Source organism: Amphibalanus amphitrite, unplaced genomic scaffold (assembly GCF_019059575.1).
Source record: "Amphibalanus amphitrite isolate SeventyFive unplaced genomic scaffold, NRLGWU_Aamphi_draft 001064F_arrow, whole genome shotgun sequence".
Lineage (NCBI taxonomy): Eukaryota > Metazoa > Arthropoda > Thecostraca > Balanomorpha > Balanidae > Amphibalanus > Amphibalanus amphitrite.
The window spans coordinates 99-70,884 of NW_024882558.1; the positions used below are offsets into that span (position 1 = coordinate 99).

The window sequence follows — 70,786 nt, forward strand, 5'->3', positions numbered from 1 at the left end:
CAAAGAGCTGCGCCGCTCAGTTTAGCTTTTACTTCTACCACAACGCTCTTTTGTTTTGTTGAGCTGACCTGAGTTGAACCACCCACCCAATTAAGCGGCCAGCCTTATAGCCACACTATCACAGTTGAGCCCTGGCTGAACCAGGTAGCCAGGTTCAGTCTGTCTGAACAGCGTAGCCCGGACGGACCGGACCCAGACCGGACATGACCGACCAGACGCCGAAAGTAAAAGTGGAGCTCCGGCTGTCCAGACGCCAGACGAGAGAAAACGCCACGTGAGCCCACCCCGCCACTCCGAGCGCGGTTTCGCTGGCATTGTCACGGCTACGAGTGGCCCGCAAACGATTCCAATCCCGGAGATGCTTCTCGATCGAGATGTTCCTCGAGACTAAATACAATTCTACAGCCCGGGGACGACCACGCTCCCCCCACGAGTGTGGTCGGATTCAGTTCAGCCGAGCTAACGAGCACCCCCGCGGGTCTCATCACCCACGGACGGAGCTCAACCGACCGGTCTGTGCTGCCGCCGCCGCCGTGCAGCGGATCGGGCGTGTTTTTTGACTGGGGAGCGGGCAGCCACGGCCGCCTCTGCAGGTATTGTTCGTCCCAGCACTGCTGCTCAGGCTCTGCCGGTGTACTGGGAAACCGGCCCACCGAGCGCTGTGGTGGCCAGCTGCACTTGGCAACAGGGTGACTGCCGCACGGACTGATCACTGATCAGTGCTCAGCGCACCGGGTCGCGCGCTGTCGGTTGGAGACAAACGCAGGTGTGAAAGTGGCGACTCCAGCTGCAGCTGAATAGATTCGCAATGGTAATGGACCGCACAGATACGAACGAGTCAGTAACGCCAAATGGGCAGCTGACAGGCTGGCGAATCAATTTGAAAAATAAGGCAGTAAGACTATACTAGGCTGGCCACGAAAGCAAAATTTTGGAATATCGTGTAATATAAAATGCGTTTGCTATCATCAACCAAAGAGAAGTTACATCATCAGCCAGGAACTAGTTTGGACGTTATTTTACGTTTTCACGTCACGACGTGTCCATAAGCTTTTAACGACACTTGTTTGTAAGAAGTACGAAGAGGAAATTCCGAGACAATGCTTACATGTGATAACAAAGTGACTATAAGTTGATACGATCCAAACAATGGGACGATGAACAATCCGTGACCGTAACTATCGTGAAACCACTGATATTTTGGCGTGAGTTGTAGGTTCTCAGCTATCATTCTATGACGACCACTACTTCTAGCTCTATCAGTTGAAATAGTTCTGGTGATGAGAGCGGAATGAGTTCTTTCTAGAATCACACTCACGAGGTATGTACTCGCCAATCGGAGTCGCAGGGACCCGAAACAGCAGATGACTCCAAAGACCATCCATCCCAATGGGGACCATCATGACGGGACCCATCGAAACCATCTGGATACCATGCAGTTATCCCTCAAATAAAGTCGGTGCAGAACCACTGCCACGTTCGACACAGACCTGCTCGCCGAAACGGCACAGAGACCGGTCGCCACCGGTGCACCTGAACCGGCTCTCACGTGACCCAGCACCGCGGCCAGCCGGCTCACACAGCGACGACCACGTGACCTCTGGGAGGAGCGGCACGGAGCGGTGCTCGAGAGGGGAGGGCGCAGCAGGTGGTGAGGGGAGGGGAGACGGCACGGCACGGCGGGGCTCTGCGGTGGACGGTGCAGTAATCTTGGATGGTGCAGCGTATCAGACGCCACTGCCACGCCAGATTGTGCAAAGATACTTTGCCTGATCTTTCTAAGCACAGCTAAGTCAGGTGACACGGCCTGATACCAAACAGCAAGGTGTGGCGGATATCGATGTGAATCACGCAAAAGATGCATAATAAAAATACACCTACATCGAAAAACAGTGTTGTGCACTGCCTTCTCCTCTTGCGCTCTTGCCTATTACACTTAACCTCATAGGCCGGAAGCAATCGCATGGAAGGCTATATTAATGATAAATACAGTTATGATGTATGTAGCTATGATTCCTGAATTCTTGTTATAGGTATATAGATGAGCTAAATATCTATAACGGCATACTTCTGTTGAAAAAAATGTAACCGTTTGTTCTGCTGTCAGCTCACTTTCTTATTAAGATAAGTGGCATATTTTCATGAGTTACAACTTACAAGGCATTGCTAAATCTATCCAAACATTAAATATTCTGCATGCATTGTGCTCCTTCCATAACTGCCAGGAAGTATCGGTAAACCATTGCTCACTAATGGGCCAAATCGATGTAGAACGAAGTTTATGACTGTGGTAATTGCGGCAAGGGAACAATAGGGACAAATGTTGATGTCTCGTAACATAACCACGAATAACTGGAACAGGTAACAGTCCCGCCATATTTTCCTTCTTTAGTCTGAGAATTACCTACAAGATATACCCACCAGTTCTGAATTGCTTTAGGTAAATGAAAATATGGCTCAGTGCGCGTTTCTATTCACTGAAAAAAGTAAATACAGATCAGTAGGCATCGCTATACCTACATGAAAAGAATGGGACGATTCCAACTATATGGGCAGCTACCCAGATGCCAGAAAAAATGGTTAGTTGTGTCAAATATCATTGACTATTAATAATAATCGGCATAGGGATTTTTTACAGCAGCAGTCGCTAATACTGCAACACCGCATTTACGATAAGCAAAAAGAAAAAGAAAAAAGAAACAAAATCAAATCACGACATAGGATGTCAAACAGACGGAATAGGGGAGAGTGGGGTGGGTTGTATCAGTTTTTACTCCGAGACCCATAACCTCGTAACTATCCGTGATAAAATCATTATTTCCATACTATCTCCTTCCTTGATTCTTCTGCGTTTTTGTGCAAAGTAACTTTTCCGCTACCTCTACCAGTTTTTCTTCTACGGTCTGCCGAAAAGAACAATGTTTTTGATACAACTTGCCCCATGGCTTGGGTGAGTTGTATCACATGGTGGGGTAATCTGTATCACTAGGTATTTCACGTTTCAGGGAGCGTGCTTGCTACTGGTTTTGAGCATAACAACAACATTAAATGGGGTTGATACAATGTATATGCTCAAAGGCTTCACTTTTATTAGACCAAGCTTAGGTCAATGCAATCCGAACGAAACATCGAAACGAACGAAACATCAACAGACTAGACGCAAAAGTGGCCCGTTAAGAGCAAGGAAGCCAACACATTGTGCCAAAATGGAACGAGTATTGACTAGCTACCTACAAACGCGAGCCAGGGCTTAGCTTTCGCGATCAAAAGCAACATACCCATACATACATACATGTTACAACATACCCCACCCGGCTCTGATACAACATGTACCTCGCCGCCATCTTGGAAAAACATCCTCGTGCTCAAAAACAGCGGACAGCTGGAGAAATCCATTTTCACTCACGCAGCCTTAGAACCTACCCTCACCACCGCTACGGAGATCTTTCAAATTCGTGCACATCTAAATGTCCAAAACACACATTTTCTTGCAACCTATTTTTTTAGAATGACATTAAAAAAACATAAAATCGGCTCTCACCTCGAGACGCGTCCACCCAGCCACACGACAGAACAGGGAAAGATGGCGCCCGGAAAACCTCGTCGGCTGGTCATGTCACGAGCGCCATCAATTGGATAAGTTTCGCACAATTCGCCCTGATACAACTTGGACATGATACAACTCTCCCCGCTCTCCCCTAGGTATGAACGTTTCACCATATAGACCTCTGTGCACCGGCATAGGTATATGAGGTCTATGCTTTCGCATAATTAGTATGTTATAGTGAATATATATTAAACCGCGAGTAGGTAGAACAAATATTTTAAACGTCTCGCCTATCGGCTCGACGTTTAAAAGATTAGCGGTTTAATAATTTTATCCCGTACCGCTGATATGTTTCGGGCGCGTAACCCTCGCCGGCACAGGGGGGGTTGATGCAACCCCCCCTAAGGTTTTTCGCAAATAACTCGCGTAAAAGCGGCCGATCGCAACGAAACTTTCAGTACCCTCGCATTGATCAATTTTACACGTTCCCTGAAAATTTCATGACCCTGACCCCAATGACCTTTGACCTGTGACCTCTTTTCCGTGGCCATGTTTGGCCGAAATCGCGATTCGGCGTATGTCGGCTCGCATTAGCCGCGCGTTTGCCAGCTTTTCGTGGTTTCAAACGTTCAAACATGTGATTTGATGTTGCTCCCATACATTAGGGTGGGTGTCAAGGTCACCTGAAGGTCAGGTCAGGTCAGGTCATTGACCTTTGGTGACCTCGGGTGACCTCGGTTCACTTTTTCGAGTTTTACATGTTTCTAGGCTAGTTTTTGGAGCTGAATTCGAATTTACCAACCATTTGAACATTTACGAAGTAGTTTTGGTGCCTTCGTAACATGTTACGAAGCTGTCAGAGGCGGTTGACACGTATTACGAATACCCGTCACAACCCCTACCGGTTGACCTGACCTGACCTGACCCGACCTGGTCTAAATGCTTAAAAACATCATCTCTGATCAAAACTAACACGATATTCGTGATCAGCACCCCGGAAAACCACATAGCAGCCACACTTTACGACTTTATAACAGGTCCCGATTTTCCCGGTTTTCGGGTCATTGACCTGACCTGGAAGGTCACCCGATGACCTAGGACCTTAAAATTGGATATCATCGGCTTCGTCTCGTGACGGGCAACACGCTCGTTTTTTTCCGCGAAGCTCTAGCTCGATCAGGGGCCAAACGCGAGGGGGGTCGTACCAACCCCCCCCCCCCCTTGTGCCGTCGAAGGACGCAAAATGGCCTGTGCCGGCGAGGGTTAAAGTTAAAAATACATCTTATATAAAATACGGCATATTTCAGACTAGACGAAATGTCTGCTAGACGTTTAACAGTTTGTTACTGCTCTAGACGTTTTTAACAAATCAGTTAAACGACAGATCTGATAATTTTCTCTCTTTGCACCTGAAGCAATTGTAAACACCGTCTACGGTGCGGGATGATACTGTGCAATATGAAAACTGCATAAGATTTAAATGTCAAAAGGGCGAACGAACTGTGACCAACTAAACTATTTTACTTGTATTCAATCAAACGACGTGGTCGTTTTACAGTATCACTTCCTCAAGTGTAATACTGTTACAATGAGCTTAAATCGACAAACTGCTGGGCCGTTAGGTTCATAGAACCTTGTTTTAATCAAGTGAAAAGCACTACGCCTCGCTACAAACATTTTATTGAGGAAGTTCACCATGCAATTGCTCGCGATACGACTGCATTGTGCCTATACGCCCTCCGTAAAGCGGCCATAGTGAAACGAGTTATCCATGGCTCATCGATCCAATAATTTGGGTCTCATTATCACATTACAGCATTGAAACCCGTCAGATTACATCAACCTCTCACTTTGGTTTTTATTTAGGTTCGGCAAAACAAATTAATCAACAACATTTATCCTTCTTCTCTGAGATGCATTTAATCCTTTACGAGTGGAAGTACTATCCCGGATTTGATCCAGAAAGAACGAAAAAATATATATATAGTCATCCCATTATCCAGAATCATTTCAAGACGGACCAGTCTCGTCCAGTAAGGAAACCTGCTATCTTGTTTGATCTCGATTTAGGTTGTCTGCACGGAAAATTCAACATAAATCGTGACAACACATCCATTACGAGACGACCAAGCAAAACTATTCATCCACTTATCGCAAGTTCCAACAACTTAGCTGTCTCCGGAGCTTCGTCAAAGCGACTACAGAAGCGCAAAGCGACGACTTCAGAGGCACGACACCATGCGAAGTCAGGACTGGCTTATACCTCGCCGCAGTTCCTGTGACGTCAGCTAGAGCACCCCATTGTCGGTGATTGCCTGGACACGCAGGCGTCACGACATGCCCAGCGGTCGGCGGCCTGGCCGTGAAATCGCACACAGCACTTCCCTGAGTGCCGTTCCCACGTTCCTGGGTGCCTACCTGGACGCCACTCCCAGGCGGTGCCGGGACAGCAGCGCTGGATACAACTGCCAGGTCATTGTCGAGGCCGCCCAGCCTGACGCCATCAACGAGCACAGACAAAAGAGCGGTGGCGGCGACCAACTCGGAAGTGGCAGGCAGCGTTTGTACACCCTTGAACTCCCTTGCAGAGGAATAAGTTGAGTGTTCGTAATCCTCTGCTAAGGAAAATCCTTCATGTGAGGAAACTGGACAGCCATAAAGGTGGCGCCTAGTGATAGGAAAACTGGCATATACGCCTGTCCCATGTTGTTTATGGATGGACGATTTAGCTCGTATTGTATCTTACATGCTTTGGTACACATCATGTTCAGCTGCACGGCTGTGATGCAACCATTATCGCTATAGAAGCCTTCAACACCGCCTCGGCAATCGTAACGATATACTTATTAAACACAAAGTTTCGGATGCGTGTTGTCTCTGAAGCTCATAACCAAAAACATGTGGGAATGTCAAACCCTTCCCATGCATGCAAACTGTCTTACACTGGAGTGGTTTTTTTTTAATTTAGTCTTCCCGGCATGCCTAAGGCAACCGCCAGGGAAGGGGAAATTACTTAGGCTGGCAATATCTCACAATGCGTACAGTACAGAAACATGAGACCGTTCGGAGCGAACTCTGTGGTCACCTAGCCAAGTGTCATACTCCTGTACGATTAACAAAACAAAGGAAGGAGTTTCAGGCAGACAGCAGCAGAAGAGCGCCCAGTGGAGACAATAGGCTCATTAAATGCGCTGTCATGTCTGGTGACGAAACTTTAACGTAACGCTGTTGTCATCGCACCGGTTACCATAATGTATCAGCAATCGCCACAACAACGGCATCTGGAAACAACCAGCACCGCCTGCGTGCATTCGATGTTTTTGAATCGTTTCAGCTTCGATGACAATACGGAAAGTTTGTACCATTTAACAACTTCTCTGCTAATACATAGCAGCCTAGCTAGGTAAGAGATGTCAACACACAAAATGATAATTTCTTCTTTAGATGGGTGAAATATCCAAGGCCTTCTAAAGCAACCACAATTCAACATTATTTTGAACCATAAACAGCATGCTTCGAATACTTCGTAGTCACACTGCAATCTAAAATCATCAGTACCTAAATGCGGGACAAAGACAGGCCAAGCATCACACAAAGAGCACTATAGAAAAAAGTGGCACGAGAGAGTGGGCACAGCACATAACACACAGCACACAGCACAGGGCATGGTTGGCAGGCCACGTGCGACAGACTCGCCCTCCCAGCGGCGGCTGGTCTGACAGCGTCACGTGCAGCACCACGCGGCGTGACATGACGCTGCGTGGCGTGACGTGACGCCGCGCGACACGCCGTGACGGACTGAGGGGGAGGGACGGGGGGGAGGTGCAGCGCCAGAGTCGGCGGAGGGACTGACCTTTGTGTGACCAAGACGACCTCCGGGCGCCGAGAAGCGCCCTCCGTGACGTTGGTCCCACCTGGCGGTATCCGGGCGCTCGGTAGCGCGCCGAGCGCACAGAGTCGGCCGCCAGGCTGGATACGCCCAGGTGGACCGCCTTGTGGGGCGACGTGACGCGGCTGCGCGGCAGCGAGAGCGAGCTCTGCGCCGGCAGCGCGTCCGTGCTGCCACTGACTGTGGTAGAACGCGGCAGCGTGGTCGAACGCTCTGCCTCACCCGGCTCGGCGGCACTCGTGTCCGGCACACTGCTGCGACGTTTGTAGTTGAACAAGAAACGGCGCGACTTCTTGTCCTCAGGCTCACTGTCGGACGCCTCAGGGCGAGCCGTGATGGTCTCACTGCTGAGGGAGGTGTTGAGCGAGTTCTTGCTTCCGAGACTAGAGCGACTGCTGAACCAGCGCGGAGTGGTCCGCTGGCCCAGGTGTTTCTCGTAGCTGTCCGCTGCTCGCAGGGTCGAGTCTGAGTCCACCTGCTCGGAGGAGGAGAACTCGGAGCTCCGCGGCCGGCCGATGGTCAGGGTGCTGCCAGTGCCGCACGACTTGACGCTTACGTCACCCTCAGATTTTACCCTTCCGCTGAGACGCGTCCACTTATCCTCGGCACGGCCCAGCGTCGGCTCGCCCTCCTCGACGTCCTTCTCGCTGCGACCTTCCACCAGGTTGTGACAAGAGTCAAACTCCTTCTTCTTCTTGCGCTTGCTGTCTCGCAGGATGCGGTTGAAGTCGATGGACCCGGTGCTGCCCGCTGAGCCGACTGACTTCCGAGGCCCAGTTGGTGAGGAGGCCGTCTCCAGCGAGGCCAGGATGTTGTCGTCCGAGGCAGCCGGAGGCGCCGTCTTGAGCAGGTGGTAGCTAGAGCGGGGCGCGCCCGGGGAGTGACCCGGAGTCAGGTCAGGATTAGAGACGGCCGCCGCCACCGCCGTCGGACGGCGAACCTTTGGACTAGACGTGTACGGAGACTCGGAAAAGAAGTCGCGTGAGCGCGGCAGACGCGCACTCAGGTTCGGCGAGTGATCGCTGAGGGAGGTAGAGTCGCCACCGCTCGAGACCTCATGCATGAGCGCCACCAGTCGGTCGCCGACATGCTGCATCACCTTGGCCAGCATCGGCGGCGAGGCGGGCACTGGCGGCTGTGGAGGTTGCGGCTGGGGCGGCGCCGCCTCCTGTGAGAGTCCCCGCAGACTGCCCAGCATCTGGTCGTACATAGCCACAGCGTCGGCAGGGTTGGCCTTCGCGCCCACCGACGGCACCGTCGGTGGTGGAGGAGGCGCCGGGCTGTACTTGTGCGTCATCTGATGTGAAAACTGCTGCTGGATTTGAGATATAAAGTCCGGTTGGCCGGGATTGAAGGTGCCGTAAGCGCCCTCAAAGTCGCTGCTCGTATAGTCAGAGCTGTCGTAAGAATCACTCCACGTATCCTCGCTGCTGAGGTACTCAACAATCTCCCGCACCTGCGCCTCGTTGATTCCGGGGACGCTCTTCATCATTCGCGTCAGCTCGTTCTCGAACGAGAGCAGCTGCGCCGGCTTGGCCGCCGGGGTGGCGCTGGGCGCTGCCGGTCTCGGAGTCAGGATGTTGGCACGGAAGAACTGTCGTAGTCTGCCCATCAGGATATTAGTCTCCTCGTCCGAACTCCAGTTGTTGAACGAGTCCTTGCGTATCACTTTGTTGCGCGTTTTGGAGGCTGGGGAGCGTCCGGGCGAGCCGGCTGCCGGAGAGGCTGTTAGTCGGTCGCGTGAGGGCCCGGCTTTGGGTGTCGCCGAGCGGCGGCCCCCAGTTGCCCCCTCCTCTCCTGATGTGCTGCGCTGTGAGACTGTGGTGGAGCTGGATTGCAGTGCCTCCTCATCAGAAGAGTCGGGGACAGGGCGGCTTGCAGCTGTCTCCTGATGGATTTCGGTGCCTTCTCGCGCGGCCGGCGACTCCTTCAGCAGGTCGTCCGAGCTGCCCAGGAATCCGCTGTCGCGACTCTGACGCGCTTCGCCCGTCTTCTCAAGCTGAGGTAGAATGGAGTCACGTGCAACACCCCCAGAGGTTGCGTCAGCGGCGACGGCGACTGTCTGAAGGCGTGGGTGGGTCGGTAGCTCCCCCGAAGCTGTGCGTGTTTTCTCGGACACTGTGTCACGGTCCTTCACTGCCGCAGCAGCAGCTGCAGCTATCGCCGCTGCCGATGGCGCCTTCTTTTTCTTCCGACGCTTGATCGTGTCGAACTGACCATCGCTCTTCTCAAACGCGGTCTCATCACTGGGGTCCTGGGGAAGGTCCTCGTCACTGGACGTGCCGTCACTCTTGTCCGAGATCTCACGGCCGGACGCCTCGCCCCCGCTGCCTACCAGGTCGCCAGACTGCGCTCGGAACCGAGCCCGTGGCACCTTCTTCCGCCGCTGCTCCGGTGACGGCTGACCCTCCGAGTCACTGCCAACGCTGCCACTGCCGTCCGTTTGTACCTCAGAGTCCACTGAGCGCAGCGACTCGTTACGGAACAGCGGGTTGCCATGGCCCTGGTAGCGGGCAGCGGCCTTCTCCACCGGGTCGACCTCGGTGCTGTCAGTGTCAGTCGTGATCTCACTGAACTGCGACGACATGGAAAGGGACATGTCGCTCTCCGTCCCCAGGAACTCAGTGCTGCACTCACTCTCCTCGTTGCCGATGCGTGGGGGCTCCAGTTCACCGGCTCCCAGCTCAAAGAAGAAATATTTCTCAAGCTCGGACGGGTCTGCGGAAGCCACGTTCTCGGCAGCAGCGGCGGCACGAGCTTCCTTCTCGTCCATGTCACTCTCCTCGCAGCTTTCCTCGAGGATGGTGCTAAGGGTGAAATCCAGGGGCTGGCCGAAGCCGCGGAGGTCCTCCTCGGTGTACTGCTCCTCCTGAGACGCGTCGCTGAGCGACTCGTGCTCCTCCACGGAGTAGCGCTCGTCAGAGTCGAAGTGGTCGTAGCCGATGGACGGATACTCCTCGCCTTCTCCACCGCCGAAGTCAAACCCGTCATCGAAGTCGTCTTTGGCGTCAGCACTGGCGGCTGTTTCTGGAGAGGAGCGGTGTCGCACCTCCGGCGTGCGCGAGCGGCGCTCTCCGGCCGGCACTGGGGTCTCCAAGCCGGCGAAATAGTCCGCCAGCCGCGAGGTGGACTCCGGCGGCGCCCCACTGCCCACCTTCATGTGTATCACCTCATCTCGCGTCTGCACTGCACTCTCTACAGCCTCACACAGCCGGTCGGCGTCGTCTCTGGCCCCGCTGGCCACCAGCACTGAGTTGGTCTTCTCATCGGTGACCACTTCGACCTCCTCCGAGCTGGGCGCCACCAGGTCCACCTCCTGCTCACGGGGCGGCGGCGGCGGCTCCGTGCCGCTCCCGCCACCGCCCGCCGCGTCTGTCACCTCCACGCTGGCCACGCTGGCCGCTGCCGGCCGCTCTCCGTCCGCCGCCGTGGTGACAGTGACGGGAGCGGCACCGGCCGTGTGCACCACCGTACTGCCGGCCGCACCCACGGCCACCACACTGACAAAGCCGCGAGCCGCCGCGTCCGCCTCGGCCGCCGGCCGCCCACCGCCGCCGCCGGCACCGCCCGCGGCGCCGCCGCCGGTGCTGGCCTCGGTCGCGTCGCGGGCTGCCGCCGTGCGCGCGGGCTCGACGCCGTTTTCCGGCCGACTGTCGGCCCCGATCGGCTCGCCGGCTCTGTCCGGCTGCGGGTTCACGCCCGGCGAGTCACCGGCGGGCGTCGCCGCCGCGGCACGGGGAGAGGCGGCCCGGCCAGGTGCGGCACTGGCGCCCTCGGGTCGGTCACCTCTGCAAGCCGCCCCGCCCGCACCGGCCGCTCCTCCCTCGCCCAGCAGAGTCTGCTCTGCAGAATCCGGCGTGATGCCGCCCGGCGCGGCGGCCGCACCCGCCACTCCATTGTGCGGATTTTTACCGACCTGCGGGCCGCGGTCTAATGACTCAGGAGCGCCAGGGCCCTGGCCAGAAGCGGCAGGGGTCTGGTCAGGACCGGTTTGCGTGACCATGGGCTCGCTGGGAGCCGGCGGCCCGCTCGCGCCGGCCGCCGTCGGCTCGGGAACCGAATCAGCTGGTGCTGGGTCCCGCCCACCTGAGCGGGCGGCCGTGTCGGCGGTGTCAACAGACGGAGTGTCGGTGGTGTCCGCAGGCGGAGTGCCGGCGGAGTCCGCAGGCGGAGTTTCGGTGGAGTCCACAGGTGCGCAGACGTCCGACACGTCACCACTGACTGCTGTCACATCTGTCGGGCCGAGCTCTGTCGGCACTTGTTGAGCTGGCGCGAGCTCGTCGGTGTCGGAGACGGTTTTCGTCTGTTCAGTGGTTACCAATTCCGTCTTTGTACTATCTGACGCCGCGGTTTTAATGGGTGAAACACTGGAGTCTCCAGGTACGGCCGTGTCCGTTTGGATTACAGACGGAGCATCAGTTTCAGTCGGCACGGCAGCTTTAGTTGTCATTGTGCTGTCTTCAGGTGATCCTTCCCCTATTGTGCCTTCAGCAGGCAGCTGACTCTCAACGACTGGCGATTGTTCCTCGTTGGCTTCCACAGATATCGTAGTTTTTATGGAGTCTTCGGTTTCTGACGACACAGTTGAAATAAATGATGTCTCTGTTTCTGAAGAGCCGTCCTCCGTTGACATCTCAGTCACTGTTGTAGCATTGTTTTTATCTACAACTGCAGCTTCTGATACGAAAGTATCGTCAGCCATTTCATGTTCAACCGGTGGGCTTGATTCCACCAATGCATCTTTGTCAGTTGATGGGACAATGGTCTCTGGGATTTCTTCTGATGGTGCGACGTTATCAGGTGTCTCCGCTTCCACAGAAAGCGAACATGCCGCTGCAATTTCCGATGCACTCGTGATAGCTGTTGGCGCAGTTGCACCTGCTGTTGCTGCTTGAGATAAGTCTGCTTCTGACTTCGCGTCGGGCTCAGCTATTGCTGGTTCTGTCTGAACGGTGGACTCTTCTGGCAAAGAAGGTTTGATTGGGCTCTCGGTTTTCTGATCTACCGTGTTTTGGACCGGTGCCTCGGCTTCCACTTGAACCGTGGTTTCGACAGATGTGTCGGTCGTATTTGTTTCAGTAGATACTGCAATTTCTTCCGATGTTTTGCTATCTGTTGGCACTGTTGATTTTTCAATCGGTTTCTCACTTTCAGCTTCAATCGTGGGTTGGACAGATTCCACTACCGCAGACACAGGCTCGACCGACGTCTCAGATTCAATCGGTGCCGTGAGTTCGGCTGGTGTTTCAGCCTCAAGCCGTTCCATAGTTTCGATTGACACATCAGTTTCCGTTAATTCGGCGGCTTCGATCGGTATTTCAGTTTCTACAGGCTGAGTGGTTTCGTGTGCATCTTCAGTTTCGGCTGTCGTCATAGTTTCGACCGTGGTCCCATTATATGACGACGTCAAAGCCTCAGGGGTTGTTTCAGTTACAGCTGAGATATTTGGGTCAACTGGTGTCTCAGTTTTAAGCGGTATCGCGGTTTCAACTGAAATTTCAGCTGCCAATGGCAGTACAGTTTCAACTGGCTTTTCAGTTTCGGATGTCGCCTTGGTTTCGCCAGACGGCTCGGGTTGTGCTGCAACCGCAGTTTCCACTGGCGTTTCAGTTTGGACGGAAACCGCTGGTTCCACCGCACACGTCGGAGGAACTGTGATTTCAGATGGCGTCTCATTTTCAACAGTTTCAACCGGTGTTTCAGCGTCTACCATTTCCACAGTTTCTGCTGGTTTCACAGTTTCAACTGGCGTTTCAGCCTCCACGGTTTCCACAGTTTCAGATGGTTGTGCAGTCTCCATCGTTTCCATAATTTCATCTGGTGCTTCAGAAGCCGGAGTTGTCACAGTCTCGACTGGCGTTTCAGTTTTCTCGGTTACCGTAGTTTCGGATTGGTTCACAGTTTCCATCGTTTCCTCAGTGTCAGCTGCTGGTTCAACGTCTGCAACTGACACCGTTTCGACTTGTGTTTCAGTTTCCTCGGTTACCGTGGCTTCGACAGACGTCTCAGCTCCCGCCGGAGGTTTGTTTTCAACTGGTCCTTCAGTTTCCTCGCCAGCTGAAGCTTTAACGGGCATTTCAGCCTCTGGCAATGACTCGCTATTTGTTGACTTATTAGCTTCTTCTGTTACCGTAACATCAACCGAAGCTTCTTCAGAGAATATTTCACCATCCAATGCGTTGGTTTCTGAAACCGTCTCCGTTTTGTCCAGGGACTCTAATTCAGACTGCGCAGCAGTTTCCAGGGGTGGTTTTGTTTCCGCTCTCGCCGTTGTTTCGAGAGGGACCTCGGACTCCAGTGGCGTTGTCGATTCCACCGCAGCTTTGGCCTCCACTGAAAGGACTTCTCCGTGCGTTCCCGACACAGAAGTCTCACATTCGACCACAGGCATGATTTGTGGTGGTGCTGAATCCTCACCCGCAGTGTCCGTTTCAGACGCTTTCGTCTCGACGGTTATTTTGTCCTCTGAATGTCCAGCGTCTAATGACAGAGAATCGGTCGCGTCTGGAGCGGTAATTTCGGAGGTTGGTTTCTCTGGTGTCGACGTTTCCTCTGATGTTTCCTTCGTTTCTGTTGATGTAATGGCCTCGACAGATTCCGTGAGTTCTTTGGAAACAACTTCCTCAGAGGGCTCTCCTTCAGATGATGTGGCTGTCACCGGCGCCTGGGCGGCTGCTGATCCATCAGTTTCAATCGAACGCTCAGTTTTCTCAGTTTCTTTGCATTCGGTCGAATCGTCATGGTCCGTAGAGGGCTCAATTTCGACGGCCTTCTTAGCTTCGACCAACTCCTCGGTGCTTTTATCGTCGTCGTTTTTGTTCGACTCCTTTGAATCATCCGTATTGGTTTCGATCGAATCATCCTCTGCTAGCACATCCATTTTCCCAGGCACGTCGTGATCTTCGCGAGCCGCTTCAACTGAAAATTCGGCAACAGGCGACTCAGCTTTGTCGAGTACCACTGTTTCGTTAGGAGCTTGAGATTCCACTCGCATCCTGGTTTCAGCGGCTTTTTGTGTTTCGTTACCAGTCTGAACGCTTATCACCTCCTTTATTTCTTCAGCGTGGTCCGACTTCTCAGATTCGACATTACCGACCGTCTCTTTTGATTCCTCGGGTGAAATCGTTTCAATGGGGGTTTCATCATCGGAACATGCATTAGAATCTAGAACCGACTTGGCATCTTCACATTTATCAGCTTCCGTCTGCAGCTCATTTATAACCTGGGACTCCTTGTCCTCAGAGACTTTGCTATCATCTGGAACATCGGCACCATCGGATTCTTCAGTGACGTCTACTGATACTGCATCTTCACAAGAGACTGTCTCGGTAGAACCTTCGATTTCCTGAATAATGTCAGTTCTGAGCGCATCATCAGATGCGGCAGCCTCATCGACTGAGGTAGCCGGGTCAGCATCATCTAATGATTTCTTGTCCTTGCCTGTAGCTCTGATCTTGGCATCCTCTTCTTTTCTATTTTCGACCGATGAATCGTTTTCTGCAGATACTGCTGCTTCAGCTTGGACACCCATCTCCTCGGAATTTTTCGTCTCGGCATATGTTTTGTTTTCAACAGATGGTTCGTTTTGGGGCATTGCATCTTCTTCATGAGATATATCGCACTTGACTGGTGTGTCGATATTCTCAGGCTCGATGACTTCAGCAGTGGCTGATGTTTTATCGCCTTCCTTTTCGTCCACAGAAACGGCAGAGGCTTCCGATTTCCTGGTTTCCTCAAGTACCACTGTATCAACGGATTCATTGCTGTCCTCAGATATATTGGTTTCTTCAGATGCCTCGCTTTCCTCGGACACAGAAATGCCCTGAAGTATCTTCGGGTCTTCAGCTACTTTGATTTCATCCGATACGTTGGATTCGTCGAGGACCTTGCTTTCACTAGACGCGTTCGGTTCAACGGTCACATTCGTTGTCTCCGATTCATCATCTTCTTCCGGTACATTTTCGTCTTTGGATGGTTGAGGACGCTCATTTTCTTCGGTCGCCTTGTCCTCCGTGGATGTCTCGTCCTCAATTAGCCCTTTAGTTTCATCGACTGGAGCTATACTGTCCTTCGAATCTCCGAGTTCAGCTGTAACATTACGTTCCGTCGATGCCCTTTTATCGGCAGCAGGCATGGTATCTTCTGGTTTCGAGTCTTCCTCGGATGTACTGACGCCAAGTGCCGGAGCATTATCATCAGTTGTGGTCGATTCAATAAGCCTATTGTTTTTGTTGGTTGTCTCCGCCTCGACCGATTCCCCCACTTCCTCCTCTGCTTCGACTTCTTGAGCTGCATCAGCTTCAACGTCCAGCATGTAATTTTCAGGCTCATCTTTTTCGGCAAGGTCATTGGTAGTTTCTGAAGAAGTGAATTCACCCAGCTCATCCTCCTTCTCACATACATCATCAGGAGCTTTCACGTCATCAACTGCCTTGCTTTCAATCACCTCATTCGCTTCTTTCGATGGCTCGATTTCTGCTGACACCTCGACTGCTTCAAAGACATTCGTTTCAGACGGTAATTTGATTTCCTCTGTTGGAGACGTCTGTTCAGAAACACTGGCTGAGGCCACTCCATCGCCGTCAACGCACGGTTTGCTGATTTCGGCTGCTTGGCCAGACTCGCTGGAAGCATCTTTTTCTTCCAGTGGCCCTGTCTCACGAGGTATTATGATTTCGCTCTGCTTCTCATTTGTCTCAGCTATTGCAGTGTTTGCCGGGCGTTCAGTTTCAACGGGTGTTTTAGTTTCTGGCTGCAACTGATTTTCACATGAGCCGGTGAACTCAACGTCTGTCCCACTTGCTCCGGATAATTTAGTTTCCGTCAAAATCTCGTCTTTATCCGGTGTCGTGACTTCGATCGGCTCAGCTTTCGCTGCTTTGCTTTCAGCCTGGCCATCCTGTGAAAATGTGCTTTGTGCGATTTCGTCGGGACGTCCAGACTCACCAGATTCAACCAGATCCGTCATTTTGGGTTCGGTCGTATCTGTCGTTTCTGATAAATTGACCGGTTCAGTATTACCGGTTTCAGAAGATGCGGGAGCTGTCAGCTGTTCAGAGCTGTCAATCACGGGGCTGGCTGATTCAGGGGGCTCGATAACTGGTTCAGGACTAAGTGGCCCCTTTGGTTCAGCGCTTTCCGGTGCAGCAGATTCAGAGCCGTCTTTAGACGGTGCACCCCCACTCTCGATACCGACTGTCGGGGTCTCATTGCTAGGTGGAATGTGACTGAGGGGGCCGCGGGCCGGGTCCTCTGAGCCTTTCAACTCGGTACTGTCGATGTCAGGTGCGACCTCTGATGCTGAAATGGGTGGTTCAGCCTGTCCTTTTGACACAGGCAAAGCCGTATGAGGTGGGTCCTCTTCTAAGGGCGAGTTGGTGATGCACTCTGCGGTAGGGAGGGCGGTGACAGCGGTGTCTTTTGAAGCAGTGCTGGACTGTTGTGTGGGACTGAGAGGCTCCTCGGGTCCCTCTAATCTGTTCTGTTTTGAACTGTTCTCCTCAGAAGCGGATTTAGTTCGCTCTGCTGTAGAAAATGTTGAACTTTCTTTCGAAGCACTTGTTTCATCCACAGCATTATCATCTCCGCATTTCTTACCACGAGCAGGTGCAGTTGTTTTTCGCTTGCTTTGTTTACTTTTTGCTGATGGCGCAGCAGTGCTCGCTGTTTTCTTGGCCTTTTGCTCATCCGGTTTTGTTTGTTTTGAGGATTGCTCGACCGGTTTTTCCTTTGCGATACTTGCCTTTCCTTTCGCCGGCTTCGTTGTTTGGACGGCTGGCTCAGCCGTTTCACTCGTGACAGCAGCATCGGCAATGTTCTCCACACTCGCCGATATGGCCGACTTCTTGGCCGCGTCCTTCTTCCTTCTCTTCTTGGACTTTCTCGCCTTGCTGGCATGCTTTGGCGCCGTGTCGGCGGCCGTCGCCCCCTCGGCCGGCTGCCGGTCGGGTCCGGCGGCCGGGGTTTCGCCGCCCGACTGCCGGCTTTCTCCCGGACCTCCGGAGTCGGACGGTGGCCGATCAGACACCGATGGCGGTGCCGCCGTCTCCAGGGTCGGCTCCGACCCCGGACCTGCCGATGTCACGCTCTCAGTCGGCAGCGCGGTTGCAGAAGGCTCCCCGCCGGCCGCCGGGTCCCCTCCCTCGGGCCGAGGCCCGGCGGTCGCCGTCTGCTCCTCGGCGGCCGCCGGAGCTGGGGTGCTGGTGGCGCCGTCCGCGGTGCTGGTGGCGCCACCGGCGGACACCTCCGCCGCCGACGGGCCCGGCTCACCGATCGACGACGCGTCACATTTTGCGCCGGGTGCTGCTGTGTCCGAGGGGTCGGCCACGTCTGTCTGACCGGTCAGCACGGGCGCCGAGCCGGCCAGACGGTGGTCCGCGCCGGCCGCCGGGCTGGCGCCCTCAGCAGGGACAGGTTCGTGCTCAGCTGCAGGAGCTAGCGGGCTCGAATGAGCCATTTCGGCCGGCTCAGATGTCTCGTTAGGGGCCGCGCTGAGGGGCCGCTCGGCACCGGACGGGTGCGCCGCGGCGTTCCCTACCACCGACACGTGTTCAGGGCCGGACGAATTGCCACTACCCTCTCCGGACACGGGGAGCGAGCGTCCCTCAGTGACACTGCTATTCTCAGTATCGCTGTGGGACTCATTAGTTGCAATGTCAAAAGTCTTGTTAGGGTTTGAATCGTTTTCTTTTGCGGCTCCAGCTGCCTGCTGCTCGTTTGAAAGCTCCGTCTCATGTGACGTTTCATTCCCGTTTGCCGCCGTGCCCTTGAGATCAGTGGCTGCAGAGTTAATGAGATCACTGGCTGTTGTCTTTTCATCTGCAACGTTTGCTGCCGGGCCGTCGACCGCTAATTTATCCGAGGCCAGTTCTAGCTGCGTACTGTCGTTCGCTGGGTCATTTGAGGCGGGGACATTGGTGACCTCGACACAAGGTGATGGGACGTCAGTCGTATCGTCATTAGCAGCTGGAATATTAGCCTTGGCAACAACAGACGTAACGTCACCCGACGGCACGTCAGCTGCTGACTCGCTACTTCCAGGTACATCAGCTTTCGGGACGTCATTTTCCGACGCGTCACTAGGTGTGATGTCAGCTGCTCGGACTTGAGTAGCTTCCATATCAGCCGGTACAACGTCAGTCTCCGAAGCCTCAGCCGCCGTGATACCATCACCTGATGTAACATCAGCTGGCATGACATCAGCCGCTAAGTCTTCACTGGCGTCACCCTCAGTTTGACGTGGCGCATCCTCTACTGCCAGGTCATCCGTTGACCTAGGGTGACCTGGAACATCACTGGGACCTTTTCCAGTCTCTTCAGCCCCTGTCACCATTGTGCCAACCGGTGAATGTGCAGCATGGACACTATCAACCGCATTATCAGTGGCTGCGGCGGCATCGGGGGCTGATTTGGATGCGATAGCTGCTTCAGCCTCGATAGTCCTGTCCGTTGTTCGATCTGTTTCGCTATCAACAGGCGCTGAATGATCGGCCTCAGTGTCATTGACTGATTGATGGCTGGCGTCGGGACTGCTGGTTGAACAGACACCAGCTTCGGTGTGGGATTCAGGTGCTGGTTCTGTATCGATTTTAGCAGACTCGGGGGTCGTTTCATTGTCTTGCACAGCCTCTGTCTTTGTCTCGGGAGCCGCGACGGAGCCTGTCTCCGCACCGGCGCCAGCCATGGGGGCCGTCTCAGCTCCAGCCGGTGCAGCAGACCCCGCCTCCTTCTCTTCAGCCTCCGCCCCGTTCCCCGAATCAGGCTCCGTCCCGCCCACCGCGCGCCCTGCCTCAATCTGCGCAGTGCCTCGGAGCGGTCCGATCCCGGCGCCGTCACCTGGCCCCGCCTCGGTAGCCGCTGTGGTGACGTCACTGGCCGTGACGACGCGACAACTGTCCGCCGGCACCGGCCCGTCCGCCGCGGGTTTTTCCTCCGGCGACCGGCACTCAGGGCGAACCAGTGCGCCGCCGCCGTCCACCGCCACTTTTACAGCTGCTGGATCATCTGAGACGAGTTTTTCCTGCGCGCCGGCCGGACCGGGTGCCGCACATTCCGGCCCGGACGGTGCGTCACGCACGGGGACGGGGGTAGTCACGAGCGCCGGGGGCGCAGGAGCGGCACTGGGGGTTGGTGAGGTGGAACTCACTGCTGATTCGGGAGCAGGGTTTGGTGCAGGGGCGCCCTGGGCTTGCGTGACAGGCTCGGGTGTACAGGTGGGTGCAGTTTGGTCGGGATCGAGTGAATCAACTCCGGACGGGGCCGCCTCAGACGCAGGGGTGGGTGCAATGTCATCGCCTTCAGTGTCGACTGTTTTTGGCACGGTTTCACTGATAATCTCTTCACTTTTAATGGAAATTGCTTCATCCTTCAGTTCGTCAGAGTCGAGTTCTTCAGGATCAGTAGCGGTTCCTGAACGATCTCCCCCATTTGTACCCGTTTCAGCAGCGAGGGGCTGTTCCCCTTCCTGCCCGACCCCTTGTTCGGTTGGCACCTGTTCTGTAGCACTGTCTGGACTACCCGGTTCGTGTTGAGCCCCTTCCCCCGTCGGCCGTTCGCTGGCCGCGGCCGGCCGCTCACCTGCCGCCGGCTGCGGACACCGGTCCTGCCGGGCGGTGTCGGCGGTTACCTGTGCCCCGAGGGGCTCGGTGACGTCTCCGGCCGGTGTCTCCGCGCGCCCCTGCAGCTGGCCGGCGCTGCTCGGCGCCGTGAGAGCGTCTCGGACCCCGTCCGGCGCCGGGGTCAAGGTCACGACCGGCGGCGGCCGGGACGCAGCCGTGGAATCCTCGGCACCGCCAACGGCCGTCTCGGTCAATTCCTTTGTCCTGGAATCACTCGCATTGTTCGCGCACACCGGCGGACCGGCGGCTCTCGACAGCGCCGATTTCGCCGCACACGCGTTACTCTCACCGTTGGCACTCGAGTCACCGCTCGATTCATTGGCACACGCGTCACTTGAATCCGCGCATTTCGCGGCGCGCACACTGTCGCAATCGGCTACTAGTTTGGCACTATCACTGGAAGTCGCCGCGTTCAACACATTGACGTCGCTCGCACTCGTCGCTTCGACACGCGCACTTGTCTCTGCCTCGCCCGAGGCTACGTGACCCGCCGGAACGGTCTCCGAAACGGCCGAGTCATCGACGCCTGTGGCGTCAGAAGACGTGACTTTCGTCGGCTCCTGACCGTCACCGACTGCAGCAGTCTTTTCACGAGACATGTCACCATCGTTTGGAAAGGCACACACACTAGAAGACACTATACCAGTCTCCGACGTCTCCACAGTCTCTGGCAAAGTCCGGTGAGAGACTGAAGGAGTTTCACCGACACCGACTATCACATCTGCCGATACTGCTGAGGTCGGAGCTGCCGCAGCAGACGTCGTCACTTCCACGGACTCTGTGACAGACAGGTCCTCCTCGACTGAGCCCGGCTCGCGTTGTCCTCCCACGGCTGATTTCGTCTCTGTCCCCTGGCCCGTGTCATCGGGTATCAAGGTTTCTTTTTGTCCGGTATCCAACACAACTGCTCTCTGTGTGACAGCCGAATTTTCATCATCTTCGGTCCCATGGACAGCCGGAGAGTCATCATCAGTCTGAACACCGGGCTCAGCTTCGACATCTTTAGTTTCGATGGTGTCTCTAGCTTTGGCGTCAGCTTCTGCTTCGGCACTGGACCCGGTCGCTGGCGCCTCAGCCGTCGTAGCCTCGGCAGTTTTGGGCTGTAAGGCGTCGGCCTCGGCCGAGCCGGCCGGCTGGTCCGATGTGGCGTGTTGAGCCGGCGCCGCCTCTGCCGACCGGCCCGTATCGCTGCCAGTATCTGCCTCGGACAGCTTGTCGTGCACGCCAGGCTCGGAGCCGGGGCCCGGCACCGGTGCGGGCCGGCCGGGCGGCGAGCCGGGCCGCGAGACGGGCCGCGCGTCCACCGTCAGCGGAGAGTCGGTGCCGCTGTCGGCCGCGTCCAGCAGCTCCTCGACCGACGAGCTCGGGTTGAGCACGTACATCTGGCGCACGTTTGTCTCCGGGTCGGAGCAGTCCGAGTCGTCAGAGTCCGAGTGGGTGGCGTCGGCGCTAGCTTCGCTGTCGTCGGCGCCGTCGCGGCCGGCGGCGCCCCGCTGGTAGCGCTGCGCGGCCACCACCAGGTCGTACTCACACGTCGACTCGTCTGACTCCGAGTCGTCCACTTTGGGCTCCGGTGGCGCACACTCCTCGATCCTCACCGGATCATCGGCGAGTGCCGTGATGGCCGAGTTTCTGCGGTTCTCGTCTTCCATGGCCGCGTCCGGTGGTGTCAGAAGCTGCGATCGCGTCGAGATCGTCTCGCTGCACCGCGTCGCCGTCGATGTTGGCGTGCTATGTTCCGCGTCAGCGCCGGCGCGTGCTGCGGCTGCCGTAGGCCGCGCGGTCACGGGATGCGATGCACTGGAGCGGAGAGCGGGGCGCTCGCGGCCGCCGCCGGACCAACACTGGCGGCCCGGCGCGGCGGCGGCGGCGGCGGCGGCGGCGCGGCGCGGCCCGGCGGCCGCCCGGGGCCCGGCCGGCCGCCAGCAGCCTCTCTCCTCGTGCGGCGGCGATCCGCCGGCGCCGGCCGGCTCGGCCAGACCCGGTGACTCGGAGCCGCCCCGACCCCGCCGCCGCCCGCCGCCCCCGCCCGCGGTACCCCCATGGCCGCCCGGGGCCCTCACCTGGCTCCGCCGCCGCCGCCGGGGCGGGGCTGTGTCAGCGTCACTATCGGCCCTATCGGCGGCGTCACACCGGCTCTCGATACGGGACGCGGCGCTCGCGTGACGCAGCGCGGGGCGGGGGCACTGCTGTGCTCGGTCAAACCCCGGCTCCGCCCAGCTGAGGCAACGGCGGAGACGGCTCCGGGATGAAGACGGATCACGTGACGCCTCACGCCCCTCAGCCCGTGCCGTCTCCCGTCCTGTCCCCCGTCCCGTGCCCAGTCCCGTCTTCAGTTCCGTCTTCTGTCTCGTCTGATTTCCAGTCTTGAGCCCTGTCCCACGATAAGCCTCGTCATGCGACCAAAGCCCCTCCTCCGTGATCAGCACTCTCACGCGGTCGTGCTCGTACACAACCTGTGACCTTGCACCTAGCTGAGCGTGTGAATCGAGCGCGGATTCGCGGCCGCTTCCGTTCTGACGCGCCGTGACTCTGAATAGCACGTGATGGTGGTTGGTTTCCAGGTGCGGCTCGGTTGCTGGCTCCAGTCCGCGCCGGCTCATGTAACGCCTACTATCGGTCACGTACTTCGTGGCACCGAGTGGTGCTGTGTTTGCTAAGGCGGCGGCAGCGGGCGGCGCTTGTGAGACGCCGCTCCCTCCAGTCTGTGTGTCACACTGAAAACAGTCGATGCCGCCAGATGAAAGAGCGCCGAGCTGTCCGCGTATCTCACACGGTGTAGTGCTCAGAGGCCATCTGATTAGACCGTGCCGTGCCTGGCACTTCTCCTGCCCAGTTACTAAGCTCGGAGCATAGAGAAACGTTCCACGGCGTATTTCCGTTTCCGCTTCAGCTACTGTTTTCCGCCGTGTTTTTAGATACAAATCCGGCTCTGTGTTTGTTTCGGCGTCTCTCATAATTATGTGCTCGAGTTTAGTCGTCCTGTGCCTTGTCTCATTCTGTCGCCAGCTCCACGTCGCTTCCGGTTTCATCTCAATTATTTTCACCGCACTTCCGCCCTTTCGCTCGATTCTCTCGCCCTCTTCCCAAGTCACGTTCACCGAATGCTCATTCGCGTGCCCCGTCTCGGCTCCTTCGCTTGCCGCTGTACCGAGTGGTCCGGCGGCGCGGCTCCGGCTGCAGACGGCTCCTGCGCGCCGCGCCGGCACCGGGCACGCGGCAGTCCCGTTCCCCTGGCCAGTGCTGACCTTGGCGCCGGCTTTGTGCCGCTGGTGACTGCCAGGGAGCGATGGCTTGGCCGGCCAGCGGTCCTGGCCGAGCGGCGGCCGCCCCTCGGCCGCCTCATCGCCGATACCGGACTCGCCGCTGCTGCCGGCCGCGCCGTGAAGGCGGTAAAACGCCTGCTCCGTGTGCCACCCGCGCCGTGACTCTACTCGTGACTCCCCTCGTGACTCCCCGTGCGACTCGCCGAGCGCCGAGTCGCCGTCGTGCGGCGATGACGAGTCTGTTGGAACAAAAACGCGCCGGTGGTCGCCGCTCGCTGGCACTATCTGGTGCGGATCGCTGTCGGTGGCGCCGAGGCGACCGCCGCCGCCGGGCTCGGCCCGCCGGTGAAGGGAACCCACTGGACCGGGCCGCAGCGGATTGAGCCGTGAATCAAGCACCGGCGTAGGCGATAAGCCAGGGTCGGTGGGTTTAGGGCTGGTGGGTGAATCTGCAAGTAGAGTGTCTGCAAATCTTCCGTGTGCGTTTCTGTCGGCTGCATGAAGGGTAAAATTTTCCAGTCCAAATGATGGCTGAAGACGGCTGGGTTGGAACTGAATTACGTGCTTGTGATGATATGAAGCACGGTCGACGGCATCCACGCTGGAGTCACTGGAGTTATTGAATGAGCTCGTCAGTGGCGTACTGAAATCACTGTAACCGTCGTGATATCTTCTCCCTACGCTGATACACGAGTCGCTGACATCACTGGAGAGACTGAAGTCACTGTCTGACCTCCAGCACACAGGTCGAAGCTCGGGCATGGACTGGCGTAGGTAGTGTCTTGGTCCACATGAATCTGTCTCTGACCCACTGCCCTGCCCCTGACACTGACCTGAGCTCTCCCAGTGACCTGCCAGCGGCGACCGGTGACCTGCCGGTGGCGCCTGGTGACCTGACAGCGGTGACCATTGTCCTGACACCTTGGGGGAGTCCTCTGGCGGCCGTATCGCCTCCAGCAGCCCGTCGTTAGCCAGGTCAGACCAGTTCATCCAGCCGGGGAGGCTCGGAGCGGCCGGAAATGTCCTCCTCGTCTCCAGCGGCGCACGGGCCGATGACGCACCGCCCCCACCTCGGGACGACGCACAGACAGACGGTCACAGAAGCGAAGCGGACGAATACAAAGACGGACACGCAGGCTGACGAGCGCGAACGAACTGGCGTCCAACGACGCAGGGAAACGTAAGCAAAGCGTTTAGTTCCCACACACATGCTCAAATGCAGTCAACAAGTCAAACAAGACGTGTCTGTCTTTAAATTCCCTATTACTACAGGGTGCGTCAGCCAAATCCGGAAAAACGAGACCGTATTTTCTAACTTCTGCCAGTGCCAAAATAGACAAGACCTCTGCTTTTTAAGATATATTCCCGCTTTCCTGCTTCCTTCTGGCCACATCTACTCGATGAAACCACCACCGACTTCGATCACCTTCTCCAGCCGACTGCGGAAGCGGCTGCAGGCACGGATGACGACCTCCTTCTCCATGCTGCCCATTGCCTCACGGATGGCTGTTTTCAGGGCTTCCTTTGAGTTGTGAGGTTTCTTGTTAGACTGCCTCTCAACTTCGCCCCAGACGTAATAATCCAAGGGATTAAGGTCCGGGGAGTTGGGAGGCCAAAACTCCTTCGTCCACACCATGTCGAGGTTGTCATTGCACCACTCCTGAGTCTTCTTGGAGGCATGGGCGGGTGCTGAGTCCTGTTGGAAGACGTATGAAGCACCTGCAGTCACCTCTTCCACCCAGGGCTTTACTACCTCCTCCAGCGCCTTGATGTACACCTCCGTGTTCACCTTCTCTTTGTCGCCAAAAAAGTGGGGAGGCATGACGTCACCGTTGCTTGTGACGACCCCCAGAACCATCACTGATGCTGGGAACTTCGTCTTCATGGTGACGGGAACTTCATCCGGGAACTGACAGAGGCATCTGGTGTTTCGTCTGTTGGTCTTGCGGTCCACCGTGAAGATCTTTTCATCGCTGAAGATCTTGATTCGGCCCGTGGCCTCATGCTTCAGCGAACTCAACAGCTTCGTCCCAGTTGCCACTCGCTTAGCCTTCATTGTCTGTGTCAGAAGCTGCCGGATTCTGATGGTATACGACTTGTATCGCAGGTCTTGATGGACAGCTCGCCTGACTGTGCACTCCGACACGTCGAGACGTAAAGCCAGTTGTCTCATTGATTGCATGGGATCTTCCTCAATGAGCTCCTGCAGTTGCTGCAAGAAATCCGGCATCCGCTTCTTATTGGGGGCCTCCGAACGCTTCTTCCGTGCAGGTGAAGCGGTTTTGTCTTCGTCGGGGCCGTCTTGAGAGGCCAGGTCATCATGATATCTCTTTGCGATATCGTACACGGTGCTTTTTGGCACCTTGAGGAACTCTACGATTTGCATCCGTGTCTTTCCGGCGCGAAGGGCTTCCTGGACTGCTGCTCTTCTCTTGTATTCAGAGCTTCTCCGTGGCATTTTTGGCTTAACCCTCGCCGGACCTATTGGTTTTCTACATACGCGCCGGCCGAGGGGGGGGGGGCGGGTACGACCCCCCCCTCGCCGTTTCGCCCCTGGTGGAGCTAGCGCGTCGCGGAAAAAACGAGCGTGTGCGCCGTTACGAGACGCAGAGATTGGTACCCGATTTTAAGGTCCTAGGTCAACCGGTGACCTCTGAGGTCAGGTCAAGTGCCCCAAGGTACGGTTCAGTTTTTGGTGAATAACTTCGCAAAAAAACGGTCGCAGAGCGCCGATTTTGGCAGCATCGTGTTCGTCTCGCTCAGGCGCGTCGAATAATATACTTTTTGTCCGGGTCAGGTCAACTTGGGGTGTTGACCTCAGGTCAAGGTCAGGTCAGCACCCCCAGGTCACGAAGTTGGTCGAAAGGGGTCATGTCGCATATCATTCGATTCGGCAGGTCTTCCTGAGTCCACTGGTGGCTTTCCCGACTCGCTAGCTCAATTTGATCAAGAGTTATTGACGAAAAACTAATATGACCTTGATGACGTCATAAATGACGTCACGCAAGGTCAACATTGCAAAAGTGACGCATCTAACCTTGCAAGGAGTGCATAAAATCACGATTCTGTGTGCTTGAGATAGTTGGAGATCGTTCCCGGCGCCAGAATAGCAGTTTTCATTTTTCCCCATTGACTTATAATGGTGAGGTCACGAAAATGACCTGACCTCATATGACCTTAAGGAAAAATCCGAGATATACAAGTTGTGTGACTCATAATGGATACTAGATCCTGCAAGTTTCATTTCCCTGTGACATCTCCTCTGGCAGTGAGGGCGTTGCGAAGTTGCGACATCTGAAGACCGTGCAGAGGTTCACTTATGACGTCATAGGTCAGTGACCTGACCTGACCCAAAAATGCGGTTGGTGTCAAAAGATGCGGCTTGGATCAAAGGTCAGGTATGCCAAGTTTCAGCTCTCTATCGCCAGCGTGTTCGGAGCTATCGCGAAAAAACCCTATGGGGGGGGCGGCACCCGCCCCCCCCTCGGCCGGCGAGGGTTAAAATCAAGTTCAGTGCAAAGATAAAGACACTATTATCACTTGACTGTAGCGATTTGGCTCAAAAACCTGTGGGATGGAAATGGGGGTTAGACAAACTTTTTCCGGATTTGGCTGACGCACCCTGTATATCCGTGTTTGAGTAAAGATGTTGGCGTAATATATAATTCAGCAATAAAAGAAGCGCTTGCTTATTATAATCGCCGATCTAGTTATCTTTCAATCTAATCGTTAGAGCACCTGAAAACCGGTAGGGAGGCCGGGCGTTAATCAGGACACACATCGACACGGCATGTGGCTGCGTTTTCCTATACTGACGTCAGCCCAACGGGCCTTGGTTGAAGAAGGGCCCGCGGCTTCAGCGCATGGCAACGGTACCAAATGCACCGTCAAATGACTGTGCTATGTAAGAAAGAGTTGACTGAAAATGTTCCAGCATGTTGTATAACGTTCAACAATAAATACAGCTAAAATATACCGATGTGAAAACGCGAGGAGGTAACACAAAATAGTCAAACGCCTGGCCCAACGACTCAGTGCTTTTTAATACTTATTTTAAGCGCCGTTTCATATACACCATACCGCTGCCTACTTCTACCTGTTGAAGCCATTTTTCTAGCAATGAAAAGCGTGGTATCTGAATGATTGAAAGTCGAACTTGAACTGAAACGGCTTTTATAAAATAAATAAATCTGCCTGACATACAATTTGTTCTTAATCGCTCATCAGTTAGACACATAGCACTCCATATACCTGGCTCATAGCAATAGGGTCAAATATACCGTCTTCCAACAAGGAATTTGTAATTTCCTCGATGTTTTCAGTTGACCTTGCAAAAACTGACCACGGAAAATATTGAACTAAGCTTTCAGAAAAAAAGGATTAAGTTTTATCTGTCACAGTCACAGTGAGTCTCAGATTGCAGCATTCCTTCGTTTGTCAACGAGAAAATGACGGCTCCATCTCAGCCAAAGTCAAAGAAAAATTAACAGTTCGGCTTTATCGTTATTATCGTTCACGGTTCACTGCACCAATGCACCTGCCAGTTTACAATCTCAAAGTCATGCACTGGTATTGCACGAGCGAGAGGGAAAGCATTGCTTGACGATTTACGATATGTCAGCATTTGTGTCTATGTGGACCTCTATTTACTACATCGTGACATATAGTCGAGATCGATGACCTCATAGTGCAGGTCTGGCCCGTAAAACGCTGCAGTAGCGAACAAAACGTGCCAGCGGTGACACGTCAGTGGTGCACGTACACGGAAAATGACGGGACGCAGCTGTAGGATTGGTGAAAACATTCGCCAGATTTGATAGAGGCTGATTAGATAATCGGCTTAGGAAAAGACACGATAGCATTGCATTCCTCGCCGAGCTATCGGAGGACAGCGATAAACGTTTTGGCAACAGTTCACTGTCCATCCGGAACCAAGTTCAACTGTCAGATATTCCGAGCGATACGTGAGCAGGTTTTAGCCAGTAGCGTAGAATTGTTCCAACTTGATCAGAAACATCCTGCCTCAGATTTTTTTTATAGGAATGCAGGTAATGGCGAATTTTGAATAGGAAACAAAACTTGAATAAACCACGTTGTAAACATGATGTGCGAAGCATTAAACTGTTGTTCATAATAAATGGTCGACAAAATCGACAAATTTTGAAGCATTTTAAATGAGCACAGTTGTAAACTCTGTTCACCAGCTCTGTTCATCAGAAATAGTTTTTATGGGTAAAGACGGCGACAGGAAAGTTTTGCCCCAGTAACCCCAAATGCCAAAGATCCTCGTCTCCTGAGTTTGGCCAACTTCAATATACAACCTTACGTCGGTAATTATCTCCTAATTCAGCCCGGAACGTTTAACATAAGTGTGCATACCTATAACATAATTGAACAGCCGAAACTATTTTCGCTAGATTCCTGTATCACGATATAATTTCCTTAAAACTGTCCCCGATATTGCAGGCTATTCAGGCGCATGCAGGAACTTGTATGGTATAGGTACAACGGCAGCCTTCATAGCACGTTACACCTACATACGACGTACCGGTTATTTCATCAGTACAGGCGTATGGACAGTTACGTGCCCCACAGGCCGCTGAGGGCCATCCAGCTTACCTTTCTCATGGTCGTCCTCTGGTTCCGAGTTAGCGCTGTTGCGATGGTGTCGCCTCCCGGCCACCACCGTCAGCTTCTGGAAAATGGCGCCGCCGAACGACTCCGGCTCCGTCTCCGGGTCCGAGTCCGAGTCGCCCCCGCTGGGTCCCAGCACGGCACCTCTGGAGGGACTCCGGCTCTTGCCGCTCGAGGAGGAGCGTGAGCGAGGCGCCTCCACCTTGACCTCCGATGAGTCTTCGCTCACATCGAACTGCCGCTTTCGCCAGCGGAAAGGGTTGTCTTTCTGTCGCTCCGCCGCCTGCTGGCGCATGTTGTAGCTGTGCCGATGGCGTTTGAGGGCCAGCTCTACCAGGTGAGGCCATTTGATGTGCAGGTGGGACTCGCTCTTCCGACGCGAGTGGTCAGTAAAGTCAGAGGGCTGACCCGTTGATGGCATGCTGGCACGGCGCTGATTGAGATAGAGCTCGATCTCATCGTGAAGGGTTGAAGATCGACGCTGGTCTTGTTCTGGGGGATGATCGTTTACCTCTTCGCCCTGTTGCAGCTCTGATTGTTCTTCCTTAGCCGACTCATCACCACTATAACCGCTCTGTTGAGGACTGTGTCCTTCTGTGTCGGCTCCGTCGAGAGCTTCGTCGAGAGCTTCGTCGAGCGCTTCGTCGAGAGCTCTATCGAGAGTTCCGTCCACGTGGTCCACAGACTCCGGGGGTGTACTTCCACACAGCGGAGGCGGTGAGGGTGCGAGGGGAGGTGCCAGGTCAGGTCCGAGAAGTACCGGTTCCGACTCGCTGCCCTTCCGAGCCCGACCCAGCACCGGCGTGAAGCCATCCAGCTGTGAACAAAACGGGTAAACGGTCAGGGAAGGCTGGGTTAACAATGGACATCGAGCAGTGACACGCCGAACTAGCTGTTAGGACTGATTCACAGAGCAAGAACATACTCGTACATGAAACTGATTTCTGCATTTCGGCCCAGATGTAGGGTGTTACAGGAGACAGCATCGCAATAACGATGTGTTTGACCGATTCCGGATGTGAACGTATATAAAAACGCTGTAAATCCATTTGTGTCCAGGTGTTCTTGGACAGGAAACCATTTGTCATTGCTGGACCGGTTTCTGCTGAAGGGTGTGGCTGCACGACGAGTTTTTTCAATGTCCGGACTTTTATTTTATCTTGGTTTCCGTTTTGGTCCGTTTTCATGGATCGGACCGCTTCGTTTTTTGCTTGCGAGGCACGCAAGGCAATTTAGAACTGAATTTAGCACATCCATCTCTATACCGAATTTCCTTTCATGTAGTATTTCTGCGACAAAGTACATTTATACTCGCATCTGATGCTCATAGCCTGTCGCGAATTGCGTAGTACCTATGCAAGAAACTGGTATAATGTATTGTTCACGCCTGGCTTGAGCTGTTGGAATCAACAACAATCATAGCAGCTGAACCGAAACAGGAAAAATTAAGTTTAACCGAACAGTTGAATGATGTTAAAAGTGAGAGCATAAACAAATAATTAACAGCTTAACAAACGCTGCAACAAACGTCAGGACTTTTGCAGTAAAAAACAAACACCCAAACAAAAACAAAAAACAGTCGAGCATGACCTAATCGAACTTACCCCGTTTCCGAGACTGCCTCCCGTCTGCGGCGACTTCTCTCTGTCGTCTCTCCTCAGAACTGCTGGTGAGCTCGTCACACTGGAGGTGGCGCTGCTGACAGCAGGGTCCTCGGCATGGGTCTGGCCGCTGAGGGCACCGATGTGCTGCCTACGACTGAAAGAGGGGTGCCGTCCCTTCAGGGGTGCCGTCCCTTCAGTCCACATATACGGGTTATACAATGACAGTAAAGCGGTGGCGCAGCCGCTGATCTCTATCCTTAGATCCAGCCAGACATCGTCCTATTTATTTATCGCAATAAACAGAGCTGGCACAAAAGAGCCAGTATCTGCTCGTCGTAATCATTTATAAACCAGCACAGGCGCTTTACGACTTATACATAGACATGAAACGATCTACATATTTAAAGAGCCATAACGTGTATCATCCATACATACCAGCCTCGGTCGGCGTGTGTCATTGTCGCCCGCCGCACGGGCTTGTGGTCGGGTCGGGGTCGCGGTCGGGGTCGCGGCCGGAGGTGACCCAGGGGGGACGGGGCCAGACCGGGTCGACCCCGGGCAGCGCGGAGGTCATTTGGCCCCCGTCCGGGACCTCCAGGATCTGTGAAAAGAACGAAAGGCAGGGTGATGACCCACGAGAAAGAGAACCAGGGTGATGGTTTAGCAGGTCGTGCGTAAAACGTGTTACGATTGTACGGAGTTGATACAGCAAGTTAACTATGCTGATAAGGCAATGCAATGCCAGCTTTACTCATTTTCATAATGATGCAGTATCATGTCTTAGGTAAACGAATAATGGAACACATAGCATGCAAATCAAGCGTTTGATTATTTATTACAGCCAATACCACCCATATTACCCAGATCATTCGCTCAAAGTCGCCCTCACTCACTGGAGATGGTCAGCGAGCGTCGAATTTGCCGCCGGAGCAGGGCGGTGGGCGCCACTATTGACTCTCGTCGGCGCGAGGGCCGCTTCGTAAACAGATCCATCCACTGCCCCGTGGCCAGCTGAATCTCCCTGTTTCGATGAGCGATTGCACCAATAAACGACAGTAGGCGACAGTAAGCGATAGCGACAGATGACTATCGGTGGCTCCGGTTTTTGGCAGGCCAGAAGTCAGGCGGGTAAGGGCAGGGTATATCTAAAACATCACGATTCACGGGCACCTATTTTTTAGGTCTTTGAAAAATAAACATTAGTTTAAACGTTAAGGGGACACTAACATAGTATTTACAGTCGGGAATAAAAAAAAAAAAATATTATTGGGCGCAAGTAAACCATGTGATAATGGAAACTGAATATTTTGAATCGCATGTATACGGAGTAAGGACCCAAGGGCTGTTTAAACGATGCTAAATTCAATGTTCGTATTAACCCTCGCACGACCAGGCCATTTCTCATAACACGAACGACCAGGGGGGGGGTTGTTACGACCCCCCCTGGCGTTTCGAAACGGAAGGCCGTAGAGCTTAGCGGAAAAAACCAACGGATTGCTCTCAACGAGATCTCGCGATTGGTGGTATATTTTTTGGTCCTAGGTCAACATTTGACGTACTTTTGACCGGTCAAAGGTCAAATTTTCGGAAAAATAGACTTTTTTCAACTTTCGGCGGCGATTGCGGCAAAACGGTGAGAGATATCGACTTGAAATCTTCACTATCGTGTTCCTTGATCAATTCTCTATCGTTTGGTATGTATTTCGTTTCCCTAGCTCTAAAAATGGCGCGTTGGGAGCGCCGGAAGTCGGCAAGGTCACAGTCGGCGGCAGAAATTCGAAAAATCAAAATTTAAATTTTTGAAATCTGATTGTATTTTTGGATTTGGGAGGTCCATTTGCTCCCTATAGAAGCTAATATTGCTGCATATTCCCATTGAGGTGACAAGAATTAGCAAAATAGTGGTTCGGGCGCTTTTCAAAAATAGTACCGGACGCTGTTCCTCTTGTGACGTCATAGCTCCGTGACCTGACCTGACCCGGTCAAATTTCTTATACCATATGATAGCCAATACTTGCCCCAACATGCATGGGAAGTTTCATCACGATCCATCAACCGATGTCCGTACCACCGGCAGGAAACCTCGGGCGTTGGCACTCAGTTTGTGAAAATCCGGCCGGAGGCTGTACCTCTTATGACGTCATAACTCCGTGACCTGACATGACCCGATCAATTTTTTTTCGGCAAAAGATGCGCAAAGGTTGCCCCAGAGGGTATTGAAAATTTCAGCTCGCTACGACAAGCCGTTTAGCGTGCACTTCGAAAAAACCTCAGGGGGGGTTGATACAACCCCCCCCCCCAGGCGTTCTAGGGTTAAGATAAATAAACACGTTCATAGAAAAACCTTTGCCACGTATTCGCACTGCCAACTCCAAACAGCCCGAGCTGGGCTTAGTCGTTAAAGATAATTAGAAACACCACCGCAAAGGTCCAACGTTATACAACATGACTGCCAGAAGTCAGGCGGGTAAGGGCAGGGTATATCTAAAACATCACGATTCACGGGCACCTATTTTTTAGGTCTTTGAAAAATAAACATTAGTTTAAACGTTAAGGGGACACTAACATAGTATTTACAGTCGGGATTAAAAAAAAAAGATTATTGGGCGCAAGTAAACCATGTGATAATGGAAACTGAATATTTTGAATCGCATGTCTACGGAGTAAGGACCCAAGGGCTGTTTAAACGATGCTAAATTCAATGTTCCTATTAAGATAAATAAACACGTTCATAGATAAACCTTTGCCACGTATTCGCACTGCCAACTCCAAACAGCCCGAGTTGGGCTTAGTCGTTAAAGATGATTAGAAACACCACCGCAAAGGTCCAACGTTATACAACATGACTGCATTTCGCTGTGTACCGGGAGGGGCCTTCGGGAGAAGCGATATGAACTTACATTTGTTTGTGGCAGACAGTGCAGACCCAGCCACGGCCGCCGGTGGGCTGCTGGCGGCAGTCCTTGCACACCGTCAGCCGGCACGACCTGCACGGGGCGCCCCTGTTGAAAATCCTGCCCAGGGTGACCCGGCAGCGCGCGCAGGTGCGGCCGCCCGCCTGTCCGGGCCGCAGGACGCCCTGGAGTCGCAGCATCTGCAGCTCAGACTTCAGTCGCCTGCAACAGAGGACAGCTGCAGTTCAGACTTCAGTCGCCTCATGCAACAAAGAACAGCTGCAGCTTAGTCGCCTGTAACAGAGCACAGCGAGCCTGATGATTGCGAACAGTGCCTTATGGTGAGCCTTGGCTGAATGTTGAACTGTGACACTGGACACTGAAAAACAACGATGAGCAATTGCCCAATTAAGTCAGATGTAACTGTAGGATAATATCGGACCGTCCTTCCACGAATTTACGTTAGAGATGAGATCGCCTATACTGGTAGAAACATCGGCTGTCGCACTTGCCTCCATCGAAGCACAATTTTTAATTGAGCAGTGCATGCTTACAACTTGAAGCATACATGAATGAAAAGGTCGCAATAAAATAAAAAAGAGGAAATCTGCAGAATATAGGTATAGGTAGAACACCACTTAAAAAAAAACTCGGCCCATCTTACCTCATTTCCGTTTCCAACGTTCATCGCAATGCCATGATTGCCGTTCTCTCCATATACCGTGGTTTTAACCGATTTACCTTATTGAAAACGAAAATGCAACGAATTTTCATATAACGCGAATAATCTTGCAATCTTCACTACATTCTAACAACCATCTCACTATCAGCAATCAAACTCAACGCACAGAGTAAAAAGACTAGAGCAGACACTTCTTTTACGCACCCAGATAAGCATGGCTGACGCGACTGGATGACCGACGGAACTGCAACTGGAGAACTGTTCTCGTCAAACCGCGACAGCCAATGGAGGAGAGAGCGACTCCACTGATGAGTGACAAAGTGGGGTGTTTCTCTGACGGAGGGCTGTCACGGAACGGTCAGGGTAAGTGACCGGTGATCTTGGCACAGCTAATCCGTGATTGGTGCCCGGTGCAACGAGAGACATGCGCACGTTTAGCACCCAGGGGGCCGCATAGTGTCATACCGTCATCTATCAAACATTTAACATAGACCTCTGTATGCCTCGGTATACAGAGGTCTATGCAATAAAGTACTTCCAAATTCCAGTGACATCCCATTTTAAGGTCCCACGTTATGAGCTGACTTTCAGGGTCAGGTCATTGACCGGAATCTCAATATAAAATAATCCAGAGTATCTGTTTTTTTTTGTAGCTGCATTTAAACAAGGCATTTTGAGCTCCTTATTTCAAATTTTGCCTTTTTTTGTACCAAAAAGATGCATTTGTGCATGCACGTATAGTAGATAGTTCGTGTCAGGTTAGGTCAGTCCAGATGATAGAGATGGCCACTACGACGCAAATGAATAAATAAACAAATAAGCCCAGGTCTAGCCAGTTCAACCATTACGCGTCCGCCTGGATATTTTTTTCTCGAGCTAAGCGCGTTTAAAGTAGCTTCCAAATGCTCAAACGAATGCAAATATTTGCTGTATTCGCCATTTGATTTATTCGTCGTTTGATTTATCATTTGATATATTTAATGTATTTAAAATGTCATTATCAAAATAAGCCAGGCATAGCGTTTGTAAGAAACTCTTTTTACCAAAGTTTTGCCTTACCAGAGCTTTGTCTGGCTTATTTTGATAATCGGACCTGTGGTCGAAATCATTAATTTCATTATCTCATCACTTGGTATTTCATTGTAAGATGGCCAGTTAAAAAACATTTTTCTCATACCACTGACTTTTCTCTATGTATCTTGAAGATCTGGCGGATTCATTTCAAATCAACGAAATAGTAAATACCTACCGACCAAAAACAGATAGCTACATAGCTGGGCTTCAATTACTGAATCGTCTAATTTCAAGCCACCCCCAGTATCTTGAATAGAGTCACGCTGCTACTTAGAAAGGCGAAACAAGGACCTCCCACTCGAATATCTCTGCACGTGCCTCAAACGTCGAAGCACCCACGAAATCACGCCTACGAGTCACGCAATCCTGCGTGAGAGCGTCTCGTGAGAGTCCCGTGGATCGCATATGAGTGCACTGTCCGTGAACCGTGATCACTGGGCGTCTGGGAACGGAGTGCTGTCGTATCGTCGCCCTGCACTGACGGGATGTGGAGCAGCCGCTACGGCCGGTCGGGCACGGCACCGCGCCGACCGCGACGGTGTGCTGGACGCACAGCCGTGGTGAGCGCCCCTCCCCCCTTCCGGCACACACACCAAAGATCTGTGATCGGCTAGCTACGCACTCTTGCAGTCTGTCGGTAGCCCAACACATCCTAAAACGGTGAATATCCCTGCTATTCGGTCTACACCTACTCACCAAATTCGAATTTTCTCTTCCCGTCGCAGTGCTTCATCCCTTTCGATGACATCCAGAATGCGCTGCTGCTCTTCTGACGTCAGGTTTAGGTCCTGAAACGCCAGCTGAGCTGCATTTGTGACGTCACTTACGGCCATCTTCGTCTGCAACACAGGGACAGAGGGGGGTCAGTGGAGTTGTTCACGACGTTTGCTTATTTCATATATTAACCCGCTTCCCGCTCGGGGAGGGGGGCTGAATCTGCCTCCCTTCCGTTTTTGCCAATAGCTTCAAAGCGCGTTATGTCAGCAAAGCCAAATGTTTAGTATTTTGTCATCCATTACTTTGACATGATCCCTAAAAATTTGAGTGAAATTTGTCGGACGTTTTGAGACTCTTAAAGGAACTATCCCACCTTCTAAAATGTTGTTAAAACCAGTTAAATTGTGCCCGACTTTATAGATTGGATGACCAGGAACACGGTTCTGGCATTTATTTTTCATGAAACATCTTAGGCTTCCCATATTCCAAACACAAACTTTCAAATATGTGACGTCACAGCCCAAAATTACCTCCTTCCCCAGGCCACATTACTGTCATAAAGCTGATTCTTTTTACTCTGTAGGCACCACAACAAAGTTCAGACCAAGTTTTAAGCGATTTTTCAACGAACAAACCCATTTAAATCAGAATGACTAAACGAGGTGACGTCACACTAACGGTCGCTCCATGTTGAAGATAGGGCTTTGCGCAAGGCCCACTTTCAAATGAAGGGAACGAATTTCTTCAACACCAAGAGGCCGCGGGGGTTGCAACCTAGATAGATAGTGGTTTCTGAACCTCGCCGCAAACTTGGCTATCTCAACTCAAACCCCATGTTAAGGTGGGATAGTCCCTTTAAGTGGCGTCATGTCACGCCATTTTTGTTTCAAAACTGTAAAACTTCAAACGCCTCTAACATCTTCAGTTCTAAAATCAAGGCGTAACAAATTTTTTTTTGGATTTTGACGTTTACAACGTCGAAATGTCTTTTTTAAACAATTGTATAACTTAAATTTTGAATTTCTGAACAAAAAAATCAGGAAATAGGTATGTTGGAAAGTACAACGCCTCTCGTTTCGACGCTTTTTATGACACGACAATCTGAACGTAACATAAGACAATAAGAGAACCTTGATCTTGTTGCCCCAAGAACGGAATTCATGAAAAATTCTCTTTCTTACCAAGGCTCTAAGCTTTGGAACAGCTTGCCCCCTCAAGTGAGGAACGCCTCAAAGAATGAAGTAATAAAGTACATTCTAACTAAGGCAGACATTGACAAGCCATGATTATCGGTCATATGCTCGTACTTATACAATGTATCGTTTCAACGTGTGCAATTGCCAGTGTTTCATTTGATGTCACTCGCCAGTCACTGCACTATACGTTTGAGGACTACTTCTTTGTATCAGGAGAATATTGATTTGGTGGCAGTTTGAGTCTGTTCATGTAACGTGCATGTAGCCTGTAGGTAACATGCATAGGTAATAGGTATGTTCATACGTGGATCATGTAAAGTGTTGTGTACCTGGTGAACTGTATGTATGTACCTACCTCGTGCCTATTTTCACCGTAACGCCCACGTTTCTGTGGTTGGTGAAAATAAATGAAATAATAATAATAATAATAACCGTCTGCGCATCTATATGTCAATTTGTAGAAGGATCGCTCCAAAAATGTAGGGATTATTCGGATTTTAATCACGTCACGAATCGTATTTTACTATAACATAACATATATTACAATGTAACAACAGGCTACAGGAGCCCAACAAGGTTACAAGGTTGATGTATAGTCGACTACAGAATGATGTTCCACTCCTCAGAAGCTATCAGTTGACAGGAGCGCTAAGTTGTGCCGTTTATCACGCAATTAAGCGTGTCGATTGTGAGCATTGAGACAAAGCTATAATTTGTGAACTCAGCTCGTGTGATGCGGCACAGCCTACCACTCCAGGCAAATAATTTCCAGTGAAAAGTGGAACATCATACTGTAGTCGACTACACACAGTGATGTACACATTGATGGACACTGAACAAGAGAGACATGCCAATGAATGCCATGAGTGAATCCTAACAACGAAACCCAGAGTTGTCTTTACCTTCAATGGTGTCAAAGACCGCACCACGCTCCGTTAAATACAAATCCACATTAGGTATATTTGAATTTTTAAAGGGAGGAACTATCAATAACCCAGGGAGGTAAACTATTCCACATATCAATGACGCGGTTAGTAAAAAAAGGATTGCCTTAAACTCGTTTTTGAAAATTTATTTTCCAATTTACATCTAGGTATGTCCTCTTGTGGAGTTCGAACTTATCGTGAATAAGCTCTTAAAATCTAGTTAATTAATACCTCTATAAATTTTGAACAATTCAATCAAATCACCTCCCACCCTACGGTAATGGAGTGAAAACATATTCAACGAGACAAACCTTTTTCTGTAAGTCATCCCGCGAAAACCAAGCACCATCCTAGTGGCCTTCCTCTGCACACGCTCTAGAGACTTGGCGTCTTTTTTAAAGGGACTATCCCACCTTTAACATGGGGTTTGAGTTGAGATAGCCAAGTTTGCGGCGAGGTTCAGAAACCCTATCTATCTAGGTTGCAACCCCCGCGGCCTCTTGGTGTTGAAGAAATTCGTTCCCTTCATTTGAAAATGGGCCTTGTACAAGGCCCTATCTTCAACATGGAGCGACCGTTAGTGTGACGTCACCTCGTTTAGTCATTCTGATTTAAATGGGTTTGTTCGTCGAAAAATCGCTTAAAACTTGGTCTAAACTTTGTTGTGGTGCCTACAGAGTAAAAAGAATCAGCTTTATGACAGTAATGTGGCCTGGGGAAGGAGGTAATTTTGGGCTGTGACGTCACATATTTGAAAGTTTGTGTTTGGAATATGGGAAGCCTAAGATGTTTAATGAAAAATAAATGCCAGAACCGTGTTCCTGGTCATCCAATCTATAACCCGCGCCCCGCTGAGCTATTCGGCCATACGCGCCCTGCTGGGGGGGGGGGGCAGATTCTGCCCCCCCCCTGTCTAACTTCCAAACCGATGGTCGTAGAAAGACGGGGAAAACGGCAATCGAAAGCTCTCAACAAGGCGGATCTTCAGAGCCCAATTTTTTTGCTTAAATAGGTCAGAGGTCAGGTCAAGGTCAGGTCAAGGGTACAACATGCAAGTTTCTACAGTATCGGCCTTGCACCGTAGTTGCCGAAGAATGGACTGAGACTGATTGCCCAAAACGTGTTCTTAGACTACCAAGACAATATTCGTTGCATACAATGTCATTCAAAGGTCAAGGTCAAGGTCAAGGTCAGGTCAGGTCAGGTCAGGTCACCAAAAACAAAATATAGAAAAGGGCATGTGCGACACATGTTTTATGGGTCATTTTACGCATAGAATTCAATAGGCACACTCAAATAAGTGATATGGACCACCTCTTTTTGAATTTGAGGTCGAGGTCAGGTCAAGGTCAGGTCAAGTGAGGTCAAATTTTGAAGTTGGTTGTTAAGGCCTAAAAAGGTGTCTATCTGATGCAGTTTTTCACGGCGAATCGAATGGTGCTATTTTTGTTTCCGTACGAGGTCTAGAACTTCCAAAAAAATCATTTTTCAAAATTTTTGTGTGTCATGACGTCATAAAATTTTGAATAACTCCCACATTTTTGAACCGATTCTTCTAAAAATTGGTATGTAGGTGCACATAGACCACTTCTCTGACATATATTCCGGTTTTTTTCGATACACTCAAAATTTTGGATTTTATAATTATTTTTCCAAAAAAGTCAGTTTTTTGAAAAAATTTGGGCCAAAATCCAAAATTTTCAAAAAAGCGAGATAGCCATTTGATAGACAAAGTAGAATCACGTATAATCTTTTTGTTACGTCTTGATTCCTTTAAAAATGAAGATGTTAGCGGCGTTTGAAATTTTGCCGTTTTTTAGGCGAAAATGGCGAACATGACGTCACTAAAACGTCAATTTCTCAAAAATTTTCCGACGGATTTCGCTCAAATTTTTAGGGAACGTGTCAAATTGATGTATGATAAGGTACTGAAAGTTTGGCGTCGCTGGCGTAACGCGTTTAGAAGTTATTGGCGAAAAACGGGAGGGGGGGGGGGCAGATTCTGCCCCCCCCCCAGCGGGGCGCGGGCTAGAGTCGGGCACAATTTAACTGGTTTTAACAACATTTTAGAAGGTGGGATAGTCCCTTTAAAGGGCGAGTAGCATGCCTGTGCACAATACCTACTCTAAATGTGATTGACAATATTTTATTAGAAAAATTAGAATATTTTCATACACTTATTTCATTTTTTGAAGTTCTAGAACTCGTATGGGAGTAAAAAAGGCACCATTCCAATCGTCGTGGAAAATTGCATCAGATAGACACCGTTTTGTGTCTTCTTAATAATCAACTTTCAAATTTGACCTCACTTGGCCTGACCTTAACATGACCTTGATCAGAAATTCATTCAAATATGGTTCATATCACTTGGTATGTCCATTGAGTTCCATGAATAAAATGACCCATAAACGTGCCGCATATACCTATCTTAATTCTATCGGTCGTCTGTGGTGACCTGACCTTGACCTTGACCTTTGCATGACATTGTATGCAACGCATCTTGTATTGGTAGCCTAATCAATCCATTACTCGCCAACTGCGCTCAAAAGCTGAGTATGTAGAAACCTGCCGTTTTTACACCTGACCTGACCTAGATCTTGCCTCTAACCTCTCAGGACAATTTTTTGCTCAAAGTTCCATCCTGCTGATTGCTTTTCATTGCCGTTTTCCCCGTCTTTCTACGACCTCGGATCGTAAGTAAGTGGGGAGATAGAATCTGCCACTCCCCTCACCCCAACCCCCCACCCCTCCCCAGCAGGGCGCGTATGGCCGAATAGGGTTAACCCGCGCCCTGCTTGGGGGGGGGGGCAGAATCTGCCCCCCCCCCCCAACCTGACCTCTGACCTACTTAAGCAAAAAAAATTGGGCTGTTAAGATCCGCCTTGTTGAGAGCTTTCGATTGCAGTTTCCCCCGTCTTTCTACGACCATCGGTTCGGAAGTTAGACAGGGGGGGCGGGCAGAATCTGCCCCCCCCCCCCCAGCAGGGTGCAAATGGCTGAATAGCCCAGCGGGGCGCGGGTTAAGTTGATCACCCCAGCGGGGCGCGGGTTAAGTTTGTTTTTATGCACAGTATCCTGGGATGACAAAGTGTCACAGAGACGTCGACGTTTGTACTCTATACAACACTTACCTACAGAGATGTCAACCGCAGCGTACCGCAACAGTCAACGTGAGCCAGAGATGAGAAATCCAAACATACCACATAGCCGTCAAGGCACCGACGCAGCCGTCAACGTAGTCCAAAGATATCAACGTAGCACAGAGTCGCCAACACACTCGCAGCCGTCAACGTACCAGACACAGTCGCCAACACATCAGACACACTCTCGGCGCGGCAGCGGTGCGGCGAAGTGACGCGGCTCGCCGCACCTCGCGCGGCTCACGGCGACTCAGTGCTCCTGATGAGCTGCGGTGCAGTGAGCCCGCCATCACTCTCACCAGTTTGAGTCATGGAGTGCTGGCTCCAAACTACGGCAATAGAGCGGTAGGCAATTGCGTGACATAGCCACTTTCATGTGTAGCGTGTGCCGTGTGGCATGGATGTGTGCGAGGCATATATTCGTGAATTCATTCATAAATGCATAGGTAGGTGTATTGAGAGACCAAAACGGCGAAGTTCGTCACTTCTTCTTGTTTCCGTTCTTTCTCTTGCAATTCCTAGTACCTATTTTCTCAAAAGTTTAACTCGGATAATCATTTCAGACATTCTTCGATAGTAGGTAGGCCATGAAACACGAATTTCATGCCATCTCAGGCATAGGCGGCGGAACGAGGGGGCACCGGGACACCGTGCCCCCCTTTGATTTTGGCATTTTAACATTAGCCCTATGGGCGTTGCATGGTTAGAATGGGACCAAAAGTCGGCAGTGCCCCCCCCCCCCCTTAATTGAAGGTGTTCCGCCGCTACTGAACTCAGGCAGTAGACGCGGATCTGTGCGTCACATGATCCACGGTTTCTCTTTCGGCGCCAGTCACCATCCACCAGCACTGGAGTACCTACGAGGTAGCCGACGTGCGGGTTAAAAGCGAGTGGGACCGTATAATAAGAAAGCAGGCCAATGCTCCATTTTAAAAGGCGAGCTACGCAGAAATTAGCCATTTTGACGACGGTCATGTCACACACATTTGGTGCAGATTAGGTGCAGATTTGGCGCAGATGAAGGTATTTGTTGTTAAAGGGATTCGGTGCAGATTTGGTCAAATCATGTGCATTCGCCAGACACTCCGTCGTAAAAAAGGCTAATATCGCCTTTTTCGTGAATGTCATAAAGAAGAACGGTCAGATGGAAGACCGCTTCTGGCCCAGAACGTCGCAATGCATGCATAAATCATAAATAATTGTATTTCTTGATTGCCAACAAATCTTTCGCCAATAAAGATGGATATCTGTGTACTTACACCGAAAACAGACAACTTTTTGTATGCTTACCTATACGGTTCTAATGGGTGTGGTTCACTAGGCGGGTTTTAGGCGGGTGTGGTTCACTCGGCGCGTTGTGCGCGAGCCTGATTGGTATGCTGTTCCGCATGTGTCTCCGTGCGCGCGTGTCGGTCGTCCTGCGCGGCATTATCAGATATACATAGACCGGCAGACCGAACAGCTGTGCCCTCTACATTTATTTTGATATCATCAAAAGTACGAATTCGAGACCACACTTGTTTCACCACTGCAATGGTGAATGGTGCCTGGTGGTAATGGTGGGGGCACCAATGCATTGGTGCCCCTCTCCCCCACACTTTGATGTTATTTCCTGATTGTTCAGAACGCATTTGGGATGAGAGTTGACATATCTGACCTTGGCCTCAAGCATGATCTTTAAACAGCAACGAGCAGCCGCATTTGGAATTAGTGATCCTCTGCACGGTCTTAAAATGTCGCAACTTTGCAACACCCTCAGTGCCAGGAATATTTCGCAAAGGGAAGAAACATACAGGACGTCCGACGTAGTAACCTCACAATCACCCACAACGCTTATATCTCATATTTTTCATAATGGCCAGGTCAGGTCAGGTCATCGGGTCAGGTCGAGTTATCTGACCCAGATCTGACCTTGAGTTGAGGTCAACACCCTAATTTGACCTCTCTCAAACAAAAGCCATGTCATTCGCACTCCGGAGCAGGACGGCCTTAATTATCTTCTTTCTTTTTTTTTTGGCCAAGTTATTCGATAATAATCGCCTCCCTTACCTGAACTCCATTTGAGCTGACCTCAGAGGAGCGCTGAGACTTTAAAATGGGGTACCAGTTGCCGTGTCTCGTAGTGGCGCACACGCCTCGTTTTTACGCAAAAGTCTATCTCAAATCGGGGCGAAACAGCGAGCAACCCCCTGGCCCTGTCCCCCTTCCTCCACTCCCCATCGACCTTGTGTGTAGAAAAGCGATAAGTTCGGCGAGGGACAATGCAGACCAATGAATAATACAGTCCAACTAATCGTAAGGCCAGCATCAAATCGTCGTATTGATTCAGCAAAACAGCATGGACCTGCAGTCTGCACAATGCACATCCATGAGCAAGAGCATGTATTACATTATACTAGATATGTTGACATTTTCGAGAAAACTAAATGCAACTCACCTATAGGCGTCGAACGGTCCAACTTCTCAATCCTCCGAATCGAATCAAAACCTTCGTCGTCCCAGTAGTTTCCTGTGCCACTCCCTCGTGCCACCACAGCCCCGCCCTCGCCCAGACTGTGCGGAAGCGAGTCCGATCATAGACCACAGTCGTCGAGACGTCGCCGCTCGCGATCGCACTGATAACGCCCCGAGACACGGCGAGTGCAAACAGCCCCGGGCGGCTGTGACGTCACTCGCACGGGAGCGGCGATTGCCCCGGGCGCCGGGTCACGTGACTGACAGAACTGACACCGCGCACGGAGCCGGCGATCGGAACAGCGCAATGCCGAACGCGCATGTCGCCGGCGATTGTTCGCTTTCGTAGCTGTCATTATAAGCCACACATCGGACTCCGGAATCAATCGATCGTTGTGTACCTATTCGTTAGAAAAAAGTAAAAACTCGAGCTTTTGCAAGTCAATCCGAGGCTCAATCGCGTCGCCATTCTTTAACGATAACTTGTGTGTGAGTCGTGACTCTACGGCCGTTTTCCTTCAGAGTTCAGACAACTCCAAATGGATAGCTGACGCACTTGAGCAACAGTAAAAATAGCGGCATCAAACGACATTTGGAAATACCTTTGTGAGGTCTCTTGACAGACAGTCACAGACTTACGTACCCTCGCACTTCTAGCCTTCTGGGGAAGGGTCGAACGAAACCCATTCCCTTGCTTGTTCACAAATATCTCGCGTAAACAACGACGCATCGCGCCGTATGTTTTATTACAATTTATGAATACAATCGACTAAATTAATTTTATCTCTTCTACGGCACTGATAAAATGACCTTCGGCCTGTGACACCTTTTTATGAGAGAATGGTGATTCGCCGTGTCAGTGCACACTGCACAGTTTCAATGCGTTCTTGGACTTTTTGTGTTTGGAAACGTGTCAACAGGTTAATGTGAAATGATGTTTGTTACGAGCGAGCGAGCGCAGCGAGCGAGCGAGTTCATACTGAAAATCCTGAGTATGAGCGGCCGGCCGGCCGGCCGGCCGTGGGAACGCTCTCGAAAAGCTGATATCTTAGGAACGGGACATCCGATTGACAAGCGGTCTTCTTTACTGAATGTCACTTGGACGTAAAAGTTCTGTGCTGTGATGGCCACCATACGTTCTTGCCAACCACCGCACGTGGCGCGTGGTAAAGTTGGACATTTTTAAAGAACCCCCAAAATTGCAACCTCAATAACGGCACAACGGTTGGGCCGATTGAATTGAAACTCGGTACACAGTTAGGCCTCCATCAGATAATTCATCTGCCTGTGTTAAGTTTAGGGTGCTACTGCACGTGCGCACATGCAGGGGGCGTTTCCAGATCTCGAGAACGGCTGGGCCGATTGCGCTCGAATTTGGTACATGGTTGGGGACCGGTTAGTAGGGTGCCGTGCAAAAGTCATTTTGGACCCTGTTTGCACGTGCGCACGTGCAGAATGCCGCTTCCAGATCTCAGGAACGGCTGGGCCGATTGCGTTCAAATTTGGCACACCGCTAGCGACCGGTTAGAAGGGTGCTTTCCACAAGCCCGTTGGAAGTACCCTCTCGCCCTTCCGCGCGTGCAGGGCTCACTATCTCGCTCGCTCTTTCTTCGCCCAAAAGGCGTTTTACTGGTCTAATACATTGTGGTGGGTATTAAGTTTAACTGTCAAGCTCACATGAGGGTCAGGCCACTGCCTGACCTTCAGATGGCCTCGATTAACCCGCGCCCTGGTGGGGTCTGTTTATAACGCGACCTGGTGGGGGGGGGGCTATTTTTTGCCCCCCCTCGTATCTCCGAAACTACTGGACGGATCCGAAAAATTCAAACGGCGTTCGAAAGGCCTGTCAAATTTGTCGAAGGAAACCAAATTTTATTGACCTCAGGGTCACCGATGACGTCACAGGTCAGGTCAAAGATGAAATGTTTCACCGTTCACGGGTCTTCTAGGGAATGCGCTATAACACCGAGGAAAACGCATTTTGTCGGGAATCAGCGATAAGGCGTCAGTTGCCTAGTAGATATGTTGCTGTTAGAGGTCACTGGTCATACCAGGTCAGGTCACAGGTCAGGTCACCAAAGGTCACCAAGGGTCACCACATGAACCCGACTTTACTAAGGTTATGCGATGCATGTTTTATGGCCAGTTTTTCATTTCCAACTCAATGGTGTTGGTTATAAGACCATCAGGTACGGTTTAGGTCACTTTCTGGTGGAGGTCAGGTCAAGGTCAGGTCAAAAAAGGTCAAATTTCAAAGTTGATATTTTTGCATAAAATGGGTATTGATTCGATGCAGCTCGTCACGGGGAGTCTAATGGTGGTCTTTGTTTTGCGCTACGAGGTCTAGAATTGCTGAAAATTGAGTTTGAAAATTTGACGTCATCAATTTTGAAGTTTTTTTCGCTATAACTTGGCCAAAAAAAAAGAGGTATCGATCTCAAATTTGGTATGTAGATAGAAGGCGGTAAGGACTATCACATATATTCCGGTTTTTTTCGAAATTCAAAAAACTTTTTGGATTTTTTTGCTATTATATTCAAAAAATCTATTTTTTGATTTTTGGGGGTCAAAATCCAAAAATTTCAAAAATCCGAGATAGCAGTTTTGTAGCCCTGTCCATTCTACAGCTTTTATGTCTATATCATTTTTCTGTATTTGCAAAGCTATAGGCCTGACAGCTCTTCCCGCGAAACCCTTTTTTGGGTCGAAAACGGCAGAACATGACGTCACTCTGACGTGATTTCCGGCCAACCTATCATAGCCTTTGGAAAAATTTTTGGTCACTATGTGTAAAATTGATGTCCGGGAGGGCACTGAAAGTTTGGTGACGATCGGCGCAGTGGTTCTGGAGATATATCGAAAAGTCTGGAGGGGGGGCAAAAAATAGCCCCCCCCCCCACCAGGTCGCGGGTTAACTTTGTTCTTAATTTTATAACTTTTTTGGATAGTTTTAGAAGCTGATTTCAAATTTAGGACCATCTCATGCACATTACGTGTTTTTGTATTTATAGGCTCCTTGCAAGGTACGTACGGTGCCTAAATTTTGCATCGTTGACCTTCCGAATCCGTGACCTCGGCTCATACCATATAACGCCAGTAAAGTTATCGGAGTTGTTCGTCAATACCTACCCAATTCCCGATCTAACTGAGATAATAGTCATAATAGAAGCAAGTCGGGAAAATCATCATCACTGGGCTAAGAAAAACTCGCCCACTCGAATGATAGGGATGCATTGTGACTTCCGGACCGTTTGAACATTTTCATGACGGCCGAGCTGGGTTTTGACCTGATGTTGACCTTAGGTTGAGCTTTTGACTAGTTGAACTTCCCTTCCCAAACGAAGTACCTACTCGTACGAGCATTGACGCACCTGACCTGAGCCCTAAGCCATGCCCCTCAGAAATCACCGGCTGATCTGGTCAATGGGTTCGTACGTAAGTACCTACATATCAACCAGACTAGAATTGGAACTGGGTGCCACCGAACCAGTCACTGCATCCCGTTGCCTCGTAACAAGCGCACACAGTGTTGCCGCGGCCAGATTTTACAGCGTACCAAGATCGCATCCAAATCGTACCAGATTGGATGTTTTTGGCTGCGTACCGTACCAGATCGTTATTATAGGATTAAATTGGACTTACTCCACAAGAGAATCGTTTTCGGTCGGAGCTTTCGACATGTATTACATGTCCTCTTCAGCGAAGGTCGGTAATCGGGGCGAAAATAAAACGTTCGGGTCGAATCGAATCGCACAAGAAGACATCTTGTGCGATTCGATTCGACCCGAACGTTTTATTTTCGCCCCGATTACCGACCTTCGCTGAAGAGGACATGTAATACATGTCGAAAGCTCCGACCGAAAACGATTCTCTTGTGGAGTAAGTCCAATTTAATTCTATAATATCTATTTGCTCTCCACACTAACATGTCTCTAAGTACCAGATCGTAGTAGGTCAAATTGTTATTAATTCAGTTCTTAAAAATAGCCAAAATTTCGGTACGTTCATGCCAGCAAGTAATTTATGACTCATTTGACCCAGTAGTTTGACCCATTCGTCTCCCCGCGTCGCCCCTTGAAAGGCAGAAAGGCGCTCTTCTGAAAGCTCCCGAACTGTTACCTACTTAAAATTGGCCTAAAAATAGATAAATCGAAATCCTGCCTTCGAGGGGGGGGGGGGCACTCCAGTTGAGACTGGCGATTGCCCCCAGGATCCTAGCTTGCACCCAGAATCCGAAAATTGCCACAGTAATACCTATGCCAGTGAGAATGGAAAATTATTTGCTGGGTGTCATTTAGTTTTCCAACGAAATCGCACAATTTTGGGACAGTGATTCAAACTAGCCTCTTTCCTTAGCCCTTCGACCACGTCGACGGAACTCACATTTCACTGTTCACAATACAACTACAATTCCCAACTTATATTGGTTATTGGTATCTCAGCTTACGAGCCGTACCACAAATCTTTGCATTTGGGCCCGGTCAATTCCCAACTCAAGACACAACCTCTTATATTGCCTTGGACGAACAACTGCCTCAGGCTGTAGCCGGCGGACCGTCCTTGGCAGCCGGCGTGGCGCGCGAATTTTCCACTTGTTTACTAGCACACAACAGGAATACCTAGGTATCAATAATTCCGAATCCGATGCATGATATATCATGATGAGAAAGTTAGGAACACCATCCCTCCTGACTAGAATAATTATTTTTTTTTAGATCGAAAGAAATATTATAATACAATACCAAAAAAATGCATTTCGGCGAAAAAGTACCAGATTTCGTTTAGGCGTACCTCCGTACCAGAAAGGTCGAAAAAGTACCAGATCTGGTACTATAGTACCAGGACGGCAGCACTGAGCGCACACGGCCTTTGCTTTTTCCCCCGCGGAACTCGGGGTCCATTTGAGGCGAACCGTGAGCGGCTCAGAAGATCAGAGAATAGAGATGACCGAATGGCAGTGGGTTCCACCAGCGGAACCCCTCTCATCTCAGCCATTGTATATATATGCTATATGAATATGAAGAAAGAGGATAGGTCTGACGATGGCCAGGCTAGAATCATTGAAAACTGTTTACTGAGCCAAGTTTAGCCGCTTCAAATGATAAACGCGTCTTGCTTTATAGTTCGACGTCCATCAATTGAGCAGCAGATTGATATTCGCGATTATCAAACTAAAAATTCGATATTCGGACGGGGAATGCAATAACTCAAGAACCAGTGAACCGATTTTGATGAGAATGCCCTCATTCGATTCCTCGTTCCTTATTGCAGTTTGACAGCGAATTCCAGGTCACTAGGTCATGACCTTCAAGGTCAAGGTCAAGGTCAAAGGACGGGGAACGCTCTACAGCCTAAAGTTACCGTCCGATTGGCTTGTAAATGGTCTCAATCGATTCCTCGACCCCGATTCCAGCTTGACAGTGATTTCCAGGTCACTAGGTCCTGACCTTCAAGGTCAAGGTCAAGGTCAACGGACGGGGAACGCTCTACAGCCTAAAGTTACCGTCCGATTGGCTTGTAAATGGTCTCAATCGATTCCTCAACCCCGATTCCAGCTTGACAGCGATTTCCAGGTCACTAGGTCAAGGACGGGAACGCTCTACAGCCTGAAGTTACCGTCCGATTGGCTTGTAAATGGTCTCAATCGATTCCTCGACCCCGATTCCAGCTTGACAGCGATTTCCAGGTCACTAGGTCATGACCTTCAAGGTCAAGGTCAAGGTCAAAGGACGGGGAACGCTCTACAGCCTAAAGTTACCGTCCGATTGGCTTGTAAATGGTCTCAATCGATTCCTCGACCCCGATCCCAGCTTGACAGCGATTTCCAGGTCACTAGGTCATGACCTTCAAGGTCAAGGTCAAGGTCAAAGGACGGGGAACGCTCTACAGCCTAAAGTTACCGTCCGATTGGCTTATAAATGGTCTCAATCGATTCCTCGACCCCGATTCCAGCTTTACAGCGATTTCCAGGTCACTAGGTCATGACCTTCAAGGTCAAGGTCAAGGTCAAAGGACGGGGAACGCTCTACAGCCTAAAGTTACCGTCCGATTGGCTTGTAAATGGTCTCAATCGATTCCTCGACCCCGATTCCAGCTTGACAGCGATTACCAGGTCACTAGGTCATGACCTTCAAGGTCAAGGTCAAGGTTCGCGAATATCAAACTAAAAATCCGATATTCGGACGGGGAACGCAATAACTCAAGAACCAGTGAACCGATTTTGATGAAAAGACCCTCACTCGATTCCTTGTTCCTCATTGCAGGTTGACAGCGATTTCCAGGTCACTAGGTCATGACCTTCAAGGTCAAGGTCAAGGTCAAAGGACGGGGAACGCTCTACAGCCTAAAGTTACCGTCCGATTGGCTTGTAAATGGTCTCAATCGATTCCTCGACCCCGATTCCAGGTTGACAGCGATTTCCAGGTCACTAGGTCATGACCTTCAAGGTCAAGGTCAAGGTCAAAGGACGGGGAACGCTCTACAGCCTAAAGTTACCATCCGATTGGCTTGTAAATGGTCTCAATCGATTCCTCGACCCCGATTCCAGCTTGACAGCGATTTCCAGGTCACTAGGTCATGACCTTCAAGGTCAAGGTCAAGGTCAAAGGACGGGGAACGCTCTACAGCCTAAAGTTACCATCCGATTGGCTTGTAAATGGTCTCAATCGATTCCTCGACCCCGATTCCATGTTGACATCGATTTCCAGGTCACTAGGTCATGACCTTCAAGGTCAAGGTCAAGGTCAAAGGACGGGGAACGCTCTACAGCCTAAAGTTACAGTCCGATTGGCTTGTAAATGGTCTCAATCGATTCCTCTACCCCGATTCCAGCTTGACAGCGATTACCAGGTCACTAGGTCATGACCTTCAAGGTCAAGGTCAAGGTTCGCGAATATCAAACTAAAAATTCGATATTCGGACGGGGAACGCAATAACTCAAGAATCAGTGAACCGATTTTGATGAAAAGACCCTCACTCGATTCCTTGTTCCTCATTGCAGGTTGACAGCGATTTCCAGGTCACTAGGTCATGACCTTCAAGGTCAAGGTCAAGGTCAAAGGACGGGGAACGCTCTACAGCCTAAAGTTACCGTCCGATTGGCTTGTAAATGGTCTCAATCGATTCCTCGACCCCGATTCCAGCTTGACAGCGTTTTCCAGGTCACTAGGTCATGACCTTCAAGGTCAAGATCAAGGTCAAAGGACGGGGAACGCTCTACAGCCTAAAGTTACCGTCCGATTGGCTTGTAAATGGTCTCAATCGATTCCTCGACCCCGATTCCAGCTTGACAGCGATTTCCAGGTCACTAGGTCATGACCTTCAAGGTCAAGGTCAAGGTCAAAGGACGGGGAACGCTCTACAGCCTAAAGTTACCATCCGATTGGCTTGTAAATGGTCTCAATCGATTCCTCGACCCCGATTCCAGGTTGACAGCGATTTCCAGGTCACTAGGTCATGACCTTCAAGGTCAAGGTCAAGGTCAAAGGACGGGGAACGCTCTACAGCCTAAAGTTACCGTCCGATTGGCTTGTAAATGGTCTCAATCGATTCCTCGACCCCGATTCCAGCTTGACAGCGATTTCCAGGTCACTAGGTCAAGCCAATCGGACAAGCCAATCGGACGGTAACTTTGGGCTGTAGAGCGTTCCCCGTCCTTTGACCTTGACCTTGACCTTGAAGGTCATGACCTAGTGACCTGGAAATCGCTGTCAACCTGGAATCGGGGTCGAGGAATCGATTGAGACCATTTACAAGCCAATCGGATGGTAACTTTAGGCTGTAGAGCGTTCCCCGTCCTTTGACCTTGACCTTGACCTTGAAGGTCATGACCTAGTGACCTGGAAATCGCTTTTAAACTGGAATCGGGGTCGAGGAATCGATTGAGACCATTTACAAGCCAATCGGATGGTAACTTTAGGCTGTAGAGCGTTCCCCGTCCTTTGACCTTGACCTTGACCTTGAAGGTCATGACCGAGTGACCTGGAAATCGCTGTCAAGCTGGAATCGGGGTCGAGGAATCGATTGAGACCATTTACAAGCCAATCGGACGGTAACTTTAGGCTGTAGAGCGTTCCCCGTCCTTTGACCTTGACCTTGACCTTGAAGGTCATGACCTAGTGACCTGGAAATCGCTGTGAAGCTGGAATCGGGGTCGAGGAATCGATTGAGACCATTTATAAGCCAATCGGACGGTAACTTTAGGCTGTAGAGCGTTCCCCGTCCTTTGACCTTGACCTTAACCTTGAAGGTCATGACCAAGTGACCTGGAAATCGCTGTCAAGCTGGAATCGGGGTCGAGGAATCGATTGAGACCATTTACAAGCCAATCGGACGGTAACTTTAGGCTGTAGAGCGTTCCCCGTCCTTTGACCTTGACCTTGACCTTGAAGGTCAGGACCTAGTGACCTGGAAATCGCTGTCAAGCTGGAATCGGGGTCGAGGAATCGATTGAGACCATTTACAAGCCAATCGGACGATAACTTCAGGCTGTAGAGCGTTCCCCGTCCTTTGACCTTGACCTTGACCTTGAAGGTCATGACCTAGTGACCTGGAAATCGCTGTCAAGCTGGAATCGCGGTCGAGGAATCGATTGAGACCATTTACAAGCCAATCGGACGGTTACTTTAGGCTGTAGAGCGTTCCCCGTCCTTTGACCTTGACCTTGACCTTGAAGGTCATGACCTAGTGACCTGGAAATCGCTGTCAAGCTGGAATTGGGGTCGAGGAATCGATTGAGACCATTTACAAGCCAATCGGACGGTAACTTTAGGCTGTAGAGCGTTCCCCGTCCTTTGACCTTGACCTTGACCTTGAAGGTCATGACCTAGTGACCTGGAAATCGCTGTCAACCTGCAATGAGGAACAGGGAATCGAATGAGGGTCTTTTCATCAAAATCGGTTCACTGGTTCTTGAGTTATTGCGTTCCCCGTCCGAATATCGAATTTTTAGTTTGATATTCGCGAACCTTGACCTTGACCTTGAAGGTCATGACCTAGTGACCTGGTAAACGCTGTCAAGGTGGAATCGGGGTCGAGGAATCGATTGAGACCATTTACAAGCCAATCGGACGGTAACTTTAGGCTGTAGAGCGTTCCCCGTCCTTTGACCTTGACCTTGACCTTGAAGGTCATGACCTAGTGACCTGGAAGTCGCTGTCAAGCTGGAATCGGGGTCGAGGAATCGATTGAGACCATTTACAAGCCAATCGGATGGTAACTTTAGGCTGTAGAGCGTTCCCCGTCCTTTGACCTTGACCTTGACCTTGAAGGTCATGACCTATTGACCTGGAAATCGCTGTCAACCTGGAATCGGGGTCGAGGAATCGATTGAGACCATTTACAAGCCAATCGGACGGCAACTTTAGGCTGTAGAGCGTTCCCCGTCCTTTGACCTTGACCTTGACCTTGAAGGTCATGACCTAGTGACCTGGAAATCGCTGTCAAGCTGGAATCGGGGTAGAGGAATCGATTGAGACCATTTACAAGCCAATCGGACGGTAACTTTAGGCTGTAGAGCGTTCCCCGTCCTTTGACCTTGACCTTGACCTTGAAGGTCATGACCTAGTGACCTGGAAATCGCTGGCAACCTGGAATCGGGGTCGAGGAATCGATTGAGACCATTTACAAGCCAATCGGATGGTAACTTTAGGCTGTAGAGCGTTCCCCGTCCTTTGACCTTGACCTTGACCTTGAAGGTCATGACCTAGTGACCTGGAAATCGCTGTCAAGCTGGAATCGGGGTCGAGGAATCGATTGAGACCATTTACAAGCCAATCGGACGGTAACTTTAGGCTGTAGAGCGTTCCCCGTCCTTTGACCTTGACCTTGACCTTGAAGGTCATGACCTAGTGACCTGGAAATCGCTGTCAACCTGCAATGAGGAACAAGGAATCGAGTGAGGGTCTTTTCATCAAAATCGGTTCACTGGTTCTTGAGTTATTGCGTTCCCCGTCCGAATATCGAATTTTTAGTTTGATATTCGCGAACCTTGACCTTGACCTTGAAGGTCATGACCTAGTGACCTGGAAATCGTTGTCAAGCTGGAATCGGGGTCGAGGAATCGATTGAGACCATTTACAAGCCAATCGGACGATAACTTCAGGCTGTAGAGCGTTCCCCGTCCTTTGACCTTGACCTTGACCTTGAAGGTCATGACCTAGTGACCTGGAAATCGCTGTTAAGCTGGAATCGGGGTCGAGGAATCGATTGAGACCATTTACAAGCCAATCGGACGGTAACTTTAGGCTGTAGAGCGTTCCCCGTCCTTTGACCTTGACCTTGACCTTGAAGGTCATGACCTAGTGACCTGGAAATCGCTGTCAAGCTGGAATCGGGGTCGAGGAATCGATTGAGACCATTTAAAAGCTAATCGGACGGTAACTTTAGGCTGTAGAGCGTTCCCCGTCCTTTGACCTTGATCTTGACCTTGAAGGTCATGACCTAGTGACCTGGAAATCGCTGTCAACCTGCAATAAGGAACGAGGAATCGAATAAGGGCATTTTCATCAAAATCGGTTCACTGGTTCTTGAGTTATTGCGTTCCCCGTCCGAATATCGAATTTTTAGTTTGATATTCGCGAATATCAATCTGCTGCTCAATTGATGGACGTTATAGTTCGAGAGCATTTTTGGTAAAATTTTCGGTACAGTAAAGGATATGGTAGCTAAATAGCGGTACTCGTACCTTTTGCCTCTTGCGTCGCATTTGTATTTATTATTGTACGAGATCATTTCTCGCCGAAATAAAAGAACCAAAACATCTCGATTTATCTCAATATATGGTGGTGTTATTATACAGTTTCTTGTCCTGAATGATAAATAGAACCGGTAAGTTACTGCTATTAATGAAGTAGCGTTCCTTTACATATTAAATCAATTGCTGATTGATGCATGTCTCAATACCAGCTCAAAGTCAAAGTAAAATCAACAGCCTTGAGCCTATCTAATATATTTTGATTAGGTACCGTAAAACGGGGCTAAAAGGGACAGTGGGGTTATAAAGGACAAATTCGGGAAAAAGTAAAGAGGGATCTGGGTAATGCAGCGAACGAGAAACAAAAGAAAATAGATACATAATCAGTAGGCGGAAGTATGCCCATTCTAGGGAGCGCATTTTCGTGGGCCTTACTAACAACTGGATAAAGTCAGATGGCTGGCCAGCTGGTGACGTACAATAGCTATGTTATTTATTGATATAAACACTGTAGGATATGAACATGAACACGTAAAATGGCACTCATAGAAAAATTTAAAGATGGATATTTAGTTATTTGTATCTGGCATTGATATACAACTAGCTCTGCTAGCACTACCATACAGCACTAGCTGGCAAATTGTCCAGTAAATAGTACAGCCCATATAGGGGAATGCTATGTCATTGTAGGCATTATTTAAAACAAGAAGAACCGTTAAATGACATCCTGAAAATATAAAGCGATAATGAACCGCCTGATATTTGTCTCAGTATTGTTGGGAAAGAGTTAGATATTGATTATTGATATTGATATTGATAGAGAAAGATATTGTAAAGCCCAGCACAGTTTCAAATCGTTCCCCTATTTCTAAAGTAGTTCACCGCCTGGGATGCGTGCCCAAATTTGGGAATGTTTTCATACACTGTTGCTGCCAGCATTCCTTATTATGGGAACGGTGTACCCAAATGTTCAAATGTTCAGGGCCTTTTGCTTTCTTTGTCCTGTTCAATTGTAAGCTGCAAATCAGCCAAACTTCTTTGTCTTTTTCTCTGAGGCTTGGATCCTTGAGGAAACAAGGAACTTGTCTAAACCAGTAAATACTGATTTGTCTAGATGGAAGGAAAAGGATAAGCTAAATAAGGGCTCAAAGTTTTGTGGGATAAGGGCTAAGGCGCTTGTCATATCATCATGGATATTACTCTTACTGATAAAAGGCAAAAACTGAAGTTCTCTTGGCACATCCTGGTATTCATTTACAGCATCGCATTGAGCAGGGAGCAGTGCCACCAAGTGTGTTGCAACTTACTTAAGCCCAGAGTGAATACAAATTGCAGCTGAACTATTGTATTATTAAAGATTTCTGAGCATTTCATTACCATTTACATATATTTTTGCATATCTTAGAGCAATCTGGTTTTTCAGTGCTGACTTTTGCTTTTTAGATACCTCTTGGATGCACTAGCTCTTTTCTTTTGTCAGTTATCACCAAGCTACTGGTATTTTCTTTCCTTATATCAACAATCAGATATTTGGGCAAATATTCAGACACTTTCCTTAGGTATTCACTAAATATAAAAATATAGAGCTAAGCTCAGATTTTTTGCCACATATGTAATTTCTAGCCCTGAATAGTGAATTTGATCATATCACCACTCAAATATGATGTCACACCTATAATGAAATGGGCTTTGAAAGATCTACTTACTTCTTTTTCAGCGATGCTAAAGCTTCATTAGCTGACACGCTATCAGCTGATTTGTTAGAATATCAGTCAGGGAAAAGCCTCATGACCTAAAAAGCAATTAAATTGTTTAAAAAATCGAACATTATTTACTACCACCGGCAACCTGAACCAGGATTCGTGCTCCAGGGTAGAGTGTGAGGAGGTGAGGCCGGGGACACAAGGCGGACACTTCCTTAATTACTGTCGGCCGTTGGCGGATCACTAACATCCCCTGTGACCGCTGCCGACAGCTCGGGCGGTATGGAGGAGCTGGGCACATACCTGTCGCACGGCGGCCCGGCCGGCTGCCTGGGATACGGCGAGACCATCTCTCCGCACACCTCCCCAGACTCGCGCTGCATCCTGTGTGACTCGTACATCACGAGCGCCGCCGAGCCGCCCACCGGTGTCGACATCAACGGCTTCCGGCTGCCGAGCACCCAGGAGACTCTGGCGGAGAAGCTGGAGACGGTGGTGCACCCCGGCTGCGGCACCTCGCTGCACGCAGCCGCTCACCACTGGCAGATGAAGGTAACGGTCGGTGGCGACAGGGTGCTATGTCGGATGGTGCTTACTGGGTTCGATAGATGGTGTGTTGTTTTATATTTGTGCGCGGACTTGTATTTCATAATGGTTTGCATTGTTGCGAGGCACGTGAGCTTTGAATGATTCATGCCAGTAACAGTAATGTGTGCTTTGACAGTGAGCCCTTTATATTTATTCACTGATTTTACACTTGTTTGAAGCCTGTCTGTCTGTTCTGATACAGCCTACGAAGTAGATAATTCAATATGACCTGTCCTTCACAGTTTATCTGCATGTCGTGTTCGGCTGTAGTGATGACACTGGACTCCTACGAGACCAAGATTCTTGAGATTCGAGAGGAGATAAAACGGAAGTTCCTCGACATGATGAAGATCCGGGCCGAAAAGTACGGCCAGTTGCAGGTGAGAATAAAGGCCAATCGAGGATTTAGATAAGTGTACAACGTGCAGTCTGTGTGGAAGTAGGTGTCAAGTTGATAAGAGTCAGTCTTGTAAGTTTGTAACGCGATAAGAATTGCAGACAAGATGTTGACTCAAGTGTCTTATAAATTAAGTTTGGTATCAAATGAAGTTGCTGGAGCTTTTGATTGCCCCCACATTTAGGCCTGTTTCTATTTTCGTCGGCAGGCATTTAGAGCACGAACTTCTCTAGTGAAAGGGATTCTCGGATATATTCACCAGTATAACGCCTTTTGGGGCGACTAACGGAGCGAGCGAGAGGGTGGGCTTTGCACGTGCGAAATTGCGAGGGGGTACCTCCAACTGACTTGTGCACGGCACCCTACTAACTGGTCTCTAGCGATGTGCCAAATTTGGGCACAATCGGCCCAGCCGTTCTCGAGATCTGGAAGTGGCACCCTGCACGTGCGCACGTGCAAGATGGGTCCCAACGGACTTGTGCACGGCACCCTACTAACCGGTCCCTAACCGTGTACCAAATTTGAGCGCAATCGGTCCAGCCGTTCCCGAGATCTGGAAACGACCCCTGCACGTGCGCACGTGCAGCAGCACCCCAACTCTGGCACATGTATATGTAGTGCCTAGTGGGTGCCTACCTACATGCCAACTTTCAGCGCAATCGGCCAAGTAGTTACCGAGATATTGCAACAATTACAAAATTGACACCTCTTCGTTTTGCACGTGGCACGTGCATAAGGGGTCACCCACATGCATCGGGAATAGTCCAATACTTGGTAGAAGGAATGAAGCTACCCTACAAAAATTACCGCGTGTAAATCGGTCAAGTGGTTGCTGAGATATAAGCCTCGCAAAAGCGTGACCACGGCCGGCCGGCCGGCCGGCCGCTCATACTCAGAAATTTCCGTTAATCTAAGGAAAGACTACGCTCGCTTCGCTCGCTCCGTAACCATCATCTTTTGCAGGGGAACGCGATTTTTCATGCTATGAGCAGTCGCGTTCTAGTTGTCCTAGGTAGAGAGATGTAGAGAGATGTCCTAGGTAGTTTGCATCCCAAAATGCGCTGCAAATCAGTATTTCGATTTCATATTTCGACCTCTGCTCATGCCTGTCATGAACAGCGCACCCACTCACTGTGGTGCCCGCCGCCCACTGACTAACTAAACCCCCTCTCCGCCCCCGGCAGCCGCCGCCGCCCCCAGCCCAGGCGGCCTCGCGGGTGGTGCCCCGGGTGAAGCGTGAGCCAGGCGACGACACGGCCGCCGCCGCCGCCGCCGCGGACGACCCCAGCGAGCGACTCGAGTGTGAGGTGGAGCTGCACGAGAGCTCCACCGGCAGCACGGACGGTTCACCCCGCGACGAGCTCACGTGTGGCGTCTGTCACAAGCAGTTCCGCAACAAGTACAACCTGAAGCGACACAGCACAGTGCACGCCGGCGTGAAACCGTTCAACTGCCAGTTCTGCACTCGTGCCTTCCGCCAGAAGGACCACCTGAAGACACACACCCGGTCGGGCCCCTCGGCGGCGCCGCTGCAGTGCGCGCCGTGCGGCCTGACGTTCCCGTGTTTCACGCTGTTCTCGGAGCACCGACAGCAGTACCACAGCGAGGCGGGGGACAACGCCTGCAAGCACTGCGAGTTTGTGTTCACGACGGCCACCGAGCTGCGCCGCCACTGCCGCCAGCAGCACCCGCACCCGGTCAAACAGGAGTTCCGCTGCTCCCTCTGTGGCCGGGAGTTCCCCAACGGCTTCAACCTGCGCCGCCACCACCTGACCCACTCGGGCGAGCGGCCGTTTGGGTGCGATGTGTGCGGGAAGAGGTTCACGCAGCCGTCGATTCTGAAGAAGCACTCGAAGGTTCATGAGAAGAAGCTGCCCGGGATGAAGGACCTCATCACCACCATGTGAGCGGGTCATAACGGTGAACGGCTCGGCAGGGTTTACAAACGGGCGGCCGCGGCGGTGGCGCCGCCTAGGAACAGGACAGGGAACTGATCTGGAACGCAGGCAGCAAGTGGTGGATGGAGCTTAGTGGGTCTTTTTCTCGAGCTGCGTCTCTCGGTGTAGGAGGTTGTGGGACATTGTAGTGAATCTTGCGACTCGGGCTTCGAGTCGGAACTGGCGGACCCCGCTTTGTCGTCTGGTCGCGGTAGAAGGCTGGACTGCAGTTTCGAATCGGCACCGCGGGGTGTCGCCCCTGTTTTCAGGCTTCCAGCAGACGAAACTGGGACCTTGGGCGCAAACTAATGAATCGCGCAAAATTATTTGGTTGGTATATGTGCGGCCAGTAGTTGGTGTCAAGAATTGCTAGCATATTTCATGGCCACGTACCCTCTTTTCTACCCAAGTACAGGTCTCGCGGGTTTTAGCGTAGGTTTTGCACCTAGAAAATTTAGTGTACTTCAGGCTATATCTTCGTCGTCTTAAGCTTTTAAGTGTTGAAGATGCGATCGACTTGTTGGGTAACAAGCCGGCCATGATCGTGTAAAATGGCTTCATCGTAGATCGATTAGTTCCTGAGATATAACCGGAAATGTACAAGTGCAAAACCTACCGCTTAATCTCGCGAGAACCGTACCTTGATGTTAATGGAACTTGTTTGGTGATTTAACATTGAATGCATATTTTTAAATTGTTAAGCACATCTCAGTAACGTACAAATATTTGGTGATTTGCATTGATAGGACAATATTGGTATGATATTTTTCGGCAACGATATAGTCTGTGATGCTCGTTTTTGGGCATTCTTTTTCAAAATATCCTCTCATGAAATCAATTATTGGCTCTGACCTAACCTAATTTATCCGGTGGTCATAGAAGCAATCCAACCAGTGTAGGAGGCGCCAGACTCTGCGTATTGTATATTTACGTCTACAGTATTTTTGTTTTTGTTATTTGTTATCAGAGAGGCGTGCCAGTATGTGTGTATATCCTGTGGCCTCTCACTATCGAACCAGTAGGTGATATGCTCAGTAGTCTTTTTCTCTCGGTGGCAGCTCGGTCTTTTGGAGTGGGGAGGGTCACCATTCGTACCTGTCTGGTAGCCTCTTCTGGTCCTCCCTACGGGGTCTCACACTGCCCTCTGGGCATCACTCGTTGCCAAACGGCGAATCTCGCCCCCGCCTGCTGGGGTCGTGGGGCGCTCCGATAGTGATGCAGGGCTTGCCGTGTATGTTGATAGGGACAGAGTGCGCTGGGCTGCCTCCGTAGGGAGTGGATGGCGTCGAGAGCGGTGGCAGAGACCAATCACGCGCCTTCTCAGCGCGCTGAATGTACAAGTTCTTGTGTGCCCAGCAGCTGTCGTTTCTAAGGGTTCTGAAAGTCTGTCGTGCAAAGGTAAAAGGGCGTAAGTTGCGGAAGAACTTGGTAGATATTCGACATGTGAGGGATTTTGAGATAATTTTTGTGTGCATTCTTCTAGCCTTTGCACGACAGACATCTTTCGTTGTTTTATGACCGGAATTGTTGCCGGTGAATACTCCTCATGACCTGCTTTTGCGTTGGCTTTATTTTTAACTTATTATTGTATTTTACAGATGTGTGCGTACCTAGGAAGGGCGTGCGAGTGAGTGGAGAAAATGTGTAGTTCATTTGTTATTGAGAGCACATAGAAAGAGACAATAAATAGATTATTACAGTGAATATTTTGGTTTTATTGTATGGGCTCGAAATCTGTTCACGTTTTTCTCTCCAGGACTTACCAATCTTGTAACTTCAGCCTGAAGTGTCTACAATGATCGTTCGTATCCCTCGCAGTAATGCCCCAAGCTTGTCGAAAATACCGCTGCATTCGGCACTGATGCCTTGGTTTCCTTGCTGCATCACCCTGGTGATTATGATGATGGTAATGGTGACACCCGGTACTCAGCTCGATCACGGACCATGAGGTTTCGGTAACACTGATGCCAGCAGGACATAACTGATTGGTTTTCTGGTGACCGTTTGGTACCGATGCGGTGTACTGAGGGTGTGGTTCTCTTCCGTGGTTCTCTAGCTCCCGGACTCCCTGGCTCCCTGGTTCCCGGTTCCCTGTTGGACGCCGCCGCGTGGTTCCCCGGTGCTCACTGGAGCGTGCTGTTTGGCCGCTCACACCATTAGGGTCCTGTGTAATTGGACTGCGGTGAGGACCGCGGCAGTGTCCGTCCTCCCCTGGCGTCGCCGTGGCCAGGCCGGATGTGTTGTGATGTGGCCGAGCGGTGAGACTGTGAGAGGATGGATTAGATGGAGTTGTAGTTGAGACTTGAGAGGGATGTAGGACGAGAGTTCTTCGGGGAGACTGAGGAGGGACTACAAAACAGACAAAACTTCTTCCATGGATTAAACATATGATACGTCCTTCGCATTACAGGATGCAGATCATTAATGTATATTTCCCGAACAATTGGTAAATATCGATAGCAAAGCAAATCGTGCGCACATTGGGGAGGGCAAGGGGTGGAATCGTTAACCCTCGCCCCGTTGGAGGGGGGCCATTTTGCCCCCCCCCCCCCTGTGGTTTTTCCTGAATAGCAAGAAAACGGCGGCGCGCAGCGCCGCCAAATTTTCAGTACCTTCCCGGGCATCAAGTTGACACCTTCATACCAAATTTCAAGTCTTAGGTCACCTTAGGTCAGTAGTTATTGAGGTCAAACTGAGGTCATGTTCGAGCAAAAATGAGCAAAAAACATGCAATCTTGAAACGCACTCACCAAATCGACAGTTATCAAGCAATTTCAAAGTTCTTTATATGGTCTGGTAGACAAAAAGCGGCGCTACAAAACTGCTATCTCGGATTCTCAAAATTTTGGGTTTTTGACCCTCAAAAATTCAAAAAATTGATTTTTTTTAGAAAAACTAAAAAAAATCAAAACATTTTCCGAATTTCGATAAAAACGGAATATATGTGATAGTCCCTGCGCTCTTCTATATACATACCAAATTTCAGATCGATATCTCGTTTTTTGGCCAAGTTATAGCGAAAAAAAAACTGTTCAAAAATGATGACGTCAAAATTTTGAACTCAATTAGACCACGTACGGCAAAACAAAGACCACCGTTGAACTCCCCGTGACGAGCTGCATCGATTCGATACCCATTTTATGCAAAAATATCAACTTTGAAATTTGACCTAATTTGACCTGACCTTGACCTGACCTTGACCTGACATTGACCAAAACGTGACCTAAGCTGGCCCTAAAGGCTGCCTGACCCACATAATCGCATTTGTCATGTAAAGTGGACCATAAAACATGTATCACACGACACTTTCATATTGTGACCCCCCGTGACCTGACCTCTGTGACCTGACCTGGTATCAGTGACCTCAAATAGCAAAATATCTGTTTGAAGAACATTTCCCCATCGATGATTTTCAATGAAATGCATTTTACTCGATTTTACAACGCATTTCTTGAAATGCCTGTAAACGGTGAAAATTGGACATTTGACCTGACCTGTGACGTCATCGGTTTGACCTAGGTCAATAAAATTGGGTCACAAGGTAGTTCCCTGATAGGGCTATCCAACACCGTTTGCCGCTTGTCGCTAGGTTGCGTGGTTCTCGAGATCTTAGGGGGGGGGGGCAAAATGCCCCCCCCCCCAACGGGGCGCGTTGCTCGGCAGAGCCCAACGGGGCGCGGGTTAATAATTCTCCGGACCAACGAACTTGAGCATGGACTGGGGCCAAGGAGGGACTGGTGGCCTTTGGGATAATGGTCGTTGACCGAAAAGCTGCAAAATTAGTTGAGGGGATGGTTGACTTTTTTGCGAATGGATGAGTGGGTGACGCTTGACCTGGTCAAGTGGTCGGCAGGACTAAGCAATAATAATTATTTGTGACTTGTTTGCGATGTCACGACGAACCCACCACCCGACCCTGCCTGTGCGTGGTTTACCGGTTAGTTTTTTTTTTTATTGTGCTGTAGCGGTCAGTTTACTCGTTTATATATGTACTTACCTACCGTGGCTGCATATAGGTAACTGATTGGAAACGGTGTAACGGTAGGCATTGGATGAACCAGGCTGCACATTTCGTCTAAATTTTTTGGTGAAAAAAAATACCCAATTTATGACCTAATCCTGACCTCAAACATGTTTCAAATAGGCTCAGTTCTTGTAGCATACTTAACCCATGTATTTAAGCATTGCTCCGAAATAAGCTCGAATTAAGTTGCAAATCATCCGTCAGAAGCTTTAGTGTTCAGTTTCACAATACCAAAATAACTTATTATTTGGGTAGTTGTTTCGCCTTTGATGTCATCGGACAAACGCTAGGTACGCGTAGGACAACGAAACTTATTCCGTTATCACCTCTCACGAGTAGATAATACCCGTTTTTGCAATTTTGGATACCCCTACTACTGCTTCGGGCAATTTTGCCTAGATTTCGAGTCGTTCCTGCCTTCTCCCTCCCCCCCCCCCATTAGCATGCCTTTTGCTTTTTTTGGCTTTTCCCACCACGAGATCTTGGTCGGAGCGTCGACGGCGCCCCACCCACTCCCCTCCTCCCTTAGGGAGGGGGAGGGGCGGCTGGCGCCAGCTGACGGGCCAGCCAGCTGACTGCTCTCCGCGCGGCGCGCGCGGCGGTTCCAGCAGAAGCCCGCGCGCGCCAGGCGGGGACGGTTACGCGCGCGTGGAGTGCGTTTTAGGCGGATTTGTCGGTTTGGCGAGACTGACGGTGACAGGTGGCTGTAATCTGTGCAGAATGGTGTAGATGTGTGGGATGGAGACCGGCGGTGGTCTGTGCTAGTGGACAGGGACAAGCGCCGGTAAACTGATCGGGAAACTAGTGTAAATAGTGAACTTGTGCAAGGCTGGACATATTTCGGTGGTATTCACTAGTGGTTTAAGTGGAGTGAGTGTTAAAAACTGGAAGATTTACCCGTAAGTGAGTGTAGTGCTTTGTGAAGGTCAAGTGTGTAATATTCTACGCAAGATTCTACGTTCTTGCTACTCTAATTAAGCCACTAAACCGTCAAAACAGTATCGTGGTAGTGTGCTTTCCATAGCCTTCACTATGGAGAAAAACAAGGAGAAGACGGAGACTCGTGTGACCCAGCTGGCCAGCTCGACTCTGCGCCGAGCGCCGATGCTGGGCCGTAAGATCACGCGCCGCCTCTCTCTGGTGACCCGTGTACCCTCGCTGCTGACCAACCGCAACTACCAAGTGACCGGGTCGCGCGAGTCGATCAGGATTCGCGCGCCGCGACCGCGAAAAGTGCGCTCGTTCCATGTGACGGTGGTGCTACCCGATGACAGCCAACGCACGGTGAGTACCCGTAACCCTACTGTAATCCGGGGTGGGGTGGTATGGCACAGTCGGTATTACGGGGCCTGCAGGGTTATGCTCGTTACATCCTAAACTAGTCACTCGTGTACGGTACTCACTACTCAGGCCAATCGCCAAACACTTGGCGTCATCGCTTCTGGGTCGTTCAGAACATCATAACCAATGTTTCCTTTATATAATGTAACACATTTTTCTCAAGCCATCAGATGCACAATTACCGGTGATGGGTCCAAACTCGCATAATTATACTAATAATTTGCTTCCATCCTTAGTGACAAGTGACTTTCTCGCCTTTTGACTATGAAGGTCGATATATCTCCAACGTCTTTCGAGTATCATCTGAAAGCTCTTTTTTTCTGCACTCAATCTTTGGGCACTCTTTCCAAGGACTGTCGTGTGGACTCACATCGTGTTCCGTGCATGTGCACGATGTGAGTCCACGGAAACTCTGGAGTGCAACTCTGTGCAGTGAGCTGTCACATCGTGACTGCAGCTCTGCACAATGCACATCTCCTGTGCAGAGTTGTAGTCACCGTAGGGCCTTGGTCACCGTCTTTTCGGTGCCCCGGGAGGCATGCTGCCGAATGATCGCGTCATGTGGGGTGCTTATTTCGTTTTTATTTCCACATGCTTGTACCCTTATTTTGTAGGTATCAGTGTAACACAATTTTTTGAACCTCAGGAGCATGTCAGGCAATATAGGTATCGCAATGATTTAGGCATTAGCGATGATGCTGCATAGCAACATCATCTTGTTCTACTTCGCTGGAAAGCGGATGCTCTGTCATGCCATTTATTCTACATTTTGCAGTGAAATTAATAAGTGGGCTTGAATAAACCTAGGTGGCAAGTGCATAAACCAACCCGTGGCAGTGTTATTACAGTGCCGCCGACAGGCACTTGGTTACGATGACGGGCGAAATTTAGCGTCACATTCTTACACATTGCTCATCTAGGGACTCCGGGGCCTCAGTAAATTACGTAACGACGCGAGAGTCTGTGATCAGGGCAGATTGCGAACATTGCGTGTCGAATTAGTGAATCTCAAAGCACATCACACGCATGTTCTGGAATGTTGCAATGAACTCCCATTTTTATTTAATAGTCTGTAAGTGGGTCTAAGTTTAATTGATCTGATTTTGCCCTTCATTTGAAGAATTAGGTCTGCCCAGCTTTCTATCTGCGCGTTTTCCACCAAGAAGTTCGTTCATGGAAGGGCCCATTTAGGTCTGCCATGCGTTCTACTGATACTGATAGATGACTTCATGGTTTCCGTCACTGTGGTTTTCGGTGATGTGTTCGGCAGGCTCCACTTTCCAGCTTTTTAGGCATTTTGCCATAGTCATGGCTTTTTTTCGTAACGCAGGCTGTTCGGCTGGATTCTTATTTGGTCATATCTTTAAGCGAGCAGACACACTCTTTGAAACTCTTTGATGGATTTAAATAGGCAAGAGGGAGCTCCTCCCAACCAGTCTGGTGTAAGATCATTTCAAAAGGCGCACTCTTGCCGAGTCACCACAAATCTGCCTCGACAAAGACGCCACTTAAGTCACACAATTGCATAAACATAATCCATCTTCCATCCCATCAGCCATTTTGTCACGTTCAAATGTTATCTCTTTCGATCTATGTGCTTATTGCACCCAGCGTGTCTGCCGAGATGAAATGAAGGGTCCAAGAATCACCTATTGTAACTAATTGAATGAAATCAGAAATGTGGTAACTAAATTTTGGGCTTTGAAAAGATGTTAAATAGAAACCAGAAAAGGCTCAGGTTTTTGCCGGGCATTTGAGACGCCAGTAAATATGTTCGTCCAAAGTCCGAATATTGCCTATTCTACTCATAATTATAGTGGTGGACAAGATTCTTATTACGGAAGTCTTCGTAAATCGTAAAACGTTATCTTGCTTTTTATTGGAATGCATAACGTCAATATTAAGTGAGAGGAAATGCTACCGAGCCTTATTCAATTTTCTATGCCTTCCGAATGAACAGAATATAAAACATCAGTATACCTACATGAGTGACCGCGCTGGCCATACATGCCACCGAGCCGTTCCCAACCTCTTGAATTTATATCCTTCGAATGAGCAGCTATCCGACATTATACATTAGTAACCGCACCGCCTGGCACACTGAGGAATTGTCGCCGTCGGGGACGGGCTGCGGCTGGCTGTCAGTTCCGCCACTCCGCGGGCCGTGGGAACGGCAAACGTGACGCGCCAGTCGCTCACCATTGTGACGCCACGATCGTGTGTGAAGACGCCGCACAGTTGATGACCTCTTCCGGAGGACTGAACCGATGGCTCGGCGGCGCTAACTAACTTCCTAGTTCCTATGTTCCGGGGGCAGAATTAAATGTCAGTTATGTGCTTAGTGTAGAGGCAACTTCAACATCGAGTCTTCCGGTCTGAATTCAAACGGAGAGATAAATGTTAATGCTTGAAATATCATACATAGTTTGCTGATCAATGTACGGTGAGCTAAATAAAATGCATTCTTTTGCCCGTCATTTTGAATCATCTGTCCACTGTGCGCAGTTCCGGTCTCACGGCTGCGGATACCGAACTCAAACATCAACAGTCGCTCCGGCTGAGTCGTCCGATCGACCACCGAGCCGCGACCGGCGATGGCTGGATGATCTGTGAGCAGCGCGTCTCAGAAAGGTGGCATAACTAAACGCAGACCGCACGGGGCGGTAGTTATAGTGATTAGGTGTTCCCGTAATTCCACACTGGCAGGTTAGCGCCGAGCGTCGGACGTCGGGAGTGGTGGAATTACGGTCGGATGGCCGCCTTACGTATCAGCCTCATCATGGCCGGTTAAGAGCTGAGAGGTTGTTCGAAATAAACCTAAAAATGCGTGTAACCAGTGAAACTTATTTGACCTGGCTCGGACTGTTACTGTTTTGGGGTTAAGGGCCACTGTCCATCGTAGCCGTTATTCCGCTGCCCTTCCTTCCCCTCCCTTCCTCTCTCTCTCTCTCTCTCTCTCTCTCTCTCTCTCTCTCTCTCTCTCTCTCTCTTTCTTTCCCTCTCTCCGCGCTGAATGGCTCCCCCGACCGAATGACTCGGCTCTCGAACCGGTGGTCGGGGTGACTGGAACCGGTGAGCGAAGTGACTGGCTGAGTGACGCGGCGTCATCCACGCCGTGATCGGTGACCCGCGCTGACACGCTTGGTCGATCAGGGGTGCTATATCGCGCCGACCGGTCCGCGCGCCGTGGGGGCACCGTTGACTCCGAGCGCTGACTGTCACCTGATGGCGTCGAACGCAGCGTCGAATGGCGTTGGATGGTGTCGGATGCAGTGTCGGGTGACGTCGATGGCGTCGGCCATAGGACGGGGCCGGGGCCGACCGTTGTGTCAAGTGAAGGAGACTTATTCCACTTTTGAAGTTTGAATTTGTCAATCGACCATTTGATTGGTTTACATTTGCATTGATAAATGAAGAACATGCATTTTCAAACATGCGATCATCCAGAGTTGCGAATATGCTTGATTTACATTAATTATTTTTACTGTCAGGTGTCATCAATTGGGGATTTTCTTAGAGAGTCTTGCTGCGGATGTTCCTGTCCGCAGCGGCAACAGTTGGCACGTCATTACGAGTCCGTGGGACGTGTGTTCCCGCCTCTCGGCGGCACCTCCACACTCCATCATGAACCAATTTGGGCTGGACGGCTGTGGTGCGGCCATCTGCCGTCGGAACAGTGTCGGCTCCAATCGTTCAGACACATTCCCAGCATGGCTTTGTCTCGTAACTACTTTCTTGGTGAATCTTTGTTCCTGAGCCTTTCCAGTTTCTTTTGCAATCCTGACATGCAAATGTGTCCAGTGTCCAGTACAATGTCCAGTGTCGTTCCCAACATATCATGGCGCCCATAATCATGTTCTGCCTCCGAGTTCCTTATCCTATACAAGCGCGTCGTCGACCATTATCAGATGCCCTACCGTCTTGGTTTTTGTTGCCGGTCCTTTCTAAGCTTTCTGCAAACCTCTGCGCTTTGCCATCGCTATGCATTATACCTACACCTTTCCTGTCTTGCGCTTATTTCCTGTTCCACCATTCTTTAAGGTGAAACAACTATGCCTTACATTTTTCAGCACCCTCCGCTTCTATACACCGCTGGTTTTAGGTAAGTCCCAACCTAAAATCGAGTTATGAGTTCCAACTAATCTTGATCGGTACAGCCCACAACCTACATACCGTTCCACACAGTCCGCGACTTGCGGTTCCATTATCAACCGAACCTGCGGACGCTTCCTGTCGTGTGGGAATCCTCGTCATGACGTGGAATCAACACTGGGCAATCATCCGTCGCGGCTGCGGCGCAGGAAAACGAGGGCCGACAGAAGACATGCCATTAGTCGCGAGTGCACGTGGACCGGAAACTGAGGACCTAGCGAGACGAAATGAGCGGCATTAGAGGCGAGTGGAGCGGTCTGGAGTTTTATTTAGGTGGCTGAGGTGAGAATTATGAGTTTGACGGTGATTCGTCTGCGTCGTTCTTAACCGCTAATGCTTGAGGTTGCTGACGCGTCGTTCTTAACGCCAATTAGTAAGCATCCTCAAATGCTCGAGGGGAGTGCATTACGCTTTTTTTTTAGACAGATACCATTTCACTCGGGATTCATATTCATAACAAAAGTATGCTGATCAATTCATGGTTCAACTGGAACGATGAAGCGTTTGACATTAGCCTCCACTGCCCACTGTTTCGATGACGTGTGTCTATCCAGTGGCCTCCGTCACATTTCCCGGAACGTGATGCCATGCCACTGATGGTCGACCTGTGCTCCTTGAAAAGTCCTCTGCAGGAATCGTTGCGTGCGGGCTAAACTCGGCACATGTACCCCTCGACTATCAGCAGTTGTGGTTTGCCGCTATGGTTGTTGAACACACGCCACTATTTCCTTGAAGGGGCAGTTTCTGCGGTGAAGTCACGCTCATGGCGAGACACATTCGTTTTCTTTCGATTAAACATTTTTCATTCGCTTAACCCGCGCCCTGGTGGGGTCTGTTTATAACGCGACCTGGTGGGGGGGGGGGGGCTATTTTTTGCCCCCCCTCGTATCTCCGAAACTACTGGACGGATCCGCAAAATTCAAACGGCGTTCGAAAGGCCTGTCAAATTTGTCGAGGAAAACCAAATTTCATTGACCTCGGGGTCACCGATGACGTCACAGGTCAGGTCAAAGATGAAATGTTTCACCGTTCACGGGTCTTCTAGGGAATGCGCTATAACACCGAGGAAAACGCATTTTGTCGAGAATCAGCGATAGGGCGTCAGTTGCCTAGTAGATATATTACTATTAGAGGTCACTGACAATACCAGGTCAGGTCACAGGTCAGGTCACCAAGGGTCACAGGTCAGGTCACATGAGCCCAACTTTACTAAGGTTGTGTGATGCATGTTTTATGGCCAATTTTTCATTTCCAACTCAATGGTATTGGTTATAAGACTATCAGGTACGGCTTAGGTCACTTTCTGGTGAAGTTCAGGTCAAGGTCAGGTCAAGGTCAGGCCAAAAAAGGTCAAATTTTAAAGTTGATAGTTTTGCATAAAATGGGTATTGATTCGATGCAGCTCGTCACGGGGAGTCTAATGGTGGTCTTTGTTTTGCGCTACGGGGTCTAGAATTGCTAAAAATTGAGTTTGAAAATTTGACGTCATCAATTTTGAACAGTTTTTTCGCTATAACTTCGCCAAAAAAAGAGGTATCGATCTCAAATTTGGTATGTGGATGGAAGGCGGTAAGGACTATCACATATATTCCGGTTTTTGCGAAATTCAAAAAACTTTTTGGATTTTTCGATTATTATATGCAAAAAAATTATTTTTTGATTTTTGGGGGTCAAAATCCAAAAATTTCAAAAATCCGAGATGGCAGTTTTGTAGCCCTGTTGATTCTACAGCTTTTATGTCTTTATCATTTTTCTGTATTTGCAAAGCTATAGGCCTGACAGCTCTTCCCGCGAAACCCTTTTTTGGGTCGAAAACGGCAGAACATGACGTCACTCTGACGTCATTTCCGGCCAACCTATCATAGCCTTTGGAAAAATTTTTGGTCACAATGTGTAAAATTGATGTCCGGGAGGGTACTGAAAGTTTGGTGACGATCGGCGCAGCGGTTCTGGAGATATATCAAAAAGTCTGGAGGGGGGCAAAAAATAGCCCCCCCCCCCACCAGGGCGCGGGTTAAGTGGGAATATTTTTTCGCCTGCTCGTCATTGTGCAAGACGCCAAGCTTTGCTGAGTGTTACGTCTCTTCCCGTAAAATAGCGCTAAAAGCTCGCATTTGGAGCCTCACGGATAACTATCATCGTTCCATGATTGGCCATTCAGACTAGCTCCTCAAGTCTGCGAAGGTGAAATTACATCTGATGGGTTCGTCATTATAGCTTACCTCGTTCTGAAAAGCTCCGCTCCCACGATCCGAAACAGGCCTCATACCTGCCATTCATCCTCATCCCAACCAGGGATTCACATGCTTCT

The 70,786-nt window shown here is 50.5% G+C and overlaps 4 protein-coding genes across 4 annotated transcripts; 1 reads left to right on the forward strand and 3 right to left on the reverse strand.

The window, feature by feature from the left end:
* Positions 1-7,400: 7,400 nt before the first annotated feature.
* LOC122369705 (mucin-17-like) lies at positions 7,401-18,417 on the reverse strand (the record flags this gene model as incomplete). The annotated part of the gene is made up of 1 exon (XM_043344622.1): positions 7,401-18,417. A coding segment is annotated over exon 1 (10,492 nt), but the record flags the coding sequence as incomplete, so codon positions are not given.
* A 1,385-nt stretch (positions 18,418-19,802) lies between these two features.
* Positions 19,803-21,705, reverse strand: LOC122369706 (nucleolar and coiled-body phosphoprotein 1-like). The gene is made up of 2 exons (XM_043344623.1): positions 20,831-21,705; positions 19,803-20,037 (listed from the first exon to the last, which is right to left on the reverse strand). The coding sequence occupies exons 1-2, from the start codon at positions 21,703-21,705 to the stop codon at positions 19,803-19,805; spliced, it is 1,110 nt and encodes a 369-aa protein (XP_043200558.1).
* A 5,173-nt stretch (positions 21,706-26,878) lies between these two features.
* Positions 26,879-43,743, reverse strand: LOC122369707 (melanophilin-like). Its single transcript, XM_043344624.1, has 8 exons — positions 43,624-43,743; positions 35,904-36,046; positions 33,458-33,673; positions 31,451-31,578; positions 30,993-31,158; positions 30,558-30,711; positions 28,939-29,770; positions 26,879-26,886 (listed from the first exon to the last, which is right to left on the reverse strand). Exons 2-8 carry the CDS (start codon positions 36,038-36,040, stop codon positions 26,879-26,881), a joined length of 1,641 nt encoding a protein of 546 aa, XP_043200559.1. The 5' UTR covers positions 36,041-36,046; positions 43,624-43,743.
* A 10,582-nt stretch (positions 43,744-54,325) lies between these two features.
* Positions 54,326-60,662, forward strand: LOC122369709 (zinc finger protein 319-like). The gene is made up of 4 exons (XM_043344626.1): positions 54,326-54,467; positions 56,309-56,588; positions 56,867-57,004; positions 58,206-60,662. The coding sequence occupies exons 2-4, from the start codon at positions 56,319-56,321 to the stop codon at positions 58,926-58,928; spliced, it is 1,131 nt and encodes a 376-aa protein (XP_043200561.1). The 5' UTR covers positions 54,326-54,467; positions 56,309-56,318; the 3' UTR covers positions 58,929-60,662.
* The last annotated feature ends 10,124 nt before the right edge of the window (positions 60,663-70,786 follow it).

Bases quoted from the DNA above. Each gene is read 5' to 3' on its own strand.
- LOC122369706 (XM_043344623.1), bottom strand. From the start codon at position 21,705: ATGGAAGACGAGAACCGCAGAAACTCGGCCATCACGGCACTCGCCGAT. The intron at 20,038-20,830 runs GTCCGTGGAAGT...ACCGCCCGGCAG, and splicing joins GAGGACCTGTCTGTCACAGA to GACCGGTGTCCGCAGCCGGC.
- LOC122369707 (XM_043344624.1), bottom strand. From the start codon at position 36,040: ATGGCCGTAAGTGACGTCACAAATGCAGCTCAGCTGGCGTTTCAGGAC. The intron at 31,159-31,450 runs GTGAGTGAGGGC...TTCTTTTCACAG, and splicing joins ACGCTCGCTGACCATCTCCA to ATCCTGGAGGTCCCGGACGG. The intron at 30,712-30,992 runs GTATGTATGGAT...CCCCTCTTTCAG, and splicing joins ACACACGCCGACCGAGGCTG to TCGTAGGCAGCACATCGGTG.
- LOC122369709 (XM_043344626.1), top strand. From the start codon at position 56,319: ATGGAGGAGCTGGGCACATACCTGTCGCACGGCGGCCCGGCCGGCTGC. The intron at 56,589-56,866 runs GTAACGGTCGGT...TGTCCTTCACAG, and splicing joins CTCACCACTGGCAGATGAAG to TTTATCTGCATGTCGTGTTC. The intron at 57,005-58,205 runs GTGAGAATAAAG...CGCCCCCGGCAG, and splicing joins AAAAGTACGGCCAGTTGCAG to CCGCCGCCGCCCCCAGCCCA.